Source organism: Doryrhamphus excisus, linkage group LG1 (genome assembly GCF_037039965.1).
Source record: "Doryrhamphus excisus strain RoL-2023G ecotype Guam linkage group LG1, RoL_Dexc_Guam_v1.1, whole genome shotgun sequence".
Taxonomy (NCBI): Eukaryota; Metazoa; Chordata; class Actinopteri; order Syngnathiformes; family Syngnathidae; genus Doryrhamphus; species Doryrhamphus excisus.
The window spans coordinates 27640390-27712478 of NC_136357.1; the positions used below are offsets into that span (position 1 = coordinate 27640390).

At 35.7% G+C, this 72089-nt stretch overlaps 1 protein-coding gene across 7 annotated transcripts; it reads right to left on the minus strand.

Annotated features, from left to right (window-relative positions):
* Window positions 1–944: 944 nt before the first annotated feature.
* lgr4 (leucine-rich repeat containing G protein-coupled receptor 4) lies at window positions 945–36869 on the minus strand. Of its 7 annotated transcripts, XR_013628056.1 has the most exons (19): window positions 36292–36869; window positions 26116–26187; window positions 21818–21889; window positions 19973–20044; window positions 14863–15078; window positions 14122–14193; window positions 12732–12800; window positions 12054–12125; window positions 10473–10544; window positions 10322–10390; window positions 10146–10217; window positions 8562–8627; window positions 8373–8444; window positions 6536–6607; window positions 6336–6461; window positions 4127–4356; window positions 2482–4052; window positions 2376–2439; window positions 945–2333 (listed from the first exon to the last, which is right to left on the minus strand). XR_013628056.1 is itself a non-coding variant. In XM_058077039.2 (18 exons), the coding sequence occupies exons 1-18, from the start codon at window positions 36498–36500 to the stop codon at window positions 2665–2667; spliced, it is 2943 nt and encodes a 980-aa protein (XP_057933022.2). In that variant the 5' UTR covers window positions 36501–36869; the 3' UTR covers window positions 945–2664. The 7 variants fall into 7 exon arrangements, 2 of the variants coding, with proteins under 2 accessions (XP_057933022.2, XP_078649206.1); XR_013628055.1 differs by having other exon boundaries at window positions 945–2439; XR_013628058.1 differs by lacking the exon at window positions 2376–2439 and having other exon boundaries at window positions 945–2259; window positions 2440–4052.
* Between the last annotated feature and the right edge of the window lie 35220 nt (window positions 36870–72089).

Consider the following 72089-nt stretch of genomic DNA (forward strand, 5'->3'; position numbering starts at 1 on the left):
TTATACATTTTTGGCCTTGTGCGACTTATAGTCCGGAAAATACGGAAATAATTTTTCCTCTATAAAACATTTTTTTAGTCGTATTTCTGAAAGGGATTTATTGGATTGATATGATTTAAGGTAAAAAAAGGTTGCCAACAAAAAGCTAGGTTTAGCCATACTGCGAGAAAACAGCGCTTGCGACATCGTAAGAAAGGTGACGGTGTGTATCACCGAAAAGTTCACCCCCCCCCGCCCCCCCATCCAAACAATAAATAACGTAGCTGTAGCTTTAAATCGTAATGGAGGATCACATTCGTCGTCTGGGTGGCGGCTTTGGTAGAAAGATCGTAGCCACGTTTACATGAGTTTTTCCCGCTTTTCCGAATGACTTTTCCCCGGAAACAATGGTATACATGGAAAGGAATATTCCAATCTCTTGTCTACATGCGCCGCTATAATTAAACTGAATAGTCAATGGGGCATGCCCAGTAAAACGTACAAAAATTTTATTTAGAATTTTAAAAAGTTTATTCTTGTAATATCAATACTTTTCTTCTCATGTGAATACTTTTTTAAAATATTTTGACTTCAACGTAAAATTAGTTTCCCCCCATTTGTTTTTTATTAAACAATATATTTTAAAGATTTTTTTAATTTAAACAATTTTAACTTTTTAAATGACATTTTTATGTCTTTTAAAAATTTTTAATTTTTTTGTAATTTGAAAAAGTTTGAAAAAGTTTATTCTTGTAATATCAATACTTTTCTTCTCATGTGAATACTTTTTTAAAATATTTTGACTTCAACGTAAAATTAGTTTCCCCCCATTTGTTTTTTTATTAAACAATATATTTTAAAGATTTTTTTATTTTAAACGATTTTAACTTTTTTAATGACATTTTTATGTCTTTTAAATTTTTTAAATTTTTTTGTAATTTGAAAAAGTTTATTCTTGCAATATCAATACTTTTCTTCTCATTTGAATACAACTTTTTAAAAAAATATTTTGACTTCAACGTAAAATTACAACAGTTGTTTTTTTTATTTTATTTCAAACAATTTCAACTTTTTTCTTGTCAATTTTTTTCTCATAATATGTTCTCATATTTTAGACTTATTGTCACAACACTGACTTTACAATTTTTTTTTAAATATTTTGACTTCATCGTAAAATTACAACAGTTCCCCTCCATTTGTTTTTTTTAAACAATTTCAACTTTTTTCTTGTAATTTTTTTTCTCGTAATATGTTCTCATATTTTAGACTTATCGTTATAACACTAACTTTTTCAGCAACCTTATTTTTTATTGTTATTATGTGAAGACTTCTTTGATATTTCAACTTTTTGTGACCAAAAAGACATTTTTATGTCTTTTAAAAAAAAATTATTTTAAGTTTATTCTTGTAATAATACTTTTCTTCTCGTTTTAATTTTTTTTTGGCAGGGAATATTTTGCCTTTTTTCTTTTAAGATTAACTTTTTTAAATTTTCAAACTTTTAGCTTTCTTGTAATTTTTTTTTCACATAACTTGTATTCCATATTTTGACTTTATAGCTAACTTTTTTGTTTGTCATATTCCGACTTTTTTCTATATTTCAACTTTAGTCGACTAAAATTATTATTTTTTTTGCTCATAATATTTTTGTTAAAAGTATATTTTTTTAGAATGTGCTTCACTTTTCCGAAGAGTGTTGGGTTCAACGCACCCTGACAACTTTCCGTTTGAGTGGGTACAAGACACCTCAATCGGATTAGGGAAAGGAATATTCCCCCCCCCCCGGGAACCCCATTAGATGTTCATTCATTCGGCTTGGCACTTTTCTTTGGGGAATGAGGTTCGATTCTTTCCGTTTCAGCAAATAAACCGATTGCAATCGGAACATTTGGGTCCATGTATACGTGGCTAATGATTACATCTGCTACATTTACATAAAAAAAAAACCAAAAACAAACAACGGCGTATAAAACTTAACAGGACTCGTTCAAACTACATGAAAAAAGCTTTAAAAAGTGATCGAGGCACGTTTGCAACGCTTTGCAACGCTTTGCAACGCTTTGCAACGCTTTGCAACGCTTTGCAACGCTTTGCAACGCTTTGCAACCACCTTGAAAACGCTTTACAACGCTTTGCAACCACCCTGAAAACGTTTTGCAACGCTTTGCAACCACCTTGAAAATGCTTTGCAACACTTTGCAACCACCTTGAAAACGTTTTGCAACGCTTTGCAACCACCTTGAAAACATTTTGCAACGCTTTGCAACTCTTTGCAACCACCTTGAAAACGCTTTGCAACGCTTTGCAATGCTTTGCAATGCTTTGCAACCACCTTGAAAACGCTTTGCAACCACCTTGAAAACGTTTTGCAATTCTTTGCAACGCTTTGCAACCACCTTGAAAACGTTTTGCAACGCTTTGCAACCACCTTGAAAACGTTTTGCAACGCTTTGCAACCACCTTGAAAACATTTTGCAACGCTTTGCAACGCTTTGCAACCACCTTGAAAACGTTTTCTCCGTACTTCGGCGTACTGAAAAAGTTCCCTTTAAATGATCGGATGCGTTTGTTCACGCGGTTCCAAAACCAACTTAAGTGCTTGCGTCTTTCACCGGGACAGTTGGCACATTCATCGTCAGAGCGTACGCTACGTGAGCGAGCGAGCGAGCGCTACGTGAGCGAGCGCTAGTCTTTGACTCGAGGTATGCTATAGGAGTAGCGGACCAGGGGCGGGGCCCGGCTCTGACAGAAGCAAGCTCTGCCGCACGCCTGGACTTGGTCCGAGCTGTCGGACACGAAGGAGTCTCCCTCGTCGGCGTACTCGGACTGAGCGGACGGCGTCACGCTCTCCGCCCAGAATCCCTCTGTGCGCTGGCATGTGGCCGCCGCCGCCGCTGACCCCGCCGCCCCCGTCGGGAGGGTGGGACAACTGTGAGACTTGACCAAGTGTCTGCAGGCACGCAGCGCCGCCTCGCACTTTTCGCACGCCGGCGTCTCGCCGCAGAGCTGAGCGTAAACGCCGCATCCGAAGCCGGGATGCGCGGCGGAGCGGCGGTTGTCGATGAGCTCCGAACCGCCGTCGTCGCCGTCGTCGTCTCTGCGCCCGTCGCCGGCTTTCGCCTCACCGCTCGAACGCCCGCAGCCGCGCAGGCGAAGCCAGTCCTCCCTGAAGGCGGGGCTGAAGAGAACGTAGAGAACCGGGTTGACGCACGCCGGCAGCGGGAAAAAAATGAGCGTGACCGACTTGGCGATCTCCGGGCTGCCGGCGGTGGATCCGGTTAAGAGCGGCGCGAAGGAGAAGGCCGCCACCGGGCAGAAGAAGATGCAGTTGGTGAAAATGAGCCAGGCGACATGGCGCAGGGCGCCCGTCTGCTCGGGGTCCACGAGTTCCACCCTGCCGAGGTGGCAGTACAGCTGCGTGTACACCGCCGCCGTGAACAGGTACGCCAGGGCGTTGACGAGGACCAGAACGACGGTGACGCTCAGAGTCGGGCTCTCGGCGCCGGCGAAGGGCAGGCACAGCGGCGACACGGAGCGGTCGCCGAACGTCAGGAGAGGCAGGCACGCCGCCGACGCGGCGAGCAACCCCAGCAGCGCGGCGGTGACGGCGAAGCGGCGATCTCCTCTCCAGCAACCTCTTCTCCTCGGCGACGTCATCGCTTTGCCGAGTATATCCCGCACGGCGACGCTGCGCTCCACCGCCGCCAGCGACAGCAGGAAAAGCGCCCATTCGGACGAGAACACCGCCAGCGCGCCGGCGAACTGGCACCCGGCGCCCGTTTCCCACCACACGCCGAACTCGGCGAAGGATCCCCACGTCGCTACGTCCAACACCGTCAGAACGCCCACATAAACGCCGGTCAGCAGGTTCGCCGCCGCCAGGAGCCCCATCAGCAACCTGGCCGGCGGTATGCACGGGGCCCGCCAGTGGGCGTGGCTTGAGTTGCAACGCGACGGGGAGAACGTCGCCACCAGCACCAGAACGTTAAAAACCAGCGACAACAGGCAGATGAACCAAACCGTCAGGCGAATCATCCAGCTGCCCAGAAGATGCTCGCAAGGCTTAAACGCTCCTGAAAGACGAGAAAAAAAAAAAACGGTTATCACGTCAAAACGCCGACCATGATAACGAACATCAAATGGGTACCAGGCGAAGGGGAGCAATGCATAATCATGGAGACTCTTTCCACTTCCTGTCCGCCTGAAAGAGGACAAAAAAAAATCCCAGGAGTTACGCTACTTCCTGGAAAGGGAAAATGCAGCCAAAGTTTTTTTTCACCTGGCGTTTTCTTCCCGTCGCTTTCCTCGGAAGAACTTGTCACCGAGTTGCATCCGACGAACGCACAGCATTGGTAGGCGTAGGGGACGGAAACCGACCTGCAAAGCGGATCGGATGCCAATGTATCAAATATATAAGAAAAAAAAAAGTTATACATTTATGAGAATAAAGTCTTAAAATTAATTAAAATCACATCTTACGTTTTCTTTTTTTTTTAAATTATTTTTGTCATTTTAATTGATTTTTTAATTTTTTTTTTTACATTTTCAGTTTTTAATAAAGTCATCTTAGGCTCAGGATTTTTTTTTGTACTTTAAGCCCTGAATAAGAAGACTTTATTTTTATTGAAAATGTAAAAAAAAAAAAAAATGACAAAAATAGTTTTAAAAAGAAAATATAAGACATGATTTTTTTTTGGACATATGTATATTTTATTTTTTTTTGGGGGGGGGGGTCAGGCTCAGGAATTTTTTCGTACTTTAAAGCCCTGAATAAGAAGACTTTGTTTTTATTGAAAATGTAAAAAAAATAAAATGACAAAAATAGATTTAAAAAAGAAAATATATGATGCAATTTTTTTTTTATTGTATGTATATTTTATTTTTAAAAAAAATGTTGGGGGGGGGTCAGGCTCAGGAATTGTTTTATACTTTAAGCCCTGAATAAGAAGACTTTATTTTTATTGAAAATGTAAAAAAAAATGAAAATGACAAAAATAGATTTAAAAAAGAAAATATACGATGCAATTTTTTTTTTTTTGTATGTATATTTTATTTTTAAAAAAATTTTGGGGGGGGGGTCAGGCTCAGGAATTGTTTTATACTTTAAGCCCTGAATAAGAAGACTTTATTTTTATTGAAAATGTAAAAAAAAAATTAAAATGACAAAAATAGATTTAAAAAAGAAAATATACGATGCAATTTTTTTTTTTTTGTATGTATATTTTATTTTTAAAAAAATTTTTGGGGGGGGGTCAGGCTCAGGAATTATTTTGTACTTTAAGCCCTGAATAAGAAGACTTTATTTTTATTGAAAATGTAAAAAAAAAATGAAAATGACAAAAATAGATTTAAAAAAGAAAATATACGATGCAATTTTTTTTTTGATTGTATGTATATTTTATTTAAAAAAAAAATTTGGGGGGGGGGGTCAGGCTCAGGAATTGTTTTGTACTTTAAGCCCTGAATAAGAAGACTTTATTTTTATTGAAAATGTAAAAAAATAAATAAATAAAAATGACAAAAATAGTTTTAAAAAACAAAATATAAGACGTGATTTTCTTTTTTTTGACTATATGTATATTTTATTAATTTTTTTTTGGGGGGGGGGGGGTCAGGGTCAGGATTTTTTTTGTACTTTAAGCCCTGAATAAGAAGACTTTATTTTTATTGAAAATGTAAAAAATAAAAATGACAAAAATAGTTTAAAAAAAGAAAATATAAGACATGATTTTTAATTTTGGACTATATATATATATATATATATGTGTTATTAATTTTTTTGGGGGGGCGGGGGTCAGGCTCAGGATTTTTAAAATATTGTTGTGGGGGGGTCAGGCTCAGGATTTTATTTTTTTTGTGGGGGGGGGTCAGGCTCAGGATTTTTTTTGTACCGAAGCCCTGAATAAGATTACTTAATTTTTTTTAATGTTAAATTTCAATGTTTTTTTTTTTTAATTAAAATGACAAAAATAGTTTTAAAAAAATGTAAGACGTGATTTTTATTTTTGGACTATATATATTTTTTTGTGTGTGGGGGGGGTATAAGTTTATAATACTAACACTAATATTTGGAATTTTTGGAAGAAAAACAGGTTGTGTTTTTAGGAGGGGAAAAAAAGTAGTAGTTTAAAACAATGCCATAATTTTACAAGAAATAAGTTGTAATTAGGTCATAATATTATTACGTTGAAACTAAGCTGTAATTTTAATGACTGAAAATATTTTCATGGAAAAAAAAAAGAAGAAAACTAAGTTTCATTATGAAAGAAAATACGATTATGATTCTACTCTCACAACAGTACCCCCCCCCCCATTTTTGTGCCATATTTTGTGCTAACATTTGCGTTTGTCCTCACCTGAGTTTGGGTAACTGCCTCACCGTCAGCACATTTTTCATCTGAGGATTCCCTGAGAGTTTCAGTTGACTGAGCGCGCTCAGTCCGGCCGTCGGAAGCACAGTCAGCGAGTTCGTACTCAGGTCCCTGCAAGGAACCGCGTTGACCCCAAATGACTTCACATTGACGCTTTCTCCCGACGGTAACGGAGTCGTACTCACAGGTTGGCGAGCGAGGCGAGGCCGAGGAAAGCGTTGCTGTGAATGACTCGGATGTTATTCCTACTCAGGTCTCTGCATGGGGAGGAAAAAAAAACGGGAACAAATCAGAGCGTATAACATTTCCGTGCCTGGAGTGAGCATGTTCGCTAGTCAAAAAAAATTTAAAAAATTGGGGATATTTGGGCTTTGGAGGAAAATTTCCGGATGAACCTAAACGCCTCACCATTTCCTGTTAGTGTCTGCATGGTAGTCCCGCAAAAAAACGGGGATCCAAGCTCAGGATTTTTTTTTTTACGCCCTGAATAAGAAGACTACTTTTTATTGAAAATGTAAAAAAAAAATTAAAATGACAAAAAAAATGTAAAAAAGAAAATGTTTGGACTACATGTATATTTTATTAATTTTTTTTGGGGGGGTGGGGTCAGGCTCAGGAATTTTTTTTACGCCCTGAATAAGAAGACTACTTTTTATTGAAAATGTAAAAAAAAAAAATTAAAATGACAAAAAATTTTTAAAAAAGAAAATGTAAGACGTGATTTTTTTTTTGGACTACATGTATATTTTATTAATTTTTTTGGGGGGGTGGGGGTGGGGTCAGGCTCAGGAATTTTTTTTACACCCTGAATAAGAAGACTTTACTTTTTATTGAAAATGTAAAAAAAAAAAATTAAAATGACAAAAAAAATTTAAAAAAGAAAATGTAAGACGTGATTTTTTTGGGACTATATGTATATTTTATTAATTTTTTTTGGGGGGGGGGGTGGGGGGGGTCAGGCTCAGGAATTTTTTTACACCCTGAATAAGAAGACTTTACTTTTTATTGAAAATGTAAAAAAAAAAAAAAAATTAAAATGACAAAAATAGTTTTAAAAAAGAAAATGTAAGACGTGATTTTTTTTTTTTTTGGACTATATGTATATTTTATTTTATTTTTTGAGGGGGGGGGGGTCAGGCTCCCGTACTCAGGTCTCTGCATGGGGGAGGGGGGGGACGGGAACAAATCAGAGCGTATTACATTTCCGTGCCTGGAGTGAGCATGTTCGCTAGTCTAAAAAAATGAAAAAAAATTGGGGATATTTGGGCTTTGGAGGAAAATTTCCGGATGAACCTAAACGCCTCACCATTTCCTGTTAGTGTCTGCACGGTAGTCCCGCAAAAAAACGTGTAACGACCACATTTTCACTTTCGATTTTTTTAGTAAAACGCGCCGTACTCGTGTCCGGCTTCTGAGCTCCACGACGCCAGCGGTGCCCTCTGACAAAGTGTGTCCGACAATGAGTGCTCCTCCTCGGGCACACAAAGTTAGAAGAGGAGCGCTAGCGTGGTCTAGCCTAATCTTTGAGTTCAAACACGGTAAGTCTGGGGTCTCCAACCAGTAGATAATGAGCTACCGGTAGCTCCTAAACACTTTTCAATTAGCTCCCGAGTGGTTAGCGCGCAGGCCTCACAGCTAGGAGTTCAATTCCACCCCAACGCACACACACGAGTTCAAGTCTTATTTATGTTTTATTTTCTCTGACAGTCTACTACAGGGGTCTCAAACACGCAGTTGCAATGCTAATTCCGACTGGGACTATTTTGCTTATAGCAGGGGTCTCAAACACGCGTTTAGTTTGAGGCCCCCGCCTTGATACGAAAGTTTAATGTTTGATATTAATGCTGTATGGTATCATGTACCCAGAAAAAAATATTTCGTTTGATTAATGTTTATGTTAAAGGTTAAATAACTGTTAATAGTTATCCTCCCTATCCGTGTGGAAGTGGTAAGTTTTTGGCTATTTAAGTTTAAAGGAAATAACTTCTCGTGAGTCGTGTACGTGCGACTGAAAGGACTTACAGTAACCGTAGAGCTGCAAGACCTTGAAAAGTTTCCCTGCCAAGTTCCTCAATGTGGTTGTGCTGAAAGCTTCTGTTGATTGAAAACAAGATCCCAGTGACATACTAAACATTATTTGGTGAAAGTATATGTATCTGGCCAAAACAGAGTATTAATATGAATAATAATGGCTGCAGTAAAAACACTCACATCTCCTGCAGTCGGACGCAGGACTGAAGGGATGGGACTTCCTTGATCTCGTTGTAGGACAGATCTCTGACATGGGAACACAGACGGATAAATTAGCTTGCTGGGAACATTTGTCAATAAACAGGGGAATTGGAAATGTAAAAAAAAATGTTTTTAAATTAAAATGACAAAAATTGTTTTCAAAAAAATGTAAGATGTGATTTTTATTTTTGGACTATAAATATATTTTATTAATTTTTTGGAGGGGTCAGGATCAGGATTTTTTTTTTTTTTTTTGGGGGGGGGGGTCAGGGTCAGGATTTTTTTTTTACTTTAAGCCCTGAATAAGATTACTTATTTTTTTTTTAAGTTTATGTTTTTTATGTAAATGTTTAAAAAATAATAAAAATGATAAAAAATAAAATGACTTAATTTTTTATGTTAAATGTAAATGTTTGAAAAAATAAAAATAAAAATGTAAATGTAAAAATAAAAATAGTTTTAAAAAATAATATGTAAGACGTGATTTTTATTTTTTAACTATATATATTTTATTAATTTTTTGGGGGGGGTCAGGCTCAGGATTTTTAAATATTGTTTGTAGGGTGGGACTATATATATATTTTATAAATGTTTTGGGTGGGGGGGAGGCTCAGGATTTTTAAATATTTTTTGTGGGGGGCGTCTGGCTCAGGATTTTTTTTGGGGGGGTGTCAGGGTCAGGATTTTATTTTTTAGGGGGGTCAGGGTCAGGATTTTATTTTTTTATTTTTGGGGGGGGGGTCAGGGTCAGGATTTTATTTTTTTATTTTTTTGGGGGGGGGGGTCAGGGTCAGGATTTTATTTTTTTATTTTTTGGGGGGGGGTCAGGGTCAGGATTTTTTTGTACTTTAAGATCTGAATAAGATGACTTAATTTTTTTTTATGTTAAATGTGAATGTTTTAAAAAATAATAATAATAAAAATGACAAAAATAGTTTTAAAAAAAGAATATGTTAGACATGATTTTTATTTTTGGACTATATATATATATTTTATAAATTTTTGAGGGGAGGGGGTCAGGCTCAGGATTTTTAAATATTTTTTGTGGGGGGGGATCTGGCTCAGGATTTTTTTTGGAGGGGGGGTGTCAGGGTCAGGACTTTATTTTTTTATTTTTTGGGGGGTGTCAGGGTCAGGACTTTATTTTTTAATTTTTTGGGGGGGGTCAGGGTCAGGATTTTATTTTTTTATTTTTTTGGGGGGGGGTCAGGGTCAGGATTTTTTTTGTACTTTAAGACCTGAATAAGATGACTTAATTTTTTTTTTATGTTAAATGTTTTTAAAAAATAATAATAAAAATGACAAAAATAGTTTTAAAAAAAGAATATGTAAGACATGATTTTTATTTTTGGACTATATATATATATTTTATTAATTTTTGAGGGGAGGGGGTCAGGCTCAGGATTTTTAAATATTTTTTTTTGGGGGGGGGTGTGTCAGGGTCATAATCTTTTTGGTACTTTAAGTCCTGAATAAGATGACTTAATTTCTTTTTTTATGTTAAATGTCAATGTTTAAAAAAAAGACATAAAAATGACAAAAATAGTTGACGGAATTTCTCACAGTGTCCGAAGCAGCTTGAGATCGTCGCACAGATCGGCGGGGATGGCCGATATCTTGGTTCCTGACAGCGTCCTGGGAACAAACAAACAAACAAACGTCATCAGCCAACCACTGCGACACACACGAGCCCCCCCCCCCCCACCGAGGACCAATTTAAGCATTCGGGTTCCCCTTACAGGCTCTCCAGGTTGTTAGTCCACGTGAGGACCGGGAAGTCACGCATCATTCCGGCCCCTCGAAGCATCCTGAAAACAAATTAGGGGGGGGGGGTAAATGTTGTTTCGAGCTTAGACATCGATGAGACGGCTATTAAGACAAGTGACTTACAAGGAGTGGAGGTCAGACAAGTTCTGGAAAGCTGTAGCACCCACGAAGGACAGAGGGTTGTCATAGAAATGTCTGCAATGATTGACAACCATTGATTGGACAAGAACAGTTGTATCATTTTACACATTTTTTTTATTTCCATGTATAAGCTGCTGTTAATCAGAGGACTCAAGTGGATCATAACATCATATTTTAAAGTGTTATGCGGTAATCGTGTTTTCATCTGAAAATTCTGAAGTAAATTTAATCGAGTGTAGAATAGTGATGTGTATGTTCTGAACGAACGGGTCAAATGAACTAGTTCTTTTTTGTGAACGAATGAACGACGTCATTCATTCGTTCGTTCATTCGAGCCTATCCCAGAGACGGGGTACACCCCGGACTGGTCGCTAGCCAATCACAGGGCACATATTCACAAACAACCATTCACACTCACATTCATACCTATGGACAATTAGGAGTCGCTAATTAACCTAGCATGTTTTTTTGGAATGTGGGAGGAAACCGGAGTATCCCCGTAGTACTGCGATGATATCAGCCTCCCTCCCTTCTGGTGGACAGAGGCAGCATTCGGCAGTCGTCAAATTCATTGACTTCCACACAGAGTGGAATTGAACTCGGGTCTCCTAGCGGTGAGGCCAAGCAGCATCATAACATTATCATTCATTCATTCATTCATTTTCTACTACTTTTCCTCACGAGGGTCGCGGGGTGGGGGGTGCTGGAGCATATCCCAGCTGTCTTCAGGCTGGTCGCTAGCCAATCACAGGGCACATATAGACAAACAACCATTCACACTCACATTCATACCTATGGACAATTTGGAGTTGCTAATTAACCTAGCATGTTTTTTTGGAATGTGGGAGGAAACCGGAGTACCCCCGTAGTACTGCGATGATATCAGCCTCCCTCCCTTCTGGTGGACAGAGGCAGCATTCGGCAGTCGTCAAATTCATTGACTTCCACACAGAGTGGAATTGAACTCGGGTCTCCTAGCGGTGAGGCCAAGCAGCGTCATAACATTATAATTTTCAAAATATTACAACTTTATTTGTTGTTTTTTTTTATTTTTTTCTAATATTACAACTTTAAAAATGTCTCTTAATTTTTTTTATTTTTTTAATATTTATTTTTAATATAATTATTGTAAAATTCTGACTTTTTCTTGTGTAAAATTACTTGCTTTTTTAAAATTTTCATGTTAAATTATATTTTTTAAATTTTTTTTTAATTCCCTTATGTGAGACATGAACACGTGTCTCTTTTCTGTGCGTTCGAAAGTTATAAAAACAGACAAAAAAAAAACAGCTAAGCTAAGAAAACACATAATGCGATAAAACTATGAAGGTTTCTGAATGGTTTGCTTCATTTACATAATTTGCCCTGCGTATTAACTAAGCTACAGCGGCATTATTATTGTAGTTATTAACGTTCTTACGCCAAAGAACTACCTTAAAAGGTGTAGTGACACCTCGCCACACGACACCGGCCAGCTACTTAGCCAGCTAGCTTCACCACACACACAGTATAGCGTAAATGATGGTAAACAGCAGATAGATTGGTATGAGTGTGAGATCTTACATGGTTCTCAGCAGCGGGTTGTTCTGGAAAGCTCCTTCAGGTATCGAAGCAATGTCGTTGCTGTGAAACCCCCTGGGGAAAAAATAAAAAATAAATACATCGGCCGGCCGATATTTGTATTTTTTTTTTCCTTGTATCGGTATCGGCCGTGGGTTCGCCGATGTATTTTTCCACCGCATGATTTACAGTCAGGCATCCGCCGTGGGCAGCTTTGTGTTGGACCCCGCAACACACATACTAGTCGCGGTACCCCGCCCCGACTGTTGAATCACATCAAGGGCACGTTTTCGCAAGTAATGGAGTTAGCTTGCTTTGAACACGCTACTAAATTGTGTCAGTGTGATGTGATTGCGTGTGTGTGTGGAGGTCGCTAATTAACCTAGCATGTTTTTGTGGAGAACATGCTAACTCCACACCGAGATGGTCGAGGGTGGAATTGAACTCGGGGTCTCCTAGCTGTGTGGCCTGCGCGCTAACCACTCGTACGCCGTGAAGCTCTCTCCACAAAAAAAACGGATGTCCGGTTGTGGTCCATCATTACAGTCCACCAAATACTTTGGTGTCCCACAAGGTTCCGTCCTGGAACCCTTGTTTTTTTTTTTTGTTTTTTTTTTTTAAACATCGCTTGTGGTCGATTCAACCGACTGACATGTCACACGTCAAGAGTGATATACTTACAATTCTTTCAGCTTGGGCAATGCCTCTATCGCCTTGGGGAAAACAACCAGGTTGTTGAAGTTAAGATCTCTGCAATGAGAAAGACATATCATATCAAAATCAACTTTATTTGTAGAGCACTTTTTCCTGCAAAGACATGCAACACAAAGTTTAAAAATATGAGTTAAAAAGGAAATACAGCTGGAATAGGTGCCGATTCTGGAAGATCTGCTAAAAGTTTTTTGTGTGGGTTATTGTGTGTAGCTGCTCTACAGGAAACCGCAACAGAGGGGTCGACTTATAGTTCATAGTTTATAGGAATAAATTAAAAACAGACCATTTTGGCAGGAAGCACAAATCAAAAAGAAATATAGCCGGAATAGGTGCAGATTCTGGAAGATCTGCAAAAAGTTTTTTTGCGTGGGTTATTGTGCGTAGCTGCTCTACAGGAAACCACAACAGAGGGGTCGACTTATAGTTCATAGTTTATAGGAATAAATTAAAAACAGACCATTTTGGCAGGAAGCACAAATCAAAAAGAAATATAGCCGGAATAGGTGCAGATTCTGGAAGATCTGCAAAAAGTTTTTTTGCGTGGGTTATTGTGCGTAGCTGCTCTACAGGAAACCACAACAGAGGGGTAGACTTATTGTTCATAGTTTATAGGAATAAATTAAAAACAGACCATTTTGGCAGGAAGCACAAATCAAAAAGAAATACAGCCGGAATAGGTGCCGATTCTGGAAGATCTGCTAAAAGTTTTTTTGTGTGGGTTATTGTGTGGAGCTGCTCTACAGGAAACCACAACAGAGGGGCAGACTTATGGTTCATAGTTTATAGGAATAAATTAAAAACAGACCATTTTGGCAGGAAGCACAAATCAAAAAGAAATATAGCCGGAATAGGTGCCGATTCTGGAAGATCTGCAAAATGTTTTTTGTGTGGGTTATTGTGTGTAGCTGCTCTACAGGAAACCACAACTCAAATATAAAAAGGGGAGGAAAATTAGCATAATATTTGGCCCGAGTTTTCCCAAAAAGGGACAAAAGTCTGGTTGCAAGTGGACCAAAGACCAAAATCAGAAAATTTGCATATTTTATATTACAAAAGATGCAAAATAGATAGAAAAGGTGCTGCATTGTATTGTATTGGGAGTTTGCCTTTCAGATAGATTTTTTTTTTTAATGGCTATGCGACAGGAAGAAGCAAACAGTGGGAGGGCAGATTTGATAAGCATCATGTACTTTGCTCTATTTATTCTCTAGCAATTACAGGAGGAAGTGGAGACAATGATGTCTGGAGGAGCGGAGCGGAGGCGGGCGGGGGAAACTGTTCGCACGTGCACGCATACGCACGCATTCCCAATCTCTCTCTCACACACACACACAATACACATTAACCAGCAACTTACAGTGTTTCGAGGTTCACAAGACCAGTAAAACATTTGCCGCCAATTTCCTTAATTCTGTTGTTGTGAAGATGCCTGAAAAAAAAAGAAAAGTTAACACCATATAAGATATTGGATGTCCAATAATAAAATAAAATAAAATAAAATAAAATAAAATAAAATAAAATAAAATAAAATAAAATAAAATAAAATAAAATAAAATAAAATAAAATAAAATAAAGGGTGTAACCCGCCTCTCGCCCAAAGACAGCTGGGATAGGCTCCAGCACCCCACGCGACCCTCGTGAGGAAAAAGCGGTAGAAAATGAATGAATGAATGATTAAATTAAATTAAATTAAATTAAATTAAATTAAATTAAATTAAATTAAATTAAATTAAATTAAATTAAAAAAAATAAAATAAAAGACTGATTTTACAGTTTAGTTATTGAAATAAATATATATTTTTAATTGTTTGTTGCCACTCGCTGTATACCAAACAGCAAAAGTCAGTGTCTCACTTAATGCTACACAAAGTAAACCATCAGGTTGTTCCTGTTGGACTATTTTTTTTTAATCATATATTTTCCGGAAACCTAGCATGACTTCCGGGAAAATGAAAAAAATTAAAAATTAAAAAAGTAAAAAAAAAAACTCAGGAAACTTGCATACTAAGCTCCGATAAGACCACGGACATTATGAGTGACGGGTATCTTTTGATTCAATTGAAATGACAATTAGAAAAGCGGAACTGATGCAACTTACAAAACAACCAGACTGGTGAGGTTTGCAAAGGCGTTGTCTGGTATGTACAAGATGCGGTTGAGGGCCAACGTCAGCGCTTGTAGGTTTGCCTGGTGCCTCAGAGAGCCAACGGGGACCTCGGTCAGGTTGTTGTCATCCAACCAGAGATGGCGCAGTTGCTGAAGACCCTCAAAACTGTCGTCTGGGACGGTGGTAATATGGTTAGCATCGAGCCGGCTAAATAAAAGAGAAGGGTAGAAACAAAAAATTTAAAAAAAATCTAATAAATTGGACTAAAAAATACATTTTTTGATGGATCTAATAAAAAAACTCCCATTAAATGCCACAATTATCAATCCCTTATCAAGAGTCCGGTGTTTCCCATACATTCAAGCTACAAATAGATCGGCCGCTACCCGTTTGACCTCGCTCATAAACGCGTTATAACGGGACTGCATGTGAACGCCACGCATCGCTTGCTGCTGGCACGGCGAGCCGGCGTGGCATTTGCTGGCATCTCCGGGTTTGCCACCTGTGCTGTGAACCTCGGGGCCCGGTGTCTGCCGTGCCGCGCCGCCGAGCAATGCCGTGTGTACATTAGACGAGGAATTGAGCGACAAAGCTGACATGCTAAAATGCCAACATGCTAACAGTTAGCACGGTAGCAGCTAAAAAGAAAGCGCCGAGTCTCAAAAGTGAAGAGGCAGTCCTATAGCATACCTACATCATGCCATGTGAGTATTTGCCTTTAGGGAGCGGCAAATTAGCTAAAATGCTAACATGCTCTAGCATCTAGCAAGAAGGTACTAGGTCCCAAAAGTGTTCAGGCGGTCCCATAGTGTCCCGAAATCATGCCGTGTGTGTATTTGGCTTTATAAATGAGTAAATTAGCTAAAATGCTAACATGCTAAATGTTAGCATGGTAGCATCTAGCAAAAAGGTACCAGGCCCCAAAAGTGTTCAGGCGGTCCCATAGTGTCCCGAAATCATGCCGTGTGTGTATTTGGCTTTATAAATGAGTAAATTTGCTAAAATGCTAACATGCTGAGCATTAGCATGGTAGCATCTAGCAAGAAGGTACCAGGTCCCAAAAGTGTTCAGGCAGTCCCATAGTGTCCCGAAATCATGCCGTGTGTGTATTTGGCTTTATAAATGAGTAAATTAGCTAAAATGCTAACATGCTAAATGTTAGCATGGTCGCATCTAGCAAAAAGGTACCAGGTCCCAAAAGTGTTCATGCGGTCCCATAGAGTCCCGAAATCATGCCGTGTGTGTATTTGGCTTTATAAATGAGTAAATTAGCTAAAATGCTAACATGCTAAATGTTAGCATGGTAGCATCTAACAAGAAGGTAACAGGTCCCAAAAGTGTTCATGCGGTCCCATAGTGTCCCGAAATCATGCCGTGTGTGTATTTGGCTTTATAAATGAGTAAATTAGCTAAAATGCTAACATGCTAAATGTTAGCATGGTAGCATCTAACAAGAAGGTAACAGGTCCCAAAAGTGTTCAGGCGGTCCCATAGTGTCCCAAAATCATGCCGTGTGTGTATTTGGCTTTATAAATGAGTAAATTAGCTAAAATGCTAACATGCTAAATGTTAGCATGGTAGCATCTAACAAGAAGGTAACAGGTCCCAAAAGTGTTCAGGCGGTCCCATAGTGTCCCGAAATCATGCCGTGTGTGTATTTGGCTTTATAAATGAGTAAATTAGCTAAAATGCTAACATGCTAAATGTTAGCATGGTAGCATCATCAGGTCCCAAAAGTGTTCAGGCAGTCCCATAGTGTCCCGAAAACATGCCATGTGTGTGTATTTGGCTTTATGAGTAAATTAGCTAAAATGCTAACATGCTAAGCGTTAGCATGGTAGCATCTAGCAAGAAAACACCAAGTCCATAAAGTGTTAAGACAGTCCCATAGTGTCCCGACATCATGCCATGTGTGTATTTGCCTTTAGACGTGAGTAAATTAGCTAAAATGCTAACATGCTAAGCGTTAGCATGGTAGCATCTAGCAAAGAAAGCACCAAGTCCATAAAGTGTTAAGACAGTCCCATAGTGTCCCGACATCATGCCATGTGTGTATTTGCCTTTAGACGTAAGTAAATTAGCTAAAATGCTAACATGCTAACATGGTATAGTTACACGAAACCTTCCAAAAACTAAATACCGCTTGGTATATGATGCACACAGAGCAAAGAACAATTTCTCGCTCTGTCTACTTGCACTGTGAGGCGTTCAGGCGCACGTGGAATTTGGAGTGTTTTTCAATGTTCATTCACGTACCCCCTTATGACACAGCTCCAGGCGCGCCACACTTTGGGAACCACTGTTGTAGACCAACTTGACAACATCAGTTAAGTCGTTAAAAAATTTTAAAAATAAAATGGCCACTTCCAGAAGAAATACATTTTTGTATTGAATGTTTAAATGTGCTTTTGAACATCACCAAGCTGTGTGTGTGTGTGTGTGTGTGTGTGTGTGTGTCTCGCCCTCCCTCAAAATTCCTCAAGTGTCTGGGCTGGAAGAAAAACAGCCTTGATTGACATTTAGGTCTGAGGCTTTATAACATGCGAGTCCTGGGGGGGGGGCAACCTCAGAATTTTTTTTGTACTTTAAGCCCTGAAAAAGATGACTTCATTTTTTTTACATTAAAAAAAAATGAAGTCATCTTTCAAAATTTTTTTTTACATAAAAAAAAAAAAGGAGTCATCTTTTTCAGGGCTTAAAGTACAAAAAAAATTCTGTCCCCCCCTCAAAAAAAAAAATACTGAGCCTGACCCCCCCCCCATAAAATATATATAAAATCCTGAGCCTGACCCCCCACCGACAAAAAAATATAAAAAAATCCTGAGCCTGACCCCTCCCCAAAAATATATATAAAATCCTGAGCCTGACCCCCCCCACACACACACACAATTATATTTTAAAAACTCCTGAGCCTGACCCCCCCAAAAAAATATGCATAAAATCCTGAGCCTGACCCCCCCCACAAAAAAATTATATTAAAAAATCCTGAGCCTGACCCCCCCCAAAAAATCTATATAAAATCCTGAGCCTGAACCCCCCAAAAAACATATATAAAATCCTGAGCCTGCCCCCCCACAAAAAAATTATATAAAAAAATCCTCAGCCTGACCCCCCCCCAAAAAATATATATAAAATCCTGAACCTGACCCCCCCCACACACACACACAAAAAATCATATTAAAATCCTGAGCCTGCCCCTCCCAAAAAAAATATATAAAATCCCGAGCCTGACCCCCCCACACAAAGAATTATATTTAAAAAATCCTGAGCCTGACCCCCCCACACACAAAAAATGATATTAAAAAATCCTGAGCCTGACCCCCCCCAAAAAATATATAAAATCTTGAGCCTGAACCCCCCCACAAAAAAATTATATAAAAAATCCTGAGCCTGCCCCCCCCCCAAAAAAATATACATATAAAATCCTGAGCCTGATCCCCCCCACACAAAATTATATTAAAAACATCTTGAGCCTGACCCCCCCAAAATCTATATAAAATCCTGAGCCTGACCCCCCCAAAAAAACATATAAAATCCTGAGCCTGCCCCCCCACGAAAAAATTATATAAAAAAATCCTGAGCCTGACCCCCCCCAAAAAATATATAAAATCTTGAGCCTGACCCCCCAAAAAAATTATATAAAAAATCCTGAGCCTGAACCCCCCCAAAAATATATATATAAAATCATGAGCCTGACCCGCCCCCCCAAAAAAATATATATATAAAATCCTGAGCCTGAGCCCCCCCCACACACACAAAAAAATATGATATTAAAAAATCCTGAGCTTGACCCCCCCCCCCAAAAAAAAAAAAATCCTGAGCCTGACCCCCCCCCAAGCAATTCAACTCTTTCATCGAGGACAACATGCGAGTCTCAGTGTGCTAAAGTGAAAGTGTTCTTTGTGGGGCTTATGTGTCACTCCACTTCCCATAGAGTAGGTAGCTGCCTGGAGGGCTGGCAGGAGCCATCAGGACATTCCTGGCCTATTTTTAAAGGTTCATTAGACTCTTCTGCATCGCTCTTTGTCAAGAATTGTGTCTTTGTTTAGCGTGCCGTGTGTGGATTTGTGTCAGCATCTTCGGAGTCGCACCGGCGAGTGTCACCTTCCTTTTTATTGGTAGGGTGGAACGTTTATACAACATATATTTTGACGCATTTGTTTTACATTATTGTTATTATTTTTAATTCACACCGGAGGCAAAATTTAACAAAAAAAATTTAATTCAAAATTTAACACGGTGTCCAAATACTATAAAGATATTTTGTAAAGCAAAATGAGTATATGCTAACAACAAAAAAATATTGAAATCAAAATAAAAAATCAAAATAATAATAATAATAATAATAATAATAATAAAAATGTGTGTGATTGTATGAACTTTATTTTTTGCAATTTTTTCCCCCGCCATTTTTGCTCTTTTTATTAAAAATATTCCTAATATTTTAACTTTCTTACTAAATAATTAATGATTTTATTCCCATATTATTTTGATTACTTTTCCATTATTTAAAATTTCCATATATTTTTACTTTCTTCCTGAATAATATCTGATTTTACTGACATAATATTTGGACTAAATGTCCATAATTTTCCACCCAATTTTCCCAAAATTCCAACTTTATTTATTGTTTTGTTATTCTCATATAAAACTTAAAAATGTTTTTTTTATATTATTATTTTATTATTATATTATTATTTTAATAATATTACTATTATTATATATTATATAATAATAGTTCTCATGAAATCACAGCCTTTTTTTTCTTTATTCTTCTTGTAAATGTTATTCTTGTTGTTTTAAGTTTTTTTGTTGTTTTTGTAGACTTTAATCTTGTGACATTGGCTGCACGGTGGACAAGTGGTTAGCATGTTAGACACACAGTCGGGCAAAAGAGTGGGTTCCAATCTCCGCTTGGGCATCTCTGTGTGGAGTTTGCAAGTTTTCACCGGGTCTCTGAGTGGTTAGCGCGCAGGCCTCACAGCTATGAGACCCGAGTTCAATTCCAGGGATCATACCGTTCTTTACTTTCCGCTTTGCCGACGTTCTGAACGATCAATTGGTCTGTAACCGAAAAGACTGCGCTGATTGGATCACTCACAGAGACTGGAGAGAATGGAGGTTCCTCAGGGCGGGGCTGGGTACCGTCTTAAGTTGATTGTTCTGGAGCATCCTTGGGGAGGAAGAACATATTCATGGTGTCAAATTCAACTCAAAATGAAAAGCAAATGATTTTATATCAATACTACTGACATTTCTAAGAATATCGTACAATACACGCTAGGGCTGGGCGATATTTTGGTTGAATATCGATATCCGATATATATCCAGATTTTTCCACCACAAAGTGATCTTTAATAATAAATGGTTCATACAGTCTCTATGCAACCTTTATACCGTCTTTTTTCCTGTTCACTCCCGCGATGCAGCCTCTCCTCCTTCATATATCTACGAGGATCTACGATTTGTTTTTTGTTTAGCGTTTTGTTGATTGTTTACAGTGGGGACGGGGGCCTGATGACCCCGACTGGGGACGTACTCGGACAGTGGAAGGAATACTTTGAGGCCCTTATCAATCCCGCTGACAGAGTCTGAGGACACATACCCGGACAGTTCCATCACCGTGGTGGTGTGGAGGTATCTGGGGTGGTCAAAAAAAAAAAAAGTTCTGGGGGTGGACAAGTTCCGCCCCAGAATTCCTCAAGGCTCCGGATGTTGAGGGACTGTCTTGGCGGACACGTCTCTTCAACATTGTGTGGAAGTCCGGAACAGTACCTTTGGATTGGCAGACCGGGGTGGTGGCCCCCCTCTTTACGTTGTAAACTACAGGGGGATCACAATCCTCAGCCCCCCTGGGAAGTCTATTCCAGGGCGCTGGACAGAAGGGTACGTTGGTCGAACCTTTGCCACAAGGGGTCCAATTCAGTTTCATGGGAGTTTGCCCAACTGGTCTATATGTGGTTTAAGGACTTGGAAAAGACGTTTGACCGTGTCCCTTGCGGCGTCCCTTTGGGGGGTTGCCATCCGGTCCTTGTACAAACTGGGCAGGAGCTTGGTTCGCTTTGCCTTGTCCAAAATCGAGCTTGTTTCCAGTGAACGTTGGCGTCCGCCAAGGCTTCCCTCCCTTTGTCACCGATTCTGTTCACAGTTTTCATGGACAGAATTTCACCGAGGAGGAGGTGGCCGGGGACCGGGAAGTCTGGGCTTCCCTACTAAGACTGCTGCCCCCCCCCCCCCCCCCTCTGCGACCCGGGACCCGGATAATCGGAGGAAAATGGATAGATTGAAATACCTACAATCAGTCCAAGATTCAAACTTGAAACAAGAATATATAATAACTGTTACATTTGTTCACTTCCTGCTTTCCTAAAAAAAAATTTTTTTATTATTTTTAAATTTTTTATTATATTTTATTTATTTATTTTTTGTCAATTTAATTTATTTAGCTTTTATTTTTGTAATTTAAGTTTTTACTTATTTATTTTTAATGATATTTATATTTTTTATTTTATTATTTATTATTTTATTATATATATTATTATTGTATTTAGCAAACATCAACTGCTTTTATCGTTTCCTGAATTGGCTCATGGTTCAGCTACCTTCCCTCTACAGGACTTCGACTTATGTCTTACGTTGTTTGGACTTCAGAATGTCGACCGATATGCAGTCAAATGTGAAGTATGCGCAACACAAGGTGTATGTACCGGTAATACACTGTAGCGGGGCCAAATATGTAGAAGTGTGAACTTAAATGTTTTGGGGGCGACCAACTAACAGCGCCACAATGTTGCACAACAACATCGTGAAATATTTACTTTTCCACCCCCCCCCCCTGTGGGTGGAAAACTTCACACTGTCACCGTGTGTGTGTGTGTGTGTGTGTGTGTGTTTGTATCCACATGAGAGTGTTGACAGTGCTGGTGGCCAGGGTGTGTATGCTTACAGGACTTTGAGCTGATGTAGTCCAGACAGGGCTTCGGGGTGGATGAAGGACAGGTCATTCCCTGCGAGTCTCCTGGGCGATAAAAGACATTATTTCATTTGAATTAGTCAGATTACAATTGAATGCATCACATAATCAGTTCACAGTTCCACATGTCCGAAAGGAGTAGGAAGAAGCAAAGCTTATGAAATCCTACCCCTCCATCTGGTACTTTTACAATCAGTAACTGTTACATTTGTTCACTTCCTGCTTTCCTAAAATAATTTAAGTGATTTATTCATTAAATTTTATTTTATTTTATTATTTTATTTTATTATTTTAGTTTTATTTTAGTTTTATTTTAGTTTTATTTTAGTTTTATTTTAGTTTTATTTGTTTATTTTTAAATTTTTATTATATTTTATTTATTTTTTGTGTCAATTTAATTTATTTAGCTTTTATTTTTGTAATTTAAGTTTTTATTTATTTATTTTTAATCATATTTATATTTTTATTTTATTTTTATTTTTTGTCACGTACCGAAGTACGAGGCGATATAGAATAAATTTTGCTTTGTTCAATATTAAAATATTTCTGGCCTCCTTATGTTGTTTGTAATATATATATATATATATATATATATATATATATATATATATATATATATATATATATATATATATCTATCCGCAGAATTTTTTTTTTTCCTTCACCCTTTCAATGTCTACACCGTCTATTTGTATTTGCTGGTACGTGTCCTTTCTGCTGTTAGCAAACCGCATGATTTTAGTTTTATTTAGGTTCAAGGACAATCTATTATCATTAGAGCATTTTTTTTTTAGTGTGACCATTTCTTCTCTGACCTTTCTAATGATTCGGTCTGTACTCCCTCCAGAACAAAAAAGCAGTGGTATCATCCGCAAATAATACCAGCTTTAAGTCTTTTTCGTCAATTTGGAGATATCATTGATGTATAAGTTGAACAGTTTTGGTCACAGTATTGACCCCTGAGGAACTCCGCATGTAATATATGAACTTGCAGATGGGTATAATTCGGCTACTTCTAAAAGTGCTTTCTGGACCGTTCCACCGTCGGTAATTTGTGTTTGTTTTCGAGTCCGAAGCACACATAGTAGAACTCTTAGGCAAAGTGGCAGAACGTGAATAGAGCCATTTATAAACACGTTCTCGCTAACATTTTTAACTTATCCTCAGGTAACCCATAAAAAGGTTTGCGGGGACACCTCCCTTTCCTGTTGCCAACATTCAGAAAGTATGTGTGTGTGTGGATAAGCATGGAAAAGGCTGAGTAGGACACACAGCCCGAGTATACTATCAGGGCCTGAGAGATTAGCGACAGATTTATCACCCGGCAATATGAGTGACCAGACTAAAAACCCCTGCAACAAGAGCCGCAGGGTGTGAGGCCAAGAACTAAGGCCGGGTTGTGTTCGAGGACCGCATGCCTTTCACGTCCCAGAGGAAAAGGAACGGTAAAAATACGATTTCCTGCTAGACATTGCTGGGGTTTTATGCAAATTATGTTCATATTAGTTTCTCTCCGAAAGGAAACTAATGCTTTTTCTTCTGGTGGAATGAAATTTTTCCTGTGTTTGTAGTATCAAGGAAATTTGAGGAGTGCAAATCTCTCAATAAGGTTTTTTAAAAAATAAAAATTGAGTGCAGTATTGGCTGCAACCTGCAGAGGCGCTGTTTTGTGTAAAACATTTCTGCAGAAATGTGGTTCAACATGGAACATGCGTGTCAAAGACATGTCTGTCATAGCCTGTCCATATGTATGAAATATAATGGTAATAATAATGGAATTATTTCATTTGAACATGCATCAGATTACAATTGAATGCATCACATAATCGGTTCGCAGTTCCACATGTCCAAAAAGGAGTAGGAAGAAGCAAAGCTTATTAAATCCTACCCCTCCATCTGGTACTTTTACAATCAGTAACTGTTACATTTGTTCACTTCCTGCTTTCCTAATACAATTTAAGTGATTTATTCATTACATTTTATTTTAGTTTTATTTTCGTTTTATTTTCGTTTTATTTATTTTTATTTTTTGTCACGTACCGAGGCGCTGCTTAGTCTTTGTCGGAGGAAGGAGTAGGAAGAAGCAAAGCTTATTAAATCCTACCCCTCCATCTGGTACTTTTACAATCAGTAACTGTTACATTCGTTCACTTCCTGCTTTCCTAATATAATTTAAGTGATTTATTCATTAAATTTTATTTTATTGTTTTTTAATTTTAGTTTTATTTTAGTTTTATTTCCGTTTTAGTATTGTTTTATTTTCATTTTATTTATTTTTATTTTTTGTCACGTACCGAGGCGCTGCTTAGTCTTTGTCGGAGGAAGGAGTAGGAAGAAGCAAAGCTTATTAAATCCTAGCCCTCCATCTGGTACTTTTACAATCAGTAACTGTTACATTTGTTCACTTCCTGCTTTCCTAATATAATTTAAGTGATTTATTCATTAAATTTTATTTTATTGTTTTTTAATTTTAGTTTTATTTTAGTTTTATTTCTGTTTTATTTTCATTTTATTTTCGTTTTATTTATTTTTATTTTTGTCACGTACCGAGGCGCTGCTTAGTCTTTGTCGGAGGAAGGAGTAGGAAGAAGCAAAGCTTATTAAATCCTAGCCCTCCATCTGGTACTTTTACAATCAGTAACTGTTACATTTGTTCACTTCCTGCTTTCCTAATATAATTTAAGTGATTTATTCATTAAATTTTATTTTATTATTTTTTAATTTTTGTTATATTTTATTTTAGTTTTATTTATTTTTATTTTTTGTCACGTACCGGGGCACTGTTTAGTCTTAGTCGGAGGAAGGAGTAAGAAGAAGCAAAGCTTATTAAATCCTACCCCTCCATCTGGTACTTTTACAATCAGTAACTGTTACATTTGTTCACTTCCTGCTTTCCATAATACAGTTTATTACATTTACAGCTTGTATTGTTTCTTGAATTGGCTCATCGTTGTGCATTGTTTGACTTCCTCACTCAATCCATCCCATAGTTTGATTCCCCATACTGAAATGTTATGGCTTTTTAACGTAGCGGTAGAAAATGAATGAATGAAAGAACAAAATAACATTGCATATTCACAAACCAAAAGGCTCAGTTTTACCCATAAATCCCCACTCAAGCCGCGGTTTTGTGCGAACGATGCAAATTGTGCGATTGATATCTAGTAGCACTCTCGCAGCTAGCCACAAATAGATTGTAGTCCTGTGGGAATGACAAAAGTGCAATTTTACATTGAAAAATTCATCCATGAGCTACTTTATCTGACGTACTTCATCCGTTTGATTGATATCACCTGCTGGTTAAAATAAAAAAAACACTGAAAGAAACATGGCATACCTGTCATCATGTCATACTCGGGTTGTGCATTTGGCAACGCGGACTAAAACACTAGCAAGGCGTGACTAGGCACGAAGGAATATTCTTTTTTCCCGGTGTCAGTTCCGGTTTTGCACGTGTATGGCCTGCCCCTCTTTTACTTCTTTTCTGTCAAGCCTTGCAGCCCTCGGAGGGGCGGCGGGGGCTTAGGGGGGGTTGGGAGGAGGGGCGCCGCTCTGGTTCACTGACACTGCAGCAGCTGGGAAGAAAAGGAGGCCCTCCGACAATGTTCACCGAGACGAGTCTTAGGACTTGTTGCATGAGAAGGTTAAATAAACATAGACAGGAACTGGAGTCGTGTCAATCAAGGTTTTTTTTTTTTTGTTTTTTTTTTTCGAAGGAACAATAATAACAAATGCTAGACAGGTTAGGACTCATGGGAACAATTTTTTTCCCCAAATCGCTTCCTCAATGCAATTGTATGAACGGTAAACCGAATTCAGGGGAATTTAAATGGCGGATGTAAAAAAGAAGACTGCTGAAAGATCGGAGGCAGGGTTGTTGGAATCAACCGGAGTTCGGTTACTCGCCGGTCACTTAGCATTCTCTGGGCAGCACGATACCCGATATCAGGTAGACCGATACTATCTCACCACCCCCCCCCCCCAAAAAAAAAGCCAGGTATCCAAACATTTAGAAAAACACTCACAAAAACACCCATCAATCCTCTCAGGATGTCACGTGACCCTTACTTTTTTTTTTTTTTTTTTTTTTTACATTTAGAGCGTGCTTATCTCCCCCCCCCCCCGGCGGAGGACATGGAATGCCCCCATGCCATGTGTTGCGGTGCTAAGTCAAATAAGCAGGTCCGTAGCAATGAAGCCCGGGCCCTCATGTCAACATTGTACTGTGTCAATACGCCGCTAATGAAAGAAAACCCCAGGCATGTACTCACAGCTCCTCCAGATAGGGGAAATTCTTGAAAACATTCGCTGGGAGCTCCGTGATGTTGTTCATGCTCACGTCTCTGCGGAGGAGAAACGACATAAAGTCATTATTATACACAAAATGCATGTTGCAGTTACAGTTAGTGACAGTTACTATGGTACCCATTATGTCATTGTATGGTCATATGATATGATATGGTCATATCACCTCGTACTGCGGTACGTGACAAAAAAAAAAAAACCCAAAAAAAACAAACTTCAATTTTTTTTAAGAAAGCAGGAAGTGAACAAATGGAAAAAAAGGAAATGGAACAAAAGGAAAATTATAAGCATAAAATAGTGTGAGTGTGTGTGTGTTAAATATATGTACTACCCCCCCCCCCGAGACAATTTTGTTAACTCAATGCGGCCCACGAGTCAAAGTATTAGGGCATGCTAAAAACTGCTGCGCTGCTACGCGTGTTTGTCTGTTTTATATAATAATAATAAAAATATATATAAAATAATTTTAAAAATATGGATTAATTCATATTAAATATATTGTGCATAAAATTAAATGTTTTAATTTAATGAAAATTATACATGATTTTAAACTAATTATTTTCTATTCATTTTGTACCCGGCCCACAAGTCAAAGTATTTGCACACCCCTGGCCTAGGGCATGCTAAAAACTGCTACACTGCTACGCGTGTTTGTCTGTTTTATATAATAATAATAATAATAAAAATATATACAAAATAATTTTAAAAATATGGATTAATTCATATTAAATATATTGTGCATAAATTTAAATGTATTAATTTAATGAAAATTATACATGATTTTAAACTAATTATTTTCTATTCATTTTGTACCCGGCCCACAAGTCAAAGTATTTGCACACCCCTGGCCTAGGGCATGCTAAAAACTGCTGCACTGCTACGCGTGTTTGTCTGTTTTATATAATAATAATAAAAATATATATAAAATAATTTTAAAAATATGGATTAATTCATATTAAATATATTGTGCATAAAATTAAATGTATTAATTTAATGAAAATTATACATGATTTAAAAATAATTAAAAACAGGGGTCGGCAACCTTTCCTATCAAAAGAGACATTTTACCTCCTCGCTCACTGAAGGAAAATAGACTGGAGCCGCAAAACATAACTCAAAAACAATATCTTATAAACTTATAAAGGTTTATCTGACTGCCAGATTTAGAAGGAATTTTGGGGGTATCAAAGTAGTCCAGAGTAGAAAAAGCGGAGTTGATCGAGTACTTTTCCTAGTATCTGATCTTGCTAATATTGAAGATATAAATGTACATAAATATCTGGGTAAATTAAATGTAAACCATGACAAACATGGTTACTCCAACCCCAATAGGTTCGGGAGCCGTGGGTTGCTGACCCCTGCTTTAAAGGTCTTGAACGTGTTGTACGTGTATTTTGCACACTTAACCCAGCAAGAAAACATGGAGCCCAGAACCTTCTTGCTTTGAGGGAGTTTTTATCGGGACTCTTCCAACATTTGTCTTTGGCTAAATTGTGAAATCTACGTAGCAAACTTGATTAATTTCAACTAAAACACACAAAAGTAAGAAAGCAAACAATAGCGTGCTTGTCACTTATTAATACTCCTATTCTTTTTTTTTTTTTCTTTTTGGATTCACGTCACTTCAGCCCCCGGGGGGATCCTCACTGTTCAATCCGGCTTCGAAGTGAGCGTGTAGCGGCATGAAAAAATATGCACACAAGACTTGATTTGCTTGCACACAAAAGGCTAATATCACAACGCATGTTTTAAAAAGGGAAAATTGCTGATGAATGGAATTCTTCCAGATAAATGGAAAACTCTTGCAGAATGAGAGACTTGGAAAAAGCTCTGGACGCCATGCATTAAATAAAAGTAAAAAAAAAAAAACAAAAACAACAAAGAAATCCGGGATTTAGAAATGAACCGACACCCTCTGCAGCCCCCCCCCCCCCCCCACCCGTTTTTCATTCTCAATTTGGTCATCTTGAATTTCAGAGAAATGGAAAACTCTTGCAGAATGAGAGGCTTTGAAAAAAAAGCTCTGGATGCCATGCATTAAATAAAAGTTAAAAAAAAAAAAAAAAACAAGAAAAAAATCCGGGATTTAGAAATGAACCGACACCCTCTGCAGCCCCCCCGTTTTTCACTCTCAATTTGGTCATCTTGAATTTCAGAGAAATGGAAAACTCTTGCAGAATGAGAGGCTTCGGGAAAAAAAAGCTCTGGACGCCATGCATTAAATAAAAGTAAAAAAAAACAAAAACAAGAAAAAAATCCGGGCTTTAGAAATGAACCGACACCCTCCGCCGTTTTTCACTCTCAATTTGGTCATCTTGAATTTCAGAGAAATGGAAAACTCTTGCAGAATGAGAGGCTTTGAAAAAAAAAAGCTCTGGACGCCATGCATTAAATAAAAGTAAAAAAAACTAAAACAACAACACCCTCCGCAGCCCTCGTCCCGTTTTTCACTCACAATTTGGTCATCTTGAATTTCAGAGAAATGGAAAACTCTTGCAGAATGAGAGGCTTCGAGAAAAAAAAGCTCTGGACGCCATGCATTAAATAAAAGTAAAAAAAAACAAAAACAACAAAGAAATCCTGGATTTAGAAATGAACCGACATCCCCCGCCCCCGTTTTTCACTCTCAATTTGGTCATCTTGAATTTCATTGCCAGATCTCTCCAGGACCTTCTGTGTGTGGGGGCCCCCCAAAAAATCCGACAAGGATCATATTGCCGTCTTCCGCAGTCCCGACTACACTTAAACTACGCATACAATCCATACACTCATCATGGCTGCTACTATCTATAATCCATCTACAGTACATTCACTCGCCGGTACAGTTACTTAGACCGTATAGCTGCAGCGACGCTTCCAACAACCCAGTCCTTATCCTCCGTTATTCCGTAGTCCACTTGGGAAACGCTGCCAAACAATTTAACATGTTCAGGAAAGATTAAGTGCAGATTTTGTTGCTCGTACGCAGATGATGGGAGGCCTGCATAGGACTGTAGCGTCCCTTCCTCCCTCACCATTTCTGGCTGCTTTACTCATCAAGGTCCTTGGTCTGTCCTGGTTTCGACAGATTGAAGAGGACACACACACGAAAAAAAAAATGCAGCTGTGATAAATGATGACAAGACTAAATGGTTACATAATCCGGTATTGCTAAATATCAATCCCATGTGTTGTTTGGATACGGTATATTCAGAAATATGGAAATACTTGCAAGTCAAATATAAGGATAAAGAGTCTTGAACCAGTCGTGATGTGCAATATATATCACTATATTACTAGTTACAGTTAGTGACAGTTACTATGGTACCCATTATGTCATCGTATGGTCATATCACCTCGTACTTCGATATGTGACAAAAAATTAAAAAAAAAAAAACAAAACTTCAATTATATTAGGAAAGCAGGAAGTGAACAAATGTAAAAAATTATTCTATTTCATGTTCGATATTAAAAGCTTCATATTGTGGACCGCGGCATGGCGGTCGAGTGGTTAGCGTGCAGACCGCACGGCTAGGAGACCAGGGTTCAATTCCACCCTCGGCCATCTCTGTGTGGCGTTTGCATTTTCTCCCCGTTTGCATGCGTGGGTTTTCTCCGGGTACTCCGGTGTCCTCCCACATTCCAAAAAAAAAACATGCTAGGTTAATTAGCGACTCCAAATTGTCCATAGGTATGAATGTGAGTGTGAATGGTTGTTTGTCTATATGTGCCCTGTGATTGGTTGGCCACCAGTCTGGGGTGTACCCCGCCTCTCGTTCGAAGACAGCTGGGATAGGCTCCAGCACCCCCCGCAACCCTCGTAAGGAAAAGTGGTAGAAAATGAATGAACAAAAAAAACAAACTTCAATTATATTAGGAAAGCAGGAAGTGAACAAATATAACAGTTAGTGACTGTAAAAGTACCAGATGGAGGGGTAGGATTTAATAAGCTTTGCTTCTTCCTAGGGCGGCATGGCGGTCGAGTGGTTAGCGCGCAGACCTCACGGCTAGGAGACCAGGGTTCAATTCCACCCTCGGCCATCTCTGAGTGGAGTTTGCATGTTCTCCCCATGCGTGCCGGGTACTCCGGTTTCCTCCCACATTCCAAAAACATGCTAGGTTAATTAGCGACTCCAAATTGTCCATAGGTATGAATGTGAGTGTGAATGGTTGTTTGTCTATATGTGCCCTGTGATTGGCTGGCATTTTTTTCTGTCATGGCCAACGACTTTTGGCCGTCCCGTGCGACGCCGCTAACAGATTCGCCATGTCAAATCGGTCGGTCGCTTTCAACTTCGCCAGTTCTGTGCCGCCACGAGAAACTTGTGCATGGCAAGTTTTGCACGACTGACTGACAACGCCTTGCAAAAAAAAAAAAAAAAAAAAAAAACGGTCGTCACGATCACATGGGCTCTATCCGGATAGACGTGCTAGCGAGGCTGTATTGGGAGTAACAATATCTCGGTGATTTGATATTCAGGCCGATATAATGCAACACGGTATTGCCTCATTTTTTAAAAACTATAAAACTGCTACTGTACGGTGAAAACTCCCGGTGGTCGTATTTGCTATTGTTCAGCGTTTCAGGTAGGAGATTCAAACAGGGTGTGAGGTTCACGTTATCAGACAAAGAATGCAGCTTCAATTGGAGCCGATACAGATAATCTGGTTTATCTGTGGGCTGTAAATACCACAAAGCAGGAAATGACACCGACCACTGCCATGAAACCATGGAGCAAGAAGATAAACCACTTGCACTTTGAAAGCAAGCCCCCCCCCCAAAAAAAACAATAAACCATTATGCTGGAAAACGACAACAAACCTTGTTGCTTAACTGTACTTCAAAACCTGGTAAAAAATTTTCCCCCGGGGGAATTGAACCGATGAGTTCATTATGTCAGCCTCTGCATACAAAAACTGCAATTCCGACTGCATAGGCAAGAGATTTTTTTAATGACACACTTATTCCGTGTATATGGAGAATATCTATTTATGGCTAAAATGAGCTGTGTGCAAAAATAATTTTTTTTTTCGAAAAAAAAAGCTCTTGACGCCATGCATTAAATAAAAGTGAAAAAAAACAAAAACAACAAAGAAATCCTGGATTTAGAAACGAACCGACACCCTCCGCATCCCCCCCCCCCACCCGTTTTTCACTCTCAATTTGGTCATCTTGAATTTCAGAGAAATGGAAAACTCTTGCAGAATGGGGGGCTTCAGGAAAAAAAAGCTCTGGATGCCATGCATTAAATAAAAGTAAAAAAAACAAAAACAACAACACCCTCTGCACCCCCCCCCACCTGTTTTTCACTCTCAATTTGGTCATCTTGAATTTCAGAGAAATGGAAAACTCTTGCAGAATGGGGGGCTTCGGAAAAAAAAAAGCTCTGGATGCCATGCATTAAATAAAAGTAAAAAAAAACAAAAACAACAACACCCTCCGCAGCCCCCTCCCCGTTTTTCACTCTCAATTTGGTCATCTTGAATTTCTGAGAAATGGAAAACTCTTGCAGAATGAGAGGCTTCGGGAAAAAAAGCTCTGGACGCCATGCATTAAATAAAAGTAAAAAAAAAAAACAAAAACAACAAAGAAATCCTGGATTTACAAACGAACCGACACCCTCCGCCCCCGTTTTTCACTCTCAATTTGGTCATCTTGAATTTCATTGCCAGATCTCTCCGCAGCCCCCTTTTATTTAATGCATTAAATAAAAGTAAAAAAAAACAAAAACAACAACACTCTCCGCAGCCCCCCGGTTTTTCACTCTCAATTTCGTCATCTTGAATTTCAGAGAAATGGAAAACTCTTGCAGAATGGGGGGCTTCGGGAAAAAAAGCTCTGGACGCCATGCATTAAATAAAAGTAAAAAAAACAAAAACAACAACACTCTCCGCAGCCCCCCCGTTTTTCACTCTCAATTTCGTCATCTTGAATTTCAGAGAAATGGAAAACTCTTGCAGAATGGGGGGCTTCGGAAAAAAAAAGCTCTGGATGCCATGCATTAAATAAAAGTAAAAAAAAACAAAAACAACAACACCCTCCGCAGCCCCCTCCCCGTTTTTCACTCTCAATTTGGTCATCTTGAATTTCTGAGAAATGGAAAACTCTTGCAGAATGAGAGGCTTCGGGAAAAAAAGCTCTGGACGCCATGCATTAAATAAAAGTAAAAAAAAAAAACAAAAACAACAAAGAAATCCTGGATTTACAAACGAACCGACACCCTCCGCCCCCGTTTTTCACTCTCAATTTGGTCATCTTGAATTTCATTGCCAGATCTCTCCAGGACCTTGTGTGTGTGTGCCCCCCCCCCCCAAAAAAAAATTTTTTTTCCTCCACTCAGGACTTGCATGTCGTAATCAGACATTGTAAAATATTCCTTATATTAAAGTCGAAAACACAACATGGGTCAGGGTTTGGGCGCAGTCCTTCGCCGTTACAAATGTCCAAACTCCTTTGGTATCTGTGTTTTCATAGCGTTTTTCCATTGTTACAGTTGCAATGCAATGTCATATATGAATTGAGCTAATTTGTGGACTTTTTGCTAAACGGTTAATCGGCATAGCCCAGCAAGCTTTTGGAGCCTGAGTGGAACCAATAAAAAAAAAAAAAAAAAAATGAAATTTCGAACCAATTGTGTAACTACGACAATGGAAAAGCAAAGCACCAAAAAAAAAACAGTTCCGGAAAAAATCGGAGTACCCGGAGTACTGCAATGATATCAGCCTCCCTCCTTCTGGTGGACAGAGGCAGCATTTGGCAGTCGACAAATTAATGGACTTGAATTCATTCATTTTCTACCGCTTATCCTCACGAGGGTCGCGGGGAGTGCTGGAGCCTATCCCAGCCGTCTTCGAACGAGAGGCGGGGTTACACCCTTGACTGGTGGCAAGCCAATCACAGGGCACATATAGACAAACAACCATTCACACTCACATTCATACCTATGGACAATTTGGAGTTGCTAATTAACCTAGCATGTTTTTTTTTTGGAATGTGGGAGGAAAACGAGATGACCGAGGGTGGAATTGAACTCGGGTATCCGAGCTGTGAGGCCTGCGCACTAACCACTTGACCACCGTGCCGCCATATTTTTATCAATACAGTATAAAAAACCTCTTTACGACCTTGTATCAGAGCCCTCTAGCCATTAAATAACACCCCTATAGTCACCGTTACTCTCCTACCAGCCAATATAGTAGACATTAGCCAGCCAATCACAGGGCACATATAGACAAACAACCATTCACACTCACATTCATACCTATGGACAATTTGGAGTCGCTAATTAACCTAGCATGTTTTTTTTTTTTTTGGAATGTGGGAGGAAACCGGAGTACCCGGAGAAAACCCACGCATGCACGGGGAGAACATGCAAACTCAGATGGCCGAGGGTGGAATTGAACGCTGGTCTCCTAGCCGTGAGGTATGCGCGCTAACCACTTGACCACCATGCCGCCCTAGAAAGAAGCAAAGCTTATTAAATCCTACCCTTCCATCTGGTACTTTTACAATCAGTAACTGTTACATTTGTTCACTTCCTGCTTTCCTAATATAATTGATTTTTTTTTTTTGTCACGTACCTAAGTACGAGGTGATATGACCATACAATAACATAATGGGTACCATAGTAACTGTAACTAGTAATATAGTGATATATATTGCACATCATGTTTTTTTTTTTTTGGAACGTGGGAGGAAACCGGAGTACCCGGAGAAAACCCACGCATGCACGGGGAGAACGTGCAAACTCCACACAGAGATGGCAGAGGGTGGAATTGAACCCGGGTCTCCTAGCTGCGCAAAGCCCATAAATCAATTAAAGGATAAAAAAAAAAAATGTATATTAAATACTGATGGAATAAATCTAAAATAAAGCAAAAATAAATACATACAAATATAAGACGACTGCAAGTCAGTGTGAGTAGTTGACCCTGACCAAGGGGTAAGCGGTACAAAATGGTCAGCAAACAGTCAGCAAATCAAGACTGTTGTTTTTTTTTCGATGAGAAACTGCTTTGTCGGAGGAAGGGGGGGGGGAGCAAAGGAGAGAAAATTATGAGGACCTGCACGCCATGTGAGGCAAACACACCTTCCGAAAATATGTAGTTTACTGGAGTTGTGTCAACTCCTGCGCCTTCAGAAGTGTCAACAGGTAGCTCCCAGTACTGTACTAGGTTGAAGACTGGGGGGGGGGCGGGTTTGTCATGCCATCAGGGGTCCTGTAGTTCACTCGTGAGGTTTGCCTGCCTCTCGCCACTGGTGCCCATAGCCCCCATTTTTTTTTTTTTTTTTTTTTTTTTTAATGAATGATACTTTTGTTCTTGGTCAGCAGAGGTGAAAGAAGCCAGTCAGTCAAAGTAGGAGGACTTGTAAAAAAGGAAAAATATTAAATCTCAACCCCCCCTTCCCTTGTCGACTCCCTAACACTTTCCCCGGTTACCTATTCCCACTCTGTTACAGTTTCCAACGACTAATTATTCGAATTTTTTTCCTCTCTGCCAACATTCTTGGTTAAACGGTGACTGATTCGCAATTCAGGACTTTCACAGCTAGTGAAAATTAATCAGTGAATTTATAAACATTGGATGAGGTGTTCAGGATCTGGCTTTCAGTCCGGAACCACCGCGAGCCAGGACTCCCGGATGGGCTACACTGTGTTTGTTTACGGAGTGGACGCCTGATGCAAGAAACACACCTTGATTTTTTTTTTTTTTTTTTTTTGTGTACACCATTTGGCAACCCGGGATTTCTGCGGCAACGCAAATGGAATCTCGAAATTGGCCAATGAAAACAGAATTTACGTGAATTTACGTCATGTGAATGAAATGCACGGTGGTCGAGTGGTTGCCACGCGGGCCTCACAGCTAGGAGACCCCGAGTTCAATCCCACTCTCGACTTTTCTTCGGGTACTCCGATTTCCTCCCACATTCCATAGATGGCGCTGCAATGCTGCTTCTGAGCTCAGGAGCCCAGAGGGAGGGAGGCTGATATCATTGCAGTACTCCCGGTACTCCTGCTGTACTCCTGCTGGGATAGGCTCCAGCACCCCCCCCCCCCACCCCCACGACCCTCGTGAGGAAAAGCGGTATAAAATGAACAAATTAATGAATTTGATAACTATGTTTTAGCACGGCGCAGACCTCACAGCTAGGAGACCAGGGTTCAATTCCCACCCTCTGTGTGGAGTTTGCATGTTCTCCCCGTGCACGCGTGGGTTTTCTCCGGGTACTCCGGTTTCCTCCCACATTCCAAAAAAACATGCTAGGTTAATTAGCGACTCCAAATTGTCCATAGGTATGAATGTGAGTGTGAATGGTTGTTTGTCTATATGTGCCCTGTGATTGGCTGGCCACCAGTCCAGGGTGTACCCCGCCTCTCGCCCGAAGACAGCTGGGATAGGCTCCAGCACCCCCGCGACCCTCGTGAGGAAAAGCGGTATAAAATGAACGAATTAATGAATTTGATAACTATGCTTTAGCACGGCGGTCTAGTGGTTAGCGCGCAGACCTCACAGCTAGGAGACCAGGGTTCAATTCCCACCCTCGGCCATCTCTGTGTGGAGTTTGCATGTTCTCCGCCGTGCACGCGTGGGTTTTCTCCGGGTACTCCGGTTTCCTCCCACATTCCAAAAAAACATGCTAGGTTAATTAGCCACTCCAAATTGTACATAGGTATGAATGTGAGTGTGAATGGTTGTTTGTCTATATGTGCCCTGTGATTGGCTGACTAATGTCTACTATATTGGCTGGTAGGAGAGTAACGGTGACTATAGGGGTGTTATTTTATGGCTAGAGGGCTCTGATACAAGGTCGTAAAGAGGTTTTTTAGACTGTATTGATAAAAATATGGCGGCACGGTGAAGGAGTGGTTAGTGCGCAGGCCTCACAGCTAGGAAACCCGAGTTCAATTCCACCCTCGGTCATCTCGATATGACATAGAAAATGAATGAATAACTATGTTTTATGCACATAGCCCTTAACATCATGTGTATTTGGGGGGGGGGGTGAAATAATCCCATAGAATGGTGACCTCAATTCAAAAACAGAATAATATTTTTGCAGAATAGTGCCACCCAAATCCAAAACATGATCTACTAATGTGGTGCACATCTTTTAGTAAACAACATACCCGGTTTAAGGGTCGCATATGCTGGGTACTTACAGGTAGTAGGTGAAGGCACTGAGGCCGGTCGGCACGGTGGTCAATCCCCTCCCGGAGCAGTCGGCACCTCCATCTTCATCGCAGCTGCATGAGGGGGAACAAACAGCCGGGGTCGACTGCTCTTGGCCGGTGGCTCCGAGGCGAAGGAAGCACCAGAGACACATCCAAAACAAACCGGAACGCATTTTCGGATAATAATAATAACGCATATTAATAATAATAATAATAATAATAAAGACGGAAGTGGGGTTTGTTTGTTTTGTTGGTTTCTATCGACGTCGACCTCTCATGCGGGTGGCCGGGCATTGAAGAGATGGTCGAAGTTAAGCGTCCGCGCGGTTGTGTTATTTCAAAAAAATAGCGCCTTAAATAAGCAATTTGTGTTAAAAAGCCACCATTGTCTTATAAAACGAGTGTTACACCTAGCTAAGAGGCGGTTATACAACGCCTGAACGTGGCATTAGTCCGTAAAAATAAAGTTGTTAGCGCTGCTGCTGCTGCTGGCGACAGCCGCGGTAGCCTACCTTGCTGCCCCATTATAAGTAACCGCAAACCGAGCGGCGCCTGTTAGCGTAAAAAAAAATTATTTTTTTTTTTAAAAAAAGGTTCGTAGTTCGCCTCCAGTAAAAACCACCATTTGCTTGATACGGTTCTCTTTCTTCGTAATAATATGAAGACCCTGCGGGAAGAACCTGGAGCTGTGGTCCGGCCTGTTGTGTCACACTGCACTGTGCTCCTCCAGCCACCTTCATTCCTGCCCCGCCGGAAGTTCAACTCGGAGAAAACAAACCCCCCCCCACGTCAGGTACTTCTCGGCTTTTAATTAGCTTATTCTTCACGATTCAATCAAACTCAAATAAAAATTCAAAAATTCATTTACAACACAAATGTAATGTGGTTTCTTATTAGATTTTATTAATATATTAATTAATATATTAGATATTAAAACTTCTGAGCTGTTCGTGTTTTTTTGTACGATGGGTGAGTTTCATTTATATCCTCATTGATACCGGTGCCAAATCAGTAATGAAACAATGGAAAACATGTAAATTATGGTTTAATTTCATTTGAACATGCATCAGATTACAATTTAATGCATCACATAATCAGTTGATGTCCAAAAGGAGTAGGGAGAAGCAAAGCTTATTAAATCCTACCCCTCCATCTGGTACTTTTACAATCAGTAACTGTTACATTTGTCCACTTCCTGCTTTCCTACTAATATAGTTTAAGGTTTTTGTTTTGTTTTTTTTTTGTTATCGTGAAGCCGACATCCAAAAGTTGATGCTTTAAGCTCCTGTGGCAAAGCGCTAGCATATTAGCATAGCTTATACTGCATAGCATAGCATAGTACTGTACAGTAACTGTTAATTTGTTCACTTCCTACCTGTCCGGTATAATTAATTTTTTTTAATTATTTTGTATTTTGGATATATATTTTTTTAAATAAAAAAAAATCAAAATAATATATTTTTATTTTTTAAATTATTTTGTATTTTGTACAAAATAAATACAAAATAATAATAATTATATATATATTTTTTTTTTATTTATGGGCTGCACTGCGAACGCGTGGTTAGCATGCAGACCTCACAGCTAGGAGACCCAGGTTCAATTCCACCCTCTGCCATCTCTGTGTGGAGTTTGCACGTTCTCCCCGTGCATGCGTGGGTTTTTTCCGGGTACTCCGGTTTCCTCCCACATTCCAAAAAAAAAACATGCTAGGTTAATTAGTGACTCCAAAGTCTCCATAGGTATGAATGTGAGTGTGAATGGTTGTTTGTCCATATGTGACCAGTCCAGGGTGTACCCCGCCTCTCGTCCGAAAACAGCTGGGATAGGCTCCAGCACCCCCCGCGACCCTTGAGCTCCGACCCTGAGCTCCATGGTACCAGTGGTACTTTGGACAAAGTGTGTCCGACAATTAGTGCTCCTCATCGGGCAGGCGAGTTGGACGCAGTGCCCTCACGTATCGGTTCTTCTGAGCTCCACAACACCAGCGGTGCTTTGGACAAAGTGTGTCCGACAATTAGTGCTCCTCATCGGGCAGGCCAGTTGGACACAGTGCGCTTGTGTCCCGGTTCTCCTGAGCTTCACGGTACCAGCGGTGCTTTGGACAAAGTGTGTCCGACAATGAGTGCTCCTCCTCGGGCAGGCGAGTTGGACGCAGTTGCCGTTGTGTCCCGGTTTTCCTGAGCTCCACGGTACCAGCGGTGCCTCCCACATTCCAAAAACATGCTAGGTTAATTAGCGACTCCAAATTGTCCGTAGGTATGAATGTGAGTGTGAATGGTTGTTTGTCTATATGTGCCCTGTGATTGGCTGGCCACCAGTCCAGGCCCGAAGACAGCTGGGATAGGCTCCAGCAGAAAATGAATGAATGAATGAGGTTTATGTTTTGTAAGTGTACATGAGTAGAGAGTACTTTTTCATATCAAATAACTGTAAAAAAAAACATTGGGACGAACTGCTCTACAGTATTATTCCAATTATAAATAAGGAACCAGTTCACCACTATCTTTACTGGTATTTCATTAATGAAGTGACATGCACCAGTAGAGTATGACAGCAAAGCATTATAACAATATTACTATGTGATTTAACAGTTATTTATATTTGGAATACTGCAGTATTAAATGTAGTAACAAAATAAAAAGAGCAAGTGTTTACTTCAAGTGAGTCAATGTAGCTGAATCGGTATGAAGAGAAACACTACCCCACAGTGGTTAGAGTTTCTTAGTGCTTCACACTCCTTTTTCCACTCACATAGTACTTCCGCCCCCACGGAATTCTCCCACATTCCCGAGCCCGGGCTCCGTTGCGGGTGATTTGGGGGAAAAGAGTCAAGGTCCAACCCGGAACCATTTACACCCATATATGCATATTCAAAAATATTCATTTTTTTGTAAAACTCCAGTACTGTACTACATTGGTAGTAGTCAGAAAATAATTTATATTATATTTTTAACCATAATTTTATTCATATCACAACATTTTCATTAATTTTTTTGTTCTTTTTGCATCTCAAATTACATTTATCAACATTAATGAATTAATTTTTGCATTTAATTTGTTGATTCATTTATTAATTTTCTACCAGGGTGCTGGAGCCTATCCCAGCTGGCCGAGGTTGGAATTGAACTCGGGTCCCCTCGCTGTGAGGCCTATGCGCTAAAGCACTAATTATATAATTTGTTGATAGCTAGATTTGTTGATAGCGAGATACCCTCGGCCATCTCTGTGAGGATGCTGCACGGTGGTGGAGTGGTTAGCGAGGCAGAAGTCACAGCTCGGTGACCCGAGTTCAATCCCAACCTCGGTCATTTCTGTGTGGATGCGTGGGGTTTCTCCGGGTACTCCGGTTTCCTCCCACATTCCAAAAAAAAAAAACATGCTAGGTTAATTAGCGACTCCAAATTTTCCATAGGTATAAAATGTGAGTGTGAATGGTTGTTTGTCTATATGTGCCCTGTGATTGGCTGGCTCGCCCAAAGACAGCTGGGATAGGCTCCAGCACCCCCCCACTACCCTGGTGAGGATGAAAATGAATTAATTAATGAATATTTTCATGCTAAAAAAAAAACTTAAACTATATTAGAAAGCAGGAAGTGAACAAATGTAACAGTTACTGATTGTAAAAGTACCAGATCTAATAAGCTTTGCTTCTTCCTGATTATTAAACTGATTATGTGATGCATTCAATTGTCAATCTGATGCATGTTCAAATCAAATAAAAACCATTACCATTTTTTTACTTGCTGTCTGCGAACCACCCAGAATGGATTCACGACCACTTCAGTTTTCCTGACCCACCAGTTGAGAACCGCTAGTCTACAATATTCATTCATTCATTTTCTACCACTTTTTCCTCACAAGGGTAGCGGGCGGTGCTGGAGCCTATCCCAGCTGTCTTTGGGCGAGAGGTGGGGTACACCCTGGGGTACACCATGGACTGGTGGCCAGCCAATCACAGGGCGCATATAGACAAACAACCATTCACACTCACATTCATACCTATGGACAATTTGGAGTCGCTAATTAACCTAGCATGTTTTTGGAATGTGGGAGGAAAACGAGATGACAGAGGGTGGAATTGAACTTGTGTCTCCTAGCTGTGAGGCCTGCGCACTAACCACTCCTTCACCGTGCCGCCATATTTTTTTATCATTACAGTATAAAAAACCTCTTTACGACCTTGTATCAGAGCCCTCTAGCCATAAAATAACACCCCTATAGTCACCGTTACTCTCCTACCAGCCAATATAGTAGACATTAGCCAGCCAATCACAGGGCACATATAGACAAACAACCATTCACACTCACATTCATACCTATGGACAATTTGGAGTCGCTAATTAACCTAGCATGTTTTTTTTTTGGAATGTGGGAGGAAATCGAAGAAAACCCACGCATGCACGGTGAGAACATGCACAGAGATGGCCGAGGGTGGAATTGAACCCTGGTCTCCTAGCTGTGAGGCCTACACTCTAACCACTCAACCACCGTGCCGCAGTCCACAATATGAAACATTTAATATCAAACATAAAATAGAATAATTTGCCCGCCGCTATGCTAAAACCGTTAGCTCACAGTCGCCGGGATTCTTCTCGGAACAATTTGTCCTCCGTTTCTGCCGAGGAATTATATCCCAAAATAAACGTTTAACATAAGAACGTCAGCTTAATAGTTGAAATTTTCCGGGTCACCGTGTCCAAAAGCCTCATCCATGTAAGTAAGTCGGCACAAACCGATCCCAGTTCCAGATCTATTCAGTTCCGAGTGGAGGTTTAAAGGTTTAATTGGTGTGAATGAGACACAACAACACATCGAGACCTGAATCGCGTCGGTTCTCCGCATGTCCTCAAAAGCTCCTTTCACTGGCTCCAAAATGGTTATTTCTATAAGCACTTCATGACCTTGAAACGGCAATGAAGTCTACATTTCATTCGTTTTGCAGCCTTCTCTCTCCTGACCGCAGTCATCTTTTTTTGCTCCTTATTTTCGTTATCAGACAAAAGAATCTTTTATTACATTCTGGAAAAGACGGTCCAAGGCTGTTGTAGAAGAAGGTGACGCCTTATTTCGTGTTATTATCACACGACCCCTCACTTTGCAAATAACCGTCCCAAAGGAAAAATAGAGTTTTATACTGCTGGAATTGATTCATCATGGGGGGGGGGGGGGTATGTCCCGGTACCAGAACGACAAACGCTGAGAAATTGATACATCCTGTTACATATTTAGTAAGGAAACAGGAGTCGGGAATACAACATTTGCAATAAAAGTTATTTCTGTTTTTTAATTTTTTTTTCTTCAAATTTTCAAGTTCATTCATTAATTTTCTACTGCTTATCTTCATGAGCATGAAGAAGGGATGAATGGATGGATGGATAGATGATGGTCAGAGGGATAGATGGATGGATGGATGGAGGGATGGACAGAGGGATGGGTGGACAGAGGGATGGACAGAGGGATGGACAGAGGGATGGACGGAGGGATGGATGGATGGACAGAGGGATGGATGGAGGGATGGATGGACAGAGGGATGGACGGAGGGATGGATGGACAGAGGGATGGATGGAGGGATGGATGGAGGGATGGATGGTTGGATGGATGGATGGACAGAGGGATGGATGGAGGGAGGGAGGGAGGGATGGATGGATGGAGGGATGGATGGACGGAGGGAGGGATGGAGGGATGAATGGATGGACAGAGGGATGGACGAAGGGATGGATGGACGGATGGATGGACGGATGGATGGATGGACAGAGGGATGGACAGAGGGATGGATGGATGGATGGACAGAGGGATGGATGGAGGGATGGATGGACAGAGGGATGGACGGAGGGATGGATGGACAGAGGGATGGACGGAGGGATGGATGGACAGAGGGATGGACGGAGGGATGGATGGACAGAGGGATGGACGGAGGGATGGATGGATGGACAGAGGGATGGATGGATGGATGGATGGACAAAGGGATGGATGGAGAGATGGATGGACAGAGGGATGGACGGAGGGATGGATGGATGGACAGAGGGATGGATGGATGGATGGATGGACAAAGGGATGGATGGAGAGATGGATGGACAGAGGGATGGACGGAGGGATGGATGGATGGATGGACAGAGGGATGGATGGAGAGATGGATGGACAGAGGGATGGACGGAGGGATGGATGGATGGATGGACAGAGGGATGGACCGAGGGATGGATGGATGGATGGACAGAGGTATGGATGGAGGGAGGGATGGATGGAGGGATGGACGGAGGGCGAATTGGCACCAACTGGCACCAACTGGCGCCAGCCCAGTGGACTCCTAGCATAAATACCCGCTTACATAGCGCTAACTTTTGAGGCGGAGTCCCCCGGCAACACATATGTATGGCACGCTCTTCTCTAGCAGGTATCTGCAGCTGTGTGTCATGTCTAATATTTTTTTTGGTAGGTTACATGCATACGTATATAGCCATAGAACAAAATATTATATGTGGTAGTTGGGAACTGATATTTTCCTGAAACTTACCGATGCTCTTGTTACTAAAAAACAAAAAAAGGTGGAAAGAGACTTGTTTTTCTGTTGAAATACAAGAGTCTAATCTTTATTTTGGGGAGTTATATGCATACTATATAGCCATAAAACAAAATAATCTGTGTGTTAGTTGGGAACTGATATTTTCCTGAAACGTACCTAAGATCTTATTACTAAAAAACTAAACAAGGTAGAAACAGAATTGTTTCTCTAATGAAATACGGGAGGTTGCTCTTTCTTTTGGTAGGTTACATGCATACGTATACATATAGCCATCTTTGTGGTAGTTGGGAACTGATATTTTCCTGAAACTTACCTATGTTTTTATTACTAAAGAACAAAAACAGGTGGAAAGAGACTTATTTTTCTGATGAAATACGGGAGTCAACATTTTTTTTTGGTAGGTTACATGCATACGAATATAGCCATAGAACACAATATTATATGTGCTAGTTGGGAACTGATATTTTCCTGAAACTTACCGATGCTCTTGTTACTAAAAAACAAAAAAAGGTGGAAAGAGACTTGTTTTTCTGTTGAAAAACAAGAGTCTAATCTTTATTTTGGGGAGTTATATGCATACTATATAGCCATAAAACAAAATAATTTGTGTGTTAGTTGGGAACTGATATTTTCCTGAAACTTACCTAAGCTCTTATTACTAAAGAACTAAACAGGGTAAAATCAGACTTGTTTCTCTAATGAAATACGGGAGGTTGCTCTTTCTTTTGGTAGGTTACATGCATACGTATATAGCCATAAAACACAATATTCTTTGTGGTAGTTGGGAACTGATATTTTCCTGAAACTTACCTATGTTTTTATTACTAAAGAACAAAAATAGGTGGAAAGAGACTTATTTTTCTGATGAAATACGGGAGTCAACATTTTTTTTGGTAGGTTACATGCATACGAATATAGCCATAGAACAAAATATTATATGTGCTAGTTGGGAACTGATATTTTCCTGAAACTTACCTATGCTCTTATTACTAAAGAACAAAAAAAGGTAGAAACAGACTTGTTTTTCTGATGAAATACGGGAGTCTAATTTTTTTTGGTAGGTTACATGCATACTATATAGCCATAGAAGAAAATATTCTATGTGTTAGTCGGGAACTGATATTTTCCTGAAACTTACCTATGCTCTTATTACTAAAGAACAAAAAAGGTAGAAACAGACTTGTTTTTCTGATGAAATACGGGAATCTAATCTTTTTTTGGTAAGTTATATGCATATTATATAGCCATAGAACAAAATATTCTTTGTGGTAGTCGGGAACTGATATTTTCCTGAAACTTACCTATGCTTTTATTACTAAAGAACCAAAAAAAAGGTAAAAACAAACTTGTTTTTCTGATGAAATACAGAAGTCAAATTTTTCTTGGTAGGTTACATGCATACGAATACAGCCACAGAACAAAATAATCTGTGTGATAGTTGGGAACAGATATTTTCCTGAAACTTACCGATGCTCTTGTTACTAAAAAACAAAAAAAGGTGGAAAGAGACTTATTTTTCTGATGAAATACGGGAGTCAAAATTTTTTTTGGTAGGTTACATGCATACGTATATAGCCATAGAACAAAATATTATATGTGCTAGTTGGGAACTGATATTTTCCTGAAACTTACCTATGCTCTTATTACTAAAGAACAAAAAAAGGTAGAAACAGACTTATTTTTCTGATGAAATACGGGAGTCTAATATTTTTTTTTGGTAGGTTACATGCATACTATATAGCCATAGAACACAATATTCTTTGTGGTAGTCGGGAACTGATATTTTCCTGAAACTTACCTATGCTTTTATTACTAAAGAACCAAAAAAAAGGTAAAAACAAACTTGTTTTTCTGATGAAATACGGAAGTCAAATTTTTTTTTGGTAGGTTACATGCATACGAATACAGCCACAGAACAAAATAATCTGTGTGCTAGTTGGGAACTGATATTTTCCTGAAACTTACCTATGCTCTTATTACTAAAGAACAAAAAAAGATTGAAACAGACTTGTTTTTCTGATGAAATATCGGAGTCTAATCTTTTTTTGGTCGGTTACATGTCGGTTACATGTTACATATTCTTTGTGATAGTCGGTAACTGATATTTTCCTGAAACTTACTTATGCTCTTATTAGTAAAGAACAAAAAAAAGGTAGAAACAAACTGTTTTTTTCTGATGAAATACAGACTGTTCGCCATAAAAACATGAGTCCTTATGAATAAATATAGAGTAACAAGCTGCGGTACAAGGATTTCGAAACGGATTTCGAGAGTTCATGTAATGCGCTTGGTATGAACTTGATATGCAATTGCATAAAGCCGTTTTTTTTCTTATTTGCGCCTCATTTCATTTCTCGACCTTGTCGAGTTAACCCACTACCTCGGTCAGGAAAAAAAAAAGAAAAAAAAAAGAATGATTTTCTATTAGTTGTCATGATTCACCGTTACCTTATGCAACACAAACCGTCATCCTCTCGTCGACGCTTCTCTTTCTTTGTGTTTTCTTCTCTCGCTCCGTCTTTCTCTCCCCATTTTCTTCACCATCATGCAAAGTCTCAAGGGTAAACTGAATGTCCTCTTCCATTTCTCGGCTATTTTTGGTCTCCATGTCAACAAGATGTGAGTCACTTCACCCGACCAAAAGGCGTGGACGCCATCTCTAACGCCGACTGCTATTAATAAATCAATTAACCGATTCAGTTACAGCCGCCATCAGTCATACTCGCTTCAAAGCGCCGGGCCCGATCTTGTGATGATGAATACGAGCCGCATTGACCACCGAATAAAGCCTAGCACTGTAGGCGGCCATGTTTTGGTTGATTAAAAATTCCGACCGCTCCGAGGCTATTTTTTATAAGCCGAGTACATAACAAGATGAGTTGTGTCGGAATAACTGTCATACGGTTGAAATGCGATCGCTACACACGGTTTTAAAAAAAAAAAAAAAAAAAAAAAAAACCTGACCAAAAATGTACACGAACAAAATAACGACGACATCTGCAAATGGCTGACAACCAGTCCAGGGTGTACCCCGCTGTCAGTTGGGATAGTCTCCAGCATACTCGTAAACATAGTTAAATGTTTTTTTTTTATTTCTAATAATCAAGCATTAAAATACATCCTTGAAGGTGCTTGTCGCTGCCGCATACGTGCCCTGTGATTGGCTGGCTCGCCCGAAGACAGCCGGGATAGAAAATCCGGTATAAAATGAACGAACGGATGAATAAACCTGGATAACTTGAAAATTGGGAGCTGCACGGTGTACGAGTGGTTAGCGCGCAGACCTCACAGCTAGGAGACCCGAGTTCAATTCCACCCTCTGCAATCTCTGGCATAGCATAGTTTTTTTGTTTTGTTTTTTATTACAGTCGTCCATCTAAATTGGCTAAGACAAACATTGCATAACATGAGATCGAGTGCAAAAGGTTATACTCTCATTTAGTGTGGAAGTGGTATTTTTTTTTCTTCTTTGTCCTAATAAAATTATCAATGTTTTTCCATTTCTGCTGCTGTTCTTGTTTTTTTCGACATTTTCCAACTATTTCTTGCTTCTTGTAATATTATAACTTTTTCCACAGCCTAATTTTCAAATTTTTTTTTTTTACTTTTTTTTAATAAAGTTGTAATTTTATGAAAAAAAAATTACAACGCTTCCATATTGTGTCTTTATAGGAATTTAAAAATTTTTTGACTGCATGTAAAAGTTTCAAAAAACATGTTTTGTGTTAATCAATAAAACAAAAACAGAAGAGTTGCGCATTCGGTTTTATTCCCTAATTCCCAGATATTTTGTGGCTGCTTCAGGCACACATGCCGAACCTTTCCTCCTCCACTTCCTTTTTCCCGGTACGCTACTTGTGTCCATCATTCAACACCCGAGCTGATGCGTCATCCTCTTTTTTTTTTTTTTTCTCTGAATGTCAGTTCGCGTGGAGTCCGTGTCACGGTGACATTTCTTCACTCCATCTTTAATAGTGAGTTAGATTCTCACACCTGTCTTGTATGGGAAATGTACGTAGTTCCACAGTTAGAGACGTAAATCGGACGCTGACTGAATCCATTTTTCCGCAGAAAAATCACGTAAGTCTATATAACAAATGAAAAATGGAAAATTGGAAATTTAATGTTACTTTTACCTTGACTGAAAACGCAGCGAGATCCACTCGGACACCACCTTCTTGTTTTGCCATGAGTTATTTCTAGAATTCACACCTTCTTGATCTTCTTGTGCTTGTAAACCTTCTTGTAATTATGACTTTTGTCATTATTTATTTATTTATTTATTTATTTATTTATTTATTTATTTATTTATTTATTTATTTATTTATTTATTTATTTATTTATTTATTATTTATTTATTTATGTATTTATTTTTTATTATTTTTATTTTTAATTTATTTCCATAATACTTTTCCCACCCAGCCAAATTTTCCAGAAATTCTGACTTTATTTTGGGGTTTTTTGGGAGTTTTCACCATTCTTTTTGTAAATGTTATATTATATAATATTATGACTTTATTCCTATAATATTATAACTTTATCAATTTTTTAATCCCCCACCAAAATTTTTTTTTTCTTTAATATTTCAATTCTATTCTACTGAATTACATTATTTTCCCTTCTAATATTAGAAGTTTATGCTCCTTAAATTGTGACTTTTATTTTTGTTAGAGTACAACTTTTTTACTTTTAATATTTTGACTTTATTCTCATAAAAATCTGAGCTTTTTTCCCATTTCTGATATATATATTTTTTTTCTGTTCCAACTGACTTGAACTCTATTTTACTAAATGATATTATTTTTCCTCATCATATTATGAGTTTATTTTGGTCAAAGTGCGACGTTTCTTAAATTCGTAAAAAAAAAATTCTCTTCATATTTTGACTTTATTCAGTTAAAATTTCAACTGTTTTTTTCTATTTGTGATGTATATTTTTTTGGGTTAAATTTGACTGTTTCTACAGTATGTCCTTCTATCAAATTGTATTCTTGTAGTTATGACTTATGACTTAATATTCAATATATAATTTTTTTTGGCAATCTAATTTTTTTTGAAAATTGTGACTTTAATTGTTCGATTAGTAGATTTTTCACGTAATATTTTGATTTTATTTTTATAAAAGTCCTATTAATTTTTTTTTCTGGTTTCTTGTTATATTATATATTTTTAACGTGCTACGGACCAATTAAAAAAAAAAAAACCTGGATCCGATAAAGATCCGTGACGCCTTAAGGAAATTCTAACTTGAAATCCTAGTTCGAGTCCCTACTGGAAGCGCTTGACTCAGCATTTCTGTAAAATCGATTCTAATTGCTTTATAACGACGCTTCCGTTTTGTGAAAATAAAAGGCATGTGGGCAAAGACTAAACACAGACATGGAAAAGCGTTCCTGTCCTTGTTGGAAGCGGAAGGAATGCGGGACCGGCGTTCCGAGCCAGGATCATCACTCAGGTTGATAGGACGTACGTACGTACGTATATATATATATATATATATATATATGCGTGGCGCTTGTATTTCCAAGCCAACGTTCATCCATGTTGCTTTCAAAAACATGCAGTCGACATTCCCAGATTCCTGATTAGGGAAAAGCATCCGTGGGGGGAATATTTGTCTATATTTGGAACAAATCCGCTCATTTGACAGGTTAGCGGTTATCCCCCATGTTAAACATTTCAAAGAGGTTTCAAACTAATGGTGTGTTTCCGGGGGTAGGAAGCCCTTTAGCATTCCAAGCATTCTCCGACTTTATTGCTCTCTGGCTTGGAAAACAAGTCAAAGTTTTTCCGAAACGCAGTTAACAATGGAATCCCGCGTTCCATTTGCGATTTGCACAAAAAAATTGACTACTTTTTGATATTAAAAATAATAAAAAAAATTAAAAAAAATAATATCTTAAGAAAACCAAAAAATATTGGTGCCATTTTTGGAACATAAAGTTGAGAAAAAAATTTATAATACTATGGAAATTAAGTCCAAATATTAGAATATTATATTAGATATTAGAATAAATTCTTTGCTAAAAAAAAACAGCAGCAAAAATGTGAAAAAAATAGCAGAAATTTGACCAAAAAAGTTGGATTCTAACAAGAAGTAATGTTGTAATTTTACAAGAATAAATTCATAATTCAATGAAGAAAAAATATATAATTTTAGTAGCATATACTGTAGCTGGAATATGAATTTTTTTAATTATGAACAAAAGTTAAATTTTTCCAAAATGCAGTTTGCGATTTGTCCACAGCGTCGCCGTCCTGTCATCAATACAATACAATAATTAATAACTCAAAAATAAAGGCAGCACAATTAATCATTTTAACTGCACAAAACAGCACAAACGTAGCACTAAAAATGTGACAAAAAATAATGGTGCCATTTTTGGAACATAAAGTTGAGGAAAAAACTTATAATACTAAGGAAATTAAGTCCTAATATTATTAGAATAAATTCATAATATTAGAATAACTTCCTAACTTGAAAAAAATTTTTAAGTTACATTTACTTGCAAAATCTACAAACTGACAGGGGTGTCCAAACTGTGGCATGCGGGCCATATATTTTTTTATGGGCCCAGAGCACAAGAAAAAAAAAGTCAAATAAAGTCAAAATATTATGAGAGAAAAACATGAAGTGGAACTATTAAATTTTTGAAGTAATAATATTGTTAAATATTGTTTAAAAAAACAGCAGCAAAAATTTGGAAAAAACAAAAGAAATTTGACAAAAAAATTTTAATAAAAAAGTAAATGAATATTGGTGCCATTTTTGGAACATAAAGTTGAGGAAAAATTTATAATACTAAGGAAATTAAGTCCTAATATTATTAGAATAAATTCATAATATTAGAAAAAAACTTGGAATTTTACAAGAATAAATTCATAATTGAATGAAGAAAAAATATATAATTTTAGTAGCATATACTGTAGTTGGAATATGAAAGAATTTGTTTTAAGTCATAAAAATTATGAACAAAAAGTTGTAAAAGTTAAATTGGAACATAAAGTTGAGAAAAAAGTTATAATACTATGGAAATTAAGTTCTAATATTATTAGAATAAATTTATAATATTAGAATACCTTCCTTAAAAACTTAAAAAAAAACTTCATGTTACATTTACAAACTGACAGGGGTGTCCAAACTGTGGCATGTGGGCCATATTTGGCTGTGGCTGTTTTTTTATTGGCCCAGATCACAAGAAAAAAAAAAAAAGTCAAATAAAGTCAAAATATTATGAGACAAAAACATGAAGTGGAACTATTAAATTTTTGAAGTAATAATATTGTGAAATATTGTTTAAAAAAAACAGCAGCAAAAATGTGGAAAAAACAAAAGAAATTTGACAAAAAAAGTTGTAATAAAAAAGTAAATAAAAATGGTGCCATTTTTGGAACATAAAGTTGAAAAAAAATTATAATACTAAGGAAATTAAGTCCTAATATTATTAGAATAAATTCATAATATTAAAATAAATTCCTTACTTTAAAAAACTAAAAATTTGACAAAAAATAATGGTGCCATTTTTGGAACATAAAGTTGAAAAAAAATTATAATACTAAGGAAATTAAGTCCTAATATTATTAGAATAAATTTATAATATTAAAAATAATATCATAATATTAAATTAAAATAATATTAAATAAAAAAAAATTAAATAAAAAAAAGAATAACTTCCTAACTTGAAAAAAACTTGTAATTTTACAAGAATAAATTCATAATTGAATGAAGAAAAAATATATAATTTTAGTAGCATATACTGTAGTTGGAATATGAAAGAATTTTTTTAAGTCATAAAAATTATAAACAAAAGGTTGGAAAAGTTACATTTTTCCAAAATGCACTTAACAATGGAATCCCGCGTTCTGTTTCCGATTTGTCCACAATACACTCCCTCCCTCTACTTCTATATGAAAGGCATATTCATAATTAAGATATTAATTATGGAAAATCTCTGTAATCGTTTTCGTAGTATTTGTTTCTTTTCATAGCAAATCTTTTATGAGCACGGAAATGAATTGGACTCTAGATTTTGGGACACTAGAGGGCAGAGAAGCTCTAAATTCTTTTCACTTGAGGAATTCCAAAGACAGACGGTCTGGCTCCGTTCTAGTCCTGTCAGGTTGTCCCACGCCAGACCCAGACCTAATAAATCTTTCCAAAACTTGTATATGGAAGCACAGAAATGTCTCGGGAAAGAAGACTGATTGATTATCACGAGTATCTTTATCACCTGAAATTATTATTAATATGGGAACTGAGATGATGAGTCAATATTTGCATCAGCATACATTTATTTCTTTGTTTATTCATTTTTATATTTCTATTGGAAACAAATGAGATACATTCCTGGCACCGACCATATGAATATTAATTCAAACATTTCAATGTCAGTGCATAAGCGCTGCTTCTCTCTCCGCTACTGAAAGAAAAACAAATATAATATACAAATAAGTCATTATTATGACATAAAAAGTCTTAATTGTGAGATAAAAAAAAATTAATTATGAAGTAAGAAAGTAATTATTATGAGCTAAAAAGTCTAAATTACGAGATAAAAAGTGCAGCGGCTAATTCATGGCTAAGAACGCTAAATTCATCACACAGCAACTTAACACTGAGGAATACCTAACCAATACATACCAATACGAATTTATTAATTCATTCATTCATTTTCGACCGCTTATCTTCACAAGGGTCGCGGGGGGGGGGGGGGGGGTGCTGGAGCCTATCCCAGCTATCTTCGGGCGAGCCAGCCAATCACAGGGCACATATAGACAAACAACCATTCACACTCACATTCATACCTATGGACAATTTGGAGTCGTTTCCTAGCTGCGATCGCCGTGCAGCCATGATTATAACTAATAATTAGTAATTACTATTATTATTATTCTCCACTCATACTGTAGTTGGAATATGAAAGAAAAAAAAATTTAAGTCATAAAATTATGAGCAAAAGGAGGTTGTAAAAGTTAAATAAAAGTCATAATAAAGTCATAATTTCACAAAGGTTTACAAACAACCATTCACACTCACATTCATACCTACGGACAATTTGGAGTCGCTAAGTAACCTAGCATGTTTTTGGAATGTGGGAGGAAAAATCTAAGTACCCGGAGTACTGCAATGATATCAGCCTCCCTGTGGGCTCCTCCCTCTGGTGGATATATATAATATAATATTTTATGTAATATATCCTATATATATATATATATATAATATATATAGTATATATATAATATTATATTAGATATTTTTATTTTGCAATTTTGACAATATTTTGCCTTTATTTCATAAGATTTCAGATGTTTTTTTTTACATGTCTGATGGATTTTTTAAAATAAATATTTTAATAACTATTACAACTTTCTTATTGAAAATTGCTTTCTCGTAATTACGACTTTGTTCCCGCGATATTTTGACTTTATACTCCTGTGACTTTCTGCAACTTCATTTTAGAAAAAAAACGACATTTTTTTGTTTTTTTCATAATATTATATTCTCTTTAGTATTTCAACTTCATGCTACTAATATAATGTTATTATCCTTCAGATTTTTTTTGCTCATTTCTCTTAAAAAAATTCTCATTAAATTACGATTTTTTTTCTCTTAATATTTTTTTCAATTTCCTACTGCAGATTTTTTTTTTTTTACTGTATTTTTTGGAGTGGTTTTGAATTGGGTGATAAGCTGCTTAAACTGCTTAGGAGCTGAGAAAACACACATTGTGGTGGCGGTTTGTGGCGTACCACAGGGATCAATACCGGGACCAAAGTTGTTTATATTATATATTTTAAAAAAAATTTTGATTTTTTTTTGCATCTTAAGCATTATAGTACTTAGTTTATTTTATGTTGTAAATATATTTTTATATGTTTTATATTGTATTATATATATATTATATATTATATATTATATTTATTTTTTGGACATATGGAATTATGTCAACCTATTCTGCTCCCGATCATAATTGTGTTACACACGTGTTTGAAATGAACAAAAGCATCACCATGACCAGAGTCGGAGTCCAATTCCACAGGGAGGGGGGGAAGATGATGTAACAGCCATCGTAACAAAATGTTCTTCCTGTTCTTTCGTAGGTTAATAGTTATCTGGCCCCGCGTGAAAGAAGCCGTTCTAAACCGTCCAGGGTGTACCCCCACCTCTCGCCCTAAGATGAATTGAAAATACAATAGACTTATGATGGATAAATAGCACTGAACAAATCTTTAGTTGCGTGCTAGCAACCATATTTTGGTAACTTTGGCAACAAGCATATGACTTCAAAACAGGAAAGGCAAGCGATTAATCACAAATGAGTGTATTCAACATCCGATTATACGTTACATTTACTTGCAAAATCTACAAACTGACACGGGTGTCCAAACTGTGGCACGAGGGCCATATTTGGCTATGGCTGTTTTTTTATTGGCCCCGAGCACAAGAAAAAAAAAAGTCAAATAAAGTCAAAATATTATGAGACAAAAACATGAAGTGGAACTATTACATTTTTGAAGTAATAATATTGTGAAATATTGTTTAAAAAAAACAGTAGCAAAAATGTGGAAAAAAAGACATTTGACAAAAAAAAAGTTGGATTCTAACAAGAAGTAATATTGTAATTTTACAGGAATAAATTCATACATTGAATGAATACTTGAATGAATTAAAAATATATAATTTTAGTAGCATATACTGTAGTTGAAATATGAAAGAAAAAAATTTTCAAGTCATAAAATTACGAACAAAAGGAGGAATTTTTTTAAGAATAAAGTCAAAATATTATGAGACAAAAGCATGAAGTGGAACTATTACATTTTTGAAGTAATAATATTGTGAAATATTGTTTTTTTTAAAAAAACAGCAACAAAAATGTGGAAAAAACAAAAGAAATTTGACAAAAAAGTTGTAATAAAAAAAGTAAATATTGTAATTTTACAAGAATAAATTCATAATTGAATGAATTAACAATATATAATTTTAGTAGCATATACTGTAGTTGGAATATGAAAGAAAAAAAATTTTAAGCCATAAAATTATGAACAAAAGGAGGTTGTAAAAGTTAAATAAAATTAATAATAAAGTCATAATTTCACAAAGGTTTACAAACAGAATGTTGAAATAGTAGTAATAATAATAATAGTAAAATGGAAGCAGAAATGCAAAAAACAGCAGAATCTTTTTAAGAATAAAGTCAAAATATTATGAAACAAAAGCCTGAAGCGGAATTATTAAATTTTTGAAATAATAATATTGTGAAATATTGTTTTGAAAAAAAAACAGCAGCAAAAATGTGGAAAAAACAAAATAAATTTGACAAAAAAAGTTGGATTCTAACAAGAAATAATGCTGTAATTTTACAAGAATAAATTCATAATTGAATGAACTAAAAAAAATTAAGATTTTTTGTAAGAATAAAGTCAAAATACAAAGAAAAAAAAGTTGCATTATAACAAGAGGAAATCTTATATTATAAGCAAAATTATGTAATTTTAGCAGATCAGAGTTTATTAAAGTTATTTTTTTGAAAGTTATTTTTAATGTAAAATTCTAGAAAAATAAATAAATAAAAAATTTTGGTTGGAAAATAAGGTCAGGGGAATGTTATAATATTACAGGAATAAAGTCAAAATATTGTGAGAATAAAGTCATAATATTACAAAAAAAATAATTATCAAGATTACATAAGGAAAACGTTGAAATATTTGGAAAATCTATAATTTCTTCATTATTAGTTTTTTTTCCTGTTGCATGGCTGGTTCCCTCAATGGATGGATGGATGTTTTTTTTTTGTTTTTTTGTGTTTTTTTAAATTATTATTTTATTATTATATTATTATTTTTGGGTGCCTGCTGGTTGCTCCATTTTTACAATTTTTTGGTTGTATAAAAAAATGAAAGAATGCAACTGGATGCAACCTCGGGTATATGGCAATGGAAAAATAATATTATACGGATATATCATTGTTATTTTCGATAACACGCATTTATTTTCACCGTTCCAATTCAGTGCGGGATCCTGAACTTTGTCTCTCCAATTAAAATCATGATGTCAAACGGCTTACATATGTCCGCCTGACATTCAAGCTGTTCCCGTGTGCGCCGTTCACGGCTCCATTTCATTATAAGGTGTGCAATCCCGTAGTCCGACAACGGAGAGTTGAACGCTGTTGGCTCGCTCTAATAAGGCAGCGAGATGAGTCATCAGCCGAGGTGAGGCTTGGATGCGAGCGGAGCGGCGCCATTGTGGCCTCTGGCTGAGATGAAAACCGCCAGAAAGAGACAAAAACTAGCGTGACCCGCTAAGATGTGCTTCCCCTTGTTTCATCAGCGAGTCGCTGCTCTGTTACCGTAAATCAATACCGTTAGCATTCCTCGCTGGATTCGACTGGAGTGATTTATTTGCTTGAAATAACACAGCATTGGTGACACTTTGGTTATTATTATTATTATTTTTCTAACATGAAAATGCTTAAAAATGCTACGATGCAATACTAGCAATACTAACATTAGCATGCAAACAGATAACATTTATTCATTCATTCATGGGGGTGCTGGACCCTAAGATTAGAGTCCCGTCTTTTATCAGAAAAAAAAGTTTGTTTCTACCTTTTTCGTTTTTTTAGTAATCATCAGTAAAACATAGGCAAGTTTCAGGTAAATATCAGTTCCCGACTAATATAACTTTCACTTTGATGTAATTGTTTTTCTTTTGTGACAGCTCAAATATCTAAACAACTATACCCCAACATTCGTTGGAAAAAAAATGTTTTTTACCTTTTTCGTTTTTTTAGTAATCATCAGTTTCAGGTAAATATCAGTTCCCGACTAATATAACTTTCACTTTGATGCAATAGTTTTGCTTTTGTGACAGCTCAAATATCTAAACAACTATACCCCAACATTCGTTGGAAAAAAAAATAGTTTCAACCTTTTTTGTTTTTTTAGTAATCATCAGTTTCAGGTAAATATCAGTTCCCGACTAACTTTCACTTTGATGCAACTGTTTTGCTTTTGTGACAGCTCAAATATCTAAACAACTATACTCAAAAAAATTTTTATTCATTCATTCATTTTGTATCGCTTGTCCTCATGAGGGTGGCGAGGGTGCTGGAGCCTATCCCAGCTGTCTTCGGGCGAGCCAGCCAATCACAGGGCACCTATAGACAAACAACCATTCACACTCAAGTTCATACCTATGGACAATTTGGAGTCGTTTCCTAGCTGCGATCGCCGTGCAGCCATGATTATAACTAATAATTAGTAATTACTATTATTATTATTCTCCACTCATACTGTAGTTGGAATATGAAAGAAAAAAAAATGTAAGTCATAAAATTATGAGCAAAAGGAGGTTGTAAAAGTTAAATACAAGTCATAATAAAGTCATAATTTCACAAAGGTTTACAAACAGAAAGTTGAAATAGTAGTAGTGCAATAATAATAATAATAATAATAATAATAATAGTAAAATGGAAGCAGAAATGGAAAAAAACCAGCAGAATTTTTTAAAGAATAAAGTCAAAATACAAAGAAAAAAAAGTTGCATGATAACAAGAGGAAAAGTCGCTAATCTTATATTATAAGAAAAATAATGAGTAAACGAACGAAGCGACGTCTGCATTCTGTCACGCGGATGTCGGCCAAGACCGCATGCCTGGCTGGTGAGTCTCAGCAAAAGGTAGGATTCGTACATCATCCTTGAGATATGCGAAGTATTTTGTCCGGGCAGACATGTTCCGAATCACGTAGACGTCATTTATGAGAAGCCGACCCGATGATAAACAAGCCAGGATGGGACTGTTTCGGAGTGAGAGGTGCCCTCCGACCTCCCGACACGATACGTACGTGGTGATGAAAGTCATTGAATAAAGGTTTGACTCTCGGGATCGGGAAGCCGGTGAGTCATAGGTCAGCGGCGAGTAGAAGGTGAGAACATTGCAAAGCCTGAAGCGTTTAGGGAGTTAATGAGCCCTTGTGAGCCTCCAAAGTCCCCAACGTTAAGACTTATTACGTCCTCTCTTGGTCTTCGCCACGACCACCTTCTTCCCTTCACCGACACTTCCTTATACACAAACTATTATAGATATAGACTGTATATAAAACTGTAATCATAATCATAATAAGAATTATTATTATTATTATCATCATGAAAGTGATATCATAGTGATATCATATTGATATGTATAGAACATATATATAATATAATATAATAATATTATTATTATTATTACTATTCTTAATTATTATCATCATAACTAATAATAATAATAACAATAATAATAATAATGATTATTATTATTATTATTATTATCAAAGTAATCTCATAGTGATATCGTAGTGATATGTAACTATAATATATAATTATAATATATAATATAATATTATAATAAGTATTATTATACATTATTATTATTACATTACTATAATAATAATAATTATTATTAATAATAATAATAGTTATAATATAATTAAGAATAGTAATAATAACAAATATAATATTATATTATCGAGGATAATAATAATAACAATTATTATAGTAATGTAATAATAATAAGGTATAATAATAATAATTATTATTATTATCCTCGAAGTGATATAATATGATATCATATTGATATGTATATAACTATAATATATAATTATAAACACATTATTATTATTATTATTACTATTCTTAATTATTATTATTATAACTATTAATAATAAGAATTATTATTATTATTACTATTCTTAATTATTACTATAAGTTATTATTATATAATTATTATATATAATATTAATATATCCTATATAAATATAATAATAATAATAATAATAATAATGATGATGATTATTATTATTATTTTTATTATTGTTACCAAAGTGATATCATAGTGATATCATAGTGATATCATAAATTATAATTATAATTTAATTAATTATAAATACATTATTATTATTACTATTCTTAATTATTATCATAACTATTAGGACTAATAATAATAATAATTACTATTATTAATTATTACTATAACTGTTATTATTATGTAATATTAATATATAATAATAATTATATTGTAATAATTATAATGTGTTTATAATTATAATTATGACTATTATTATTATTATTATTATGAAAGTGATATGACAGTGATGTGTATGGCACATGATGACTGGTTGAAGACCGGTCATCGTTGTATTTAGCAAACATCAACTGCTTGCCTCAACGGCTTCCCTTTTCCAGAACAAAGTAGGATCTGTGCTTTTTGTCAAGTCTGCTGCGTTTTTGACGACAAAGAAAAATGTAAATATTGAAAGTCGTCACAAAGCGCTGCGGGAGCGAGCGTGGAGTCGGGCTAGCGGACGTTAGTTTACATATTTGAGCGCTGAGAAGCATTTTGTGAATGAGTTGAACATAAATATCTCACCCCAGCTGGGAGGAAGAATTTAGCAACCCCAAATAAAGAAGTCATGCAGACGGCTTGCAGTAAATCCTCAAGACTTTTTCACCTTTTTGGGGTACAACTATGACATGTACTGCGAGTAGTCATCTTTTTATTTACAACATATTGCGCAACTGCAGGGTCTTTTAGACACATGCTAACTCGCAAACTAGACAGCTAGCGACATAAACGGTAGCCTTCAAGTTATTTCCTTTCAACTTAAATAGCCAAAAACTTACCACTTCCACACGGATAGGGAGGATAACTATTAACAGTTATTTAACCTTTAACATGAACATTAATCAAAACGTAATAATTTTTTCTGGGTACATGATACTAAACATTAAACTTTCATATCAAGGCGAGGGCCTCAAACTAGTGTCCCGCGGGCCACATTTGGCCGCGTGTAATATTTGGACAAACGCAATTACTATTTAGTGTTTATTTTATTTCAAATTATTGAATTAATTTTTAGGAAATATCTGAAATATAATAATTACATTTAAAAATCATTTTATAATTTCAATATTATCCAATATTATATAAATATAGTAATATATAAAAATAAATAATTGATATATTAGAAAAGATCAATTTGGGATGTCCGATAGTTATCAGTACTGATAATTATTAAAATCGGTCGACATTGGTATTGGATTTTTAAAACTAAATATTTTAAAAAATTATGTTTTTGCTGATGTTTATTTAGTATATTAAATATATCATAATTATCATTTTTTCATTGAATTATTTCTTATAATATTAAGAAATATTAAGAAAACAACAGTTCAAATATTAGAGATTAAAAATTTTATTTAAAAAATAGTATGATAAATTTGCAATTTTACAAAATTGAGATTGTAGGAAAAAAGTTATAATATGATAATAAAGTCAAAATATTATGAAAATAAAGACATTATATTAAGAGAAAAAAATAGAGTTGAAATACTTCAATACTTAATAATAATAATAATAATTAAAAGAGCAACAATGAACAAAGTTTAAGCATATCTGGTTGGTTTAGAACAGGGGTGTCCAAAGTGTGGCCCGGGGAACATTGGCTGTCAGCAGCTCTTTTTCCATTACATACATATTACATACAATGTAAAAATATGATAAAACTATTAAAAAAACAGCAAAAAATATAATATATAATTATAAACACATTATTATTATTATTATTATTACTATTCTTAATTATTATTATCATAACTATTAATAATAATAATAACTATTATTACTATTATTAGTTATTACTATAACTGTTTTTAATTATTATATATAATATTAATATATCTTATATAAATATAATAATAATAAGAATGATGATGATGATGATGATGATTATTATTATTATTATTATTATTATTATTATTATTATTATTATTATTATTATTATTATTATTATTATTATTATTATTATTATTATTATTACCAAAGTGATATCATAGTGATATCATAAATTAGAATTTAATTAATTATAAATACATTATTATTATTACTATTCTTAATTATTATCATAACTATTAGGAATAATAGTGGAAAAATGGAAAAAAATAATTTTACAAAAAAATATGAAATATAATATAAAAAAAATAATTAATATATAAAAAATTGCAAAAAATTGAAATACTAAAGACTAAAAATCTATTTAAAAAAAACCCTAAAATGATGAAAAACAAAACAAAGAATAAAGTGGCCATTTTAAGAAACCCGAGGTTAGTTTAAGTGCTCATAATGACGAATGCATATGCATAAATTGATATTGAACAGTGCCGATTTTGTCCGTTATGCTATCAAAACAAATCCGAAAATGGAACACGACGTCTCACCTCAAAATGTCAAGGAGAAAATTCCAGTCACTTGGAGCGCCAACTGAAAATCCCAAATCCAGCCAAGACAACAACACGGGAGTGTCTCATCAACCGCCATGTTGAAATCCTGGTGTGACTTTGCCGCTCTTTTATTTCACCTTATTTCCATAGAAATTCTGCGGAGGGAGCTGAAACTTCAAGTTGCCAAGCAACAGACTTGAAACACTTAGGGTTTGGAATGTATCTGTAAAGAGGAATGAAGCTACATGTCAAAGTCACGGTTTTGCCGCAGGATCAGATAACTCATTTCACTCCAATACAAATTCATTTCAAATCTTTATTTGATAATTTTTTATTTTTTTATTATTATTTTTTATTAATTTATTATTATTATTATTATTATTAGTATTTTATAATTTTATTTTATTATTTTATTATTTTATTATTTTATTATTTTATTATTTTATTATTTTATTATTTTATTATTTTATTATTTTATTATTTTATTATTTTATTATTTTATTATTTTATTATTTTATTCATAAGTGGGGGTATCACAAGATATCTTGTCTCGCGACATAAACCTTGCAAACCACCATCAGCGAGTGACCCGTTCAACTTCCCATCAGAGTTGAATACAAGCCGTCAACAGAGGCGAAGCATCGAAATAAAGTTGGAAAAAAAGTTATAATACTATGGAAATTAAGTCCTAATATCCTTAGAAATAAATTCATAATCACAAGAAAACAATTCACAAGAAGAAAGTCGAAATACTTCTTTACTTTAAAAAAAAAACTGCAGAAAATGTGAAAAAAAAAACAGCAGAAATTTTGCAAAAATAAAGTCAAAACATGGACGTCGGATTCTAGTTGGAATATGAAAGAAAAAAAAATGAAGTCATAAAATTATGAACAAAGGGAGCTTGTAGAAGTTATAATAATGAAGTCATAATTTCAAGAAATACAGACAGAAAGTTGAAATAATCATAAAACAAACAAACAACAGCAGCAGAAATATTGGAATTTTACAAGAATAAACTCATAATTTAATGAAGAAAAAATAAACGATATTTTTTTCATGTGCTAAAAGAGAGGAAGAACATCATTTAGGTAAATGTATAGAATATTTATTATTATTATTATTATTATTCATAATAGAATGTTTTTTAAAAGAGCACTTTGCATGGATGCTTTTTTCACTTTTTTTTCATGCGCTAAAAGAGAAGAAGACCATAATTTAGGTAAAGGTATAGAATATTTATTATTATTATTATTATTATTATTATTATTATTATTATTATTATTATTATTATTATTATTATTATTATTATTATTATTATTTATAATGGAATTTTTTAAAAAAGAGCACTTTGCATGGATGCTTTTTTCACATTTTTTTCATGTGCTAAAAGAGAGGAAGAACATCATTTAGGTAAATGTATATAATATTTATTATTATTATTATTATTATTGTTATTATTATTATTATTATTATAGAATTTTTTTTTTAAAAAAGCACTTTGCATGGATGCTTTTTTCACATTTTTTTCATGCGCTAAAAGAGAAGAACATAATTTAGGTAAATGTATAGAATATTTATTATTATTATTATTATTATTATTATTATTATTATTATTATTATTATTATTATTATTATTATTATTATTTATAATAGAATTTTTTTTAAAAGAGCACTTTGCATGGTTGCTTTTTTCACATTTTTTCATGTGCTAAAAGAGAAGAAGAACATCATTTAGGTAAATGTATAGAATATTTATTATTATTATTATTATTATTATTATTATTATTATTTATAATAGAATTTTTTTAAAAAGAGCACTTTGCGTGGATGCTTTTTTTTCCACATTTTTTTTCATGTGCTAAAAGAGAGGAAGAACATCATTTAGGTAAATGTATAGAATATTTATTATTATTATTATCATTATTATTATTATTATTATTATTATTATTTATAATAGAATTTTTTTTTAAAGAGCACTTTTCATGGATGCTTTTTTTCACATATTTTTCATGTGCTAAAAGAGAGGAAGAACATCATTTAGGTAAATGTATAGAGTATTTATTATTATTATTATTATTATTATTATTATTATTATTTATAATGGATTTTTTTTTAAAAGAGCACTTTGCATGGATGCTTTTTATTTTTTTTCACACTTTAGTTATCGAGCGTGTTTGAAGGAGGGAGGGGCAAATGTTATCTGACCGGATTAAAAAAAAAACAAAAAAAACGGTTGTTTGACGTCATGGTCTTATTTTTAGAAAGTAAATATACGGGTGTGGAAGTGCCTTTTCATGTCGGAATCAAAATCAAACACAACGTACGGACACGCTAGTGCACGCGTGTGCGTGTGCGTGTGCGTACATCACATACATTGTGTCGCGTGCTAATGAATTGCAGCATTTGGGCTTGTTGCACAGTTTTCCTCAAAAATAAATTATTATTGTTATATTATTAATATTATTTTTTGTATTATATTACACATTTTAAGTACATTTTGAAAAAAAAAATATTATTTGCTATATTTTGTTATTATTACATAGTATTATTATTATTACATATTATTATATTGTTATTATGACTGTCATACATTTATTATATATATATATTTTTTGATTTTAACAACACAAACAAATGTTTGTTTTTTTTACGTCATAACAAAAATTACTTACAAAAATATAACACTATGAACGGGCTGCATGGCAGTCGAGTGGTTAGCGCGCTGACCTCACAGCTCGGAGACCCGAGTTCAATTCCAACTATACGTTATGTTATTATTATTGTACTTTAATTTTAATACATATTTCATATTGTATTATTATGTATTGTTTATTTATTAAATATATATATATTGTTATTTTATATAAAAATTATATTATTATATATATTATTATCTAAAATTTTATATATATTTTATTTTTATATATTCTATTTAGTTTTTATTTTTTTATTATTATTATACAAGCATTTTATTATCATCAGAATCGAAAAGTTAGTTTCTACCTTTTTTTTCGTTCTTTAGTAATCAGCAGTAGAACATAGTTAAGTTTCAGGGAAATATCAGTTCCCAACTAAAAAAAAGGGAAAGAAAAAAACAGCTTTTTACTTTTTTACTTTTTTTTGGGGCAAATTTGTACAAATTTTTTTTGCATTAATTTACAACTTTTCTTTTGTAAATTTATGAATTATTTCTTGTAAAATTACAAGTTTTTTGTTGTAAATTCACAGCTTTTTTCTTGTAATGTTACAGTTTTTTTTCTTGTAAATGTCCAATTTTATTTTTTGTATAATACAAATGTTTTACATTAATTTACAACTTTTCTTTTGTAAATTTATACATTATTTCTTGCAATATTACGAGTTTTTTGTTCTAAATTCACGGCTTTTTTCTTGTAATGTTACAGTTTTTTTCTTATAAATGTCTAACTTTATTTTTGGTATATTACACATTTTTTTTCGCATTAATTTACAACTTTTCTTTTGTAAATTTATACATTATTTTGATTTTGATAATTTATAGATTATTTTATTATTTTTGGAAGGGGCTTCCCATTATATCTGATAGTAAAAGTAACACCACATTTCAGGAAAACAACATCATACCGACAGTAAAATATGGTGGTAGTAGTGTAATGGTCTAGAGCTGTTTTGCCCCCAAAATTATTATTTTTTTTTTTACAATTTTAATCCTGGACGGACAGAAATGAAAACAGATCTGCTAAATTTGAACAATGGAAAAAAAAAGTATCGCCCCGGTTTGATAAAACTCCATTTGTGAGGCAAACAAACAAACAAACAAACAAAAAAAAAAAAACAGCCTTCCTTCCTGGTTTGTGTCAACAAACGGAGATATCAGGAAGACACACTTTGGACCGCCGTGTGTTTATGTTTGGGGGAGAGACAGCAGTCACACTGACGCCCAGCTTGCTACCAGATCCAGACCATAATAATAACATGCTTGTAAGAAAGCGTCTCGGGGGGGCTGCAAAGAGCAAAGGTCGGGGATGGTAGACGGGGTGGTAGACAGCGTAGGTCAAGGGCTGTCCTGTAGGGAAGTGAAGAGAAAGCATGCTTGGCAAGCTAATGAATTCAAATGCTACACATCGGCTAGTGAGGGTTCATCAGATCGGACATATTCAGATGTTTCAGTGCAGTAAAACGAGATTTTGCGTAAAAAAAAAAAAATTTATTCTCCAAAAATTGCAAATAATATTTCAATTTTTTTTATTAATATTTATTTTAATATTTTGACTTTATTCTTATAAAATTACAGCTGTTTTGTTATGCCATTTCTGCTGTTTTTTTTTTTTTTATTTTCCAATTTGTTTGAGCTTCAGAAGCGAATTTTCAAATTTTTTTTACTACTAATTATTAAGAGATATTATTATTATACAACTTACATCAAAAAAAATATTTTCAACTCTAAAATCATGATGTTTCCTCATAATATTACCAGTTTATTCTCCAAAAATGTCAATTATTTTTCTTACTAGTATTTTCATATTTCTTTTAATATTTTGACTTTATTCTTATAAAATTACAGCTTTTTTAAATTTTCCAAAAAAGAAGTAATACAAATTTTTTTTTACGACTAATTACTATGAGATACTATTATTATACAACTTACACAAAAAAAATTATTTAATTTTCAACTCTAAAATTATAATATTTCCTCATAATATTACGATTTTATTCTCCAAAAATTGCAATTATTTTTTTTATAGTATATTAATATTTTTTTTAATATTTTGACTTTATTCTTATAAAATTACAGGTGTTTTGTTATGCCATTTCTGCTGGTTTTTTTTTTAATTTTCCAATTTGTTTGAGCTTCAGAAGCGAATTTTCAAATTTTTTTTACTACTAATTATTAAGAGATATTATTATTATACAACTTACATCAAAAAAAATTTATTTTCAACAATAATATTACCAGTTTATTCTCCAAAAATGTCAATTATTTTTCTTACTAGTATTTTCATATTTCTTTTAATATTTTGACTTTATTCTTATAAAATTACAGCTTTTTTAAATTTTCCAAAAAAGAAGTAATACAAATTTTTTTTTACGACTAATTACTATGAGATACTATTATTATACACTTTACACCAAAAACATATTTAATTTTCAACTCTAAAATTATAATATTTCCTCATAATATTACGATTTTATTCTGCAAAAATTGCTAAATTATTTAATTTTAAATATTAAATAAAAAATAAAATAAATACAAATAAATAAATTAAATAAAAAAATATTTAATTTTCAACTCTAAAATCATAATATTTCTTCATAATATTACTCATAGTTTATTCTCCAAAAATTGCAATTATTTTTCTTACTAGTATATTAATATTTCTTTTAATATTTTGACTTTATTCTGATAAAATTACAGCTTTTTTAATGCCATTTCTGATGTTTTTTTAGGGACTTGAATGCAGCGCCTGGGGATTTTGCATTATTTCATTGAATGCATCCTAAATAACCCGGAATCTATAAATAGAAAAATGATTGAATGATAACACACACATATACACACACACACACACGTACACACACACCCAATGTGGACGTGTTGTGCATGTTAATTGTTTGAGCTTGAGAAGTAAACTGAGAGTGAATCTGTGATTTGTCAATTGATTCTTTTCCTCCCAGGCTATGAATAAAATGCTTTAATTATTCATGCGCTGACGTCAGATGTCCACTTCAATGTTAGATGTGGTGCAGACCTCTTTCTCCATCACCCTCATGACCGCCCCCCCCCCCCCCCAACCCGCCACCAACCCCCAACCCCAACGCTGCCACCTGGCATGAATGAGACTCGAACGCACATCAAGGCGTCAAAAACAGTCGAAAGGAGCTTCGTGCAAAAAAAAAAAAAAAAAAATAGAAGAGTGATTCTACGTTTAAGTTCGCCACTAGGGGTGCCACGGTGCCATCGCTACTCTATTGGGGGCGGGGGGGGGGGGGGGGGGGGGGCTCTACATCACGGGTGTCCGAATCAAAGGTTGCGACTTTTTACCACTAGATATGCTAAGATGTTAAATATATTAGATATATTTCATATATATATCAAACTGCATCTTCGTTTTCTTCAAATAGGTAAAAAAAAACTACATTATTAGTATTAATTTCTTTTGCTTTTTTTTTGTCCCAATTATTTATGTTTTTTTTTTACTTTTACAACTTTTACTTTGTAAATCCTCAAAATATTTTGACTCTATTCCCATAATATTACAACAAAAACATTTTTATTTCTTTAATATTTCCACACTATACTACTAAAATGACATTATTTTTCCTTCTAATATTATTTAATATAATTATTTTAAAAAAAAAAAAATATATATATATATATATATATATTGACAGGTTCACGGTGTACAAGTCATCAAAACCTCACAGTCACTGAAAATATAATTAAAGTAAAGTCAAAATATTATGGGAATAAAGGAATAATATAACAAAAATAGTTATAGTAATAGTAAAAAAAAATGGGAGACATATACATATATAATATTAATTAATATTATATATAATATATATAAATAATATAATTATTATATATAAGATTATTCTCGTAAAACTGCTATTTTTTTCATTTTAAAATTAGACTTTTTCCCCCCTCTTAATAATTTGCGTTTTTTTTTAATTTTTCAATTATTTCTAATTTCAGGGAAGTTTTTTTTTTATTTTATTTTTTTAACATTAAAAAAATATATTTAAATTAACACTGACAGTACATTTGTGATTCATATTTACATTTTTGGTCCAAATTTTTTTTTTTTAAATGTGTATTTGTCTCTGAAAAATATTTGTAGTAGTCTCTGCATAAAACTAAACCACTTAATTCACCATAAGTATAAATAATATCAATTATTTCTAATTTCGGGGGGAAGTTTTTTTTTCTTAATTTTGCTTTTTTAACATTAAAATTTTTTTTAACTAAAACTGACAGTACATTTGCAATACATAATTTTTTTTTTTTACATTGTTGGTCCAAATTTTTTTTTGTTTTTATGTGTATTTGTCTCTGAAAATATTTGTAGTAGTCTCTGCATAAAACTAAACCACTTAATTCACCATAAGTATAAATAATATCAATTATTTCTAATTTCGGGGGAAGTTTTTTTTCTTAATTTTATTTTTTTAACATAAATTTTTTTTAAAAATAAAACCGACAGTACATTCGCAATTCATACATTTTTTTAAAAAACATTTTTGGTCCAAATTTTTTTTGTTTTTATGTGTATTTGTCTCTGAAAATATTTGTAGTAGTCTCTGCATAAAACTAAACCACTTAATTCACTATAAGTATAAATAATATCAATTATTTCTAATTTCGGGGGAAGTTTTTTTCCTTAATTTTATTTTTTTAACATAAAATTTTTTTTAAATAAAACCGACAGTACATTCGCAATTCATACATTTTTTTAAAAAACATTTTTGGTCCAAATTTTTTTTGTTTTTATGTGTATTTGTCTCTGAAAATATTTGTAGTAATCTCTGCATAAAACTAAACCACTTAATTCACCATAAGTATAAATAATATCAATTATTTCTAATTTCGGGGGAAAGTTTTTTTTCTTAATTTTATTTTTTTAACCTAAAAAAAAATTTAAAATAAAACCGACAGTACATTCGCAATTCATACATATTTTTTTTTTTTCATTTTTGTTCCAAAAAAATTTTTTTTTAATGTGTATTTGTCTCCAGATGTGTATTTATTTAGCCATTCCAAAACAGGAAGTATAATCCAGCGCTTTTTTTTTTTCATATTTTTTTTGATTAGAGATAATTTCATCGGACAAAAAGACGACCAGAAAGAAAGTAAAAAAAAAACAAAAAAAAAAAAAACACGCATCCCCACCCTAGACGGACATGCTTTGCTAGGACTGGCGTACGCCATGGATGTGAAGAGATCCTCTTGAGGAGGCGGAGGGATGGAGGGATGGAGGGACGGAGGGACGGAGGGACGGATGGAGGGAGGCGGAGGCACATTGAAGCAGATGCAGAGAAATGTGAGAGGGTGTCAGTGAGACTGGCGATGACGCGCTCGTGGCTGCGGAGAGCTGGCGAGGCCGCGGCCCCGGCTCTGACTCACCTCGTCCCCACGGGGCCTCCTGCTTGACGTCACTCAGAGCTGCGCTGTGGCATTTCTCTGCTTCAACTTCTTTGTGAGCGGCAGCCATACTTCAGCCTTTTTTCCCTTTTTCTCGGATACGGAGTTCTATTGTTAAAACGTCCTTGTGTCTTCCGATGCAAATGTCGGAATTCCAAAAAAAAAAAACATCATTCCCGGTATGTCATCTTTGTGTTGTACGTTATGCCACATCGTGAAGCATGATATTTTATATTTTATTATATTATTTTAAATACATCTCAGCTAAAAAAATAAAATTAAGAAATTAAAAATAATTGAAAAATTAAAAAAAAACGCAAATTATTAAGAAGGGGAAAAAGTCTAATTTTAAAATGGAAAAAATAGCATTTTTACAAGAATAATCTTAAAAAAAAAATATATAATATAATAATTATATGATTTATATATAATATATATATATTATATCCCATAATATTTTGACTTTACTTTAATTATATTTTCAGTGACTGTAAGGTTTTGGTGACTTGTGTACACAGTGCGCCTCTGTCAGCCAATTTACCGCTGCGCCGGGTGCGCTTTGCCTGCACCAAGAATATTAATAATTAATAAATTAATTATATTACAATTATACTATATTATAATAATATTATAAAAATTATAAAAATATAATAATAAAAAAATATAATAATATATTATATATATATATATATATGTGACCCATTTTTTGTTTTTTGTAAATGTTCCAACTATTCTTGTTATATTATTCCTTTAAAGTTAAAAAAATAAAATTAAGAAAAAAAATTCCCCCGAAATTAGAAATAATTGAAAAATAATAATAATAATAATAATAATAATAATATAATAATGATATGATTTATATATAATATATATATTATATATAATATATATTATATATAATATTTATTAATAAATTAATTATATTACAATTATACTATATTATAATATTATAAAAATATAATAATAAATATATATATAATATAATATAAAAATAAAATAAGAATTTTTCCCCATAATATTATAAGTTTATTCTCAAAAAAATTATTTTTCTCATGATATTACAACATTATTCTCGTAAAAATATTTTGACTTTATTCTCATAAAATTACAGCTATTTTGTTTTCTCTTTTCTGCAGTTTTTTCAAAATTTTCCAACTATTTTACCCTAATATTCCTTAAAATTATAACTCTACTTTGTTTTGTTTGTTTCTCATGATATTACAACATTATTCTCGTAAAAATATTTTGACTTTATTCTCCTAAAATTACAGCTATTTTGTTTTTTCCTTTTCTGCATTTTTAAAAAAAATCCAACTATTTTACCCTAATATTCCTTAAAATTATAACTTTACTTTGTTTTGTTTGTTTCTCATGATATTACAACATTATTCTCGTAAAAATTACAACTTTTTGTCTTCATATTTTCACTTTATTCTTATCGATTTACTGCCGATTTATTTTTTTTGTGTGTTCTTGTTAAATCCTAAGTTTAGAATGTGCCAGGGGCCAATAAAGAAAAAACAGCCGCGGGCCACAAATGGTCCCTGGGCCGCACTTTGGACACCTTGAATGAGCTAATTCCACTCAAAACACTGAAGTCCATTGGGGATATGATACAGGAAAACATTCCCTTCCCCGCATTTCCGCGGCATAAATGGCCCTGCAGTGTGGCGGGTTATTGCATTTCTCTCTCTCTCTCTCTCTCTTTCTCTCTTTCTCTCTCCATCTCTCTCTCTCTCTCTCCGCTTAATAATTTGATTGAGATGTTACTCACAGCCTCCTTCCTCTGAGTCACCTGAAACGATGGAGGCTTCATTTCAGGTGAAACGTGTGCAAACACATAAAAGAAAACATATAGCCAAACGCGTCCCGGCGGACGTCTCACTCTGCTTCTTTATGCTTTCATTCTGCGTAAATTTGCCGGATGGAGAGCACGAACACAAGGAACCCGGGCTCATGAATGCACCGTGGCGGGTAAAAGTACCACACTCGTGCGGCCATTGAAGGGGGAACAGGAAATGCAAGTTCCTGGTGCGAATGCTGAGGGAGTTCCAGTCATGCAATCACACGATCATGCTAAATGCTGCATAGGAGTTATTGTTCTTTGTAGCAACAACTGCAATCAAGCGTTTGTGATAACTTGCAATGAGTCTCACGCAATCACATGATGAAATAAATTATGCTAAATGCTGCATAGGAGTTATTGTTCTTTGTAGCAACAACTGCAATCAAGCGTTTGTGATAACTTGCAATGAGTCTCACGCAATCACATGATGAAATAAATTATGCTAAATGCTGCATAGCAGTTAATTTTCAAGGTCGAGCCGCCCTTAGCAGCAACAACTGCAATCAAGCGTTTGTAATAACTTGCAATGAGTCTCGTGCAATCACACGATGCAATAAATCACGCTAAATGCTGCATAGGAGTTGTTGTTCTCAGTAGCAACAACTGCAATCAAGCGTTTGTGATAACTTGCAATGAGTCTCATGCTAAATGCTGCATAGGAGTTATTTGTCAAGGTTGGGCCACCCTTAGCAGCAACAACTGCAATCAAGCATTTGAGATAACTTGCAATGAGTCTCGTGCAATCATGCGGTGCAATAAATCATGCTAAATGCTGCATAGGAGTTATTGTTCTTTGTAGCAACAACTGCAATCAAGCGTTTGTGATAACTTGCAATGAGTCTCACGCAATCACATGATGAAATAAATTATGCTAAATGCTGCATAGGAGTTAATTTTCAAGGTCGAGCCGCCCTTAGCAGCAACAACTGCAATCAAGCGTTTGTGATAACTTGCAATGAGTCTCGTGCAATCACGCGATGAAATAAATTATACTAAATGCTGCATAGGAGTTATTTTTCAAGGTTGGGCCACCCTTAGCAGCAACAACTGCAATCAAGCGTTTGTAATAACTTGCAATGAGTCTCGTGCAATCACACGATGCAATAAATCACGCTAAATGCTGCATAGGAGTTATTGTTCTCAGTAGCAACAACTGCAATCAAGCGTTTGTAATAACTTGCAATGAGTCTCATGCTAAATGCTGCATAGGAGTTATTTGTCAAGGTTGGGCCACCCTTAGCAGCAACAACTGCAATCAAGCATTTGAGATAACTTGCAATGAGTCTCGTGCAATCATGCGGTGCAATAAATCATGCTAAATGCTGCATAGGAGTTATTGTTCTTTGTAGCAACAACTGCAATCAAGCGTTTGTGATAACTTGCAATGAGTCTCGTGCAATCACGCGATGCAATAAACCATGCTAAATGCTGCATAAGAGTTATTTTTCAAGGTCGGGCCACCCTTAGCAGCAACAACTGCAATCAAACGTTTGTGATAACTTGCAATGAATCTCGTGCAATCACACGATGCAATAAATGACGCTAAATGCTGCATAAGAGTTATTGTTCTCAGTAGCAACAACTGCAATCAAGCGTTTGTGATAACTTGCAATGAATCTCGTGCAATCACACAATGCAATAAATGACGCTAAATGCTGCATAGGAGTTATTTTGCAAGGTCGAGCCGCCCTTAGCAGCAACAACTGCAATCAAGCGTTTGTGATAACTTGCAATGAGTCTCGTGCAATCACGCGATGAAATAAATTATACTAAATGCTGCATAGGAGTTATTTTTCAAGGTTGGGCCACCCTTAGCAGCAACAACTGCAATCAAGCGTTTGTAATAACTTGCAATGAGTCTCGTGCAATCGCACGATGCAATAAATCACGCTAAATGCTGCATAGGAGTTGTTGTTCTGAGTAGCAACAACTGCAATCAAGCGTTTGTGATAACTTGCAATGAGTCTCATGCTAAATGCTGCATAGGAGTTATTTGTCAAGGTTGGGCCACCCTTAGCAGCAACAACTGCAATCA

What these genes read in the sequence shown, in the direction of transcription:
- lgr4 (XM_078793080.1), bottom strand. Translation starts at nt 36,500, where the DNA reads ATGCGTTATTATTATTATCCGAAAATGCGTTCCGGTTTGTTTTGGATG. An exon ending in AGGCAGTTACCCAAACTCAG is followed by an intron (nt 4,357 to 6,335) that starts GTGAGGACAAAC and finishes TCCGCTTTGCAG; the next exon opens with GTCGGTTTCCGTCCCCTACG. An exon ending in GCATTGCTCCCCTTCGCCTG is followed by an intron (nt 4,053 to 4,126) that starts GTACCCATTTGA and finishes CTCGTCTTTCAG; the next exon opens with GAGCGTTTAAGCCTTGCGAG.